The 69,101-nt window shown below is 46.0% G+C and overlaps 6 protein-coding genes across 29 annotated transcripts in view; 2 read left to right on the top strand and 4 right to left on the bottom strand.

Moving 5' to 3' along the window:
* The first annotated feature begins 3,598 nt into the window (after positions 1 to 3,598).
* On the top strand, positions 3,599 to 6,041 carry LOC121177927 (putative claudin-24). Its single transcript, XM_041032368.1, has one exon. It carries the CDS (start codon positions 3,762 to 3,764, stop codon positions 4,632 to 4,634), a length of 873 nt encoding a protein of 290 aa, XP_040888302.1. The 5' UTR covers positions 3,599 to 3,761; the 3' UTR covers positions 4,635 to 6,041.
* A 5,099-nt stretch (positions 6,042 to 11,140) lies between these two features.
* LOC121177888 (frizzled-7-like) lies at positions 11,141 to 16,765 on the bottom strand. Its single transcript, XM_041032309.1, has 4 exons — positions 15,905 to 16,765; positions 15,398 to 15,476; positions 14,754 to 14,858; positions 11,141 to 13,805 (listed from the first exon to the last, which is right to left on the bottom strand). Exons 3-4 carry the CDS (start codon positions 14,791 to 14,793, stop codon positions 12,124 to 12,126), a joined length of 1,722 nt encoding a protein of 573 aa, XP_040888243.1. The 5' UTR covers positions 14,794 to 14,858; positions 15,398 to 15,476; positions 15,905 to 16,765; the 3' UTR covers positions 11,141 to 12,123.
* Positions 16,766 to 17,321: 556 nt separating this feature from the next.
* Positions 17,322 to 23,693, bottom strand: cdk15 (cyclin-dependent kinase 15). The gene is made up of 13 exons (XM_041032335.1): positions 23,508 to 23,693; positions 22,936 to 23,082; positions 22,653 to 22,747; positions 22,235 to 22,314; positions 22,060 to 22,154; positions 21,603 to 21,665; positions 21,100 to 21,223; positions 20,789 to 20,909; positions 20,621 to 20,714; positions 20,481 to 20,544; positions 20,110 to 20,158; positions 19,797 to 19,939; positions 17,322 to 19,396 (listed from the first exon to the last, which is right to left on the bottom strand). Exons 1-13 carry the CDS (start codon positions 23,691 to 23,693, stop codon positions 19,284 to 19,286), a joined length of 1,374 nt encoding a protein of 457 aa, XP_040888269.1. The 3' UTR covers positions 17,322 to 19,283.
* Positions 23,694 to 24,529: 836 nt separating this feature from the next.
* Positions 24,530 to 30,904, bottom strand: ftcd (formimidoyltransferase cyclodeaminase). Of its 2 annotated transcripts, none has more exons than XM_041032316.1 (14): positions 30,776 to 30,904; positions 29,445 to 29,628; positions 29,239 to 29,367; positions 29,012 to 29,100; positions 28,720 to 28,899; positions 27,884 to 28,021; positions 27,256 to 27,387; positions 27,114 to 27,175; positions 26,284 to 26,410; positions 26,030 to 26,191; positions 25,899 to 25,942; positions 25,668 to 25,806; positions 25,460 to 25,555; positions 24,530 to 25,364 (listed from the first exon to the last, which is right to left on the bottom strand). In XM_041032316.1, exons 2-14 carry the CDS (start codon positions 29,458 to 29,460, stop codon positions 25,281 to 25,283), a joined length of 1,398 nt encoding a protein of 465 aa, XP_040888250.1. In that variant the 5' UTR covers positions 29,461 to 29,628; positions 30,776 to 30,904; the 3' UTR covers positions 24,530 to 25,280. The 2 variants fall into 2 exon arrangements, with proteins under 2 accessions (XP_040888250.1, XP_040888249.1); XM_041032315.1 differs by lacking the exon at positions 30,776 to 30,904 and adding an exon at positions 30,302 to 30,391.
* Positions 30,905 to 31,393: 489 nt separating this feature from the next.
* On the top strand, positions 31,394 to 38,787 carry adgrg7.1 (adhesion G protein-coupled receptor G7, tandem duplicate 1). Its single transcript, XM_041032783.1, has 16 exons — positions 31,394 to 31,475; positions 31,903 to 32,883; positions 33,062 to 33,166; positions 33,301 to 33,413; positions 33,613 to 33,786; positions 33,991 to 34,079; positions 34,928 to 35,076; positions 35,324 to 35,437; positions 35,670 to 35,857; positions 35,949 to 36,101; positions 36,368 to 36,480; positions 36,985 to 37,340; positions 37,638 to 37,719; positions 37,952 to 38,083; positions 38,202 to 38,358; positions 38,524 to 38,787. Exons 1-16 carry the CDS (start codon positions 31,394 to 31,396, stop codon positions 38,716 to 38,718), a joined length of 3,183 nt encoding a protein of 1,060 aa, XP_040888717.1. The 3' UTR covers positions 38,719 to 38,787.
* Positions 38,788 to 51,704: 12,917 nt separating this feature from the next.
* Positions 51,705 to 69,101, bottom strand: part of LOC121177865 (target of Nesh-SH3-like) — a 20,950-nt gene continuing 3,553 nt past the window's right edge. The window contains exons 2-24 of one of the 23 annotated variants that reach the window (XM_041032249.1): positions 67,739 to 67,918; positions 64,499 to 64,567; positions 64,286 to 64,418; positions 63,988 to 64,169; positions 63,567 to 63,616; positions 62,854 to 62,893; positions 62,470 to 62,547; positions 62,099 to 62,173; positions 60,693 to 60,896; positions 59,888 to 59,965; positions 59,224 to 59,412; positions 58,643 to 58,708; positions 57,700 to 57,786; positions 56,086 to 56,148; positions 55,835 to 55,960; positions 55,627 to 55,716; positions 55,256 to 55,465; positions 55,011 to 55,116; positions 53,954 to 54,033; positions 53,695 to 53,724; positions 53,456 to 53,614; positions 53,252 to 53,374; positions 51,705 to 53,021 (exon numbers count right to left, since the gene is read on the bottom strand). In XM_041032249.1, coding sequence (XP_040888183.1) covers positions 52,906 to 53,021; positions 53,252 to 53,374; positions 53,456 to 53,614; positions 53,695 to 53,724; positions 53,954 to 54,033; positions 55,011 to 55,116; positions 55,256 to 55,465; positions 55,627 to 55,716; positions 55,835 to 55,960; positions 56,086 to 56,148; positions 57,700 to 57,786; positions 58,643 to 58,708; positions 59,224 to 59,412; positions 59,888 to 59,965; positions 60,693 to 60,896; positions 62,099 to 62,173; positions 62,470 to 62,547; positions 62,854 to 62,893; positions 63,567 to 63,616; positions 63,988 to 64,169; positions 64,286 to 64,418; positions 64,499 to 64,567; positions 67,739 to 67,918 — 2,534 coding nt within the window. In that variant the 3' untranslated portion in view covers positions 51,705 to 52,905. The remainder of the gene's footprint in view (positions 53,022 to 53,251; positions 53,375 to 53,455; positions 53,615 to 53,694; positions 53,725 to 53,953; positions 54,034 to 55,010; positions 55,117 to 55,255; positions 55,466 to 55,626; positions 55,717 to 55,834; positions 55,961 to 56,085; positions 56,149 to 57,699; positions 57,787 to 58,642; positions 58,709 to 59,223; positions 59,413 to 59,887; positions 59,966 to 60,692; positions 60,897 to 62,098; positions 62,174 to 62,469; positions 62,548 to 62,853; positions 62,894 to 63,566; positions 63,617 to 63,987; positions 64,170 to 64,285; positions 64,419 to 64,498; positions 64,568 to 67,738; positions 67,919 to 69,101) is intronic. The other 22 variants (XM_041032251.1, XM_041032250.1, XM_041032255.1 and 19 more) reach the window with 22 other exon arrangements.

A 69,101-nucleotide genomic window follows, 5' to 3' on the forward strand; every position in this document is an offset into this window, starting at 1 on the left:
TCCTCCATCCTGCACAACACACAAAGAAACACACTCAACATTAGCCATAGGTGCTAGGCAAGTCAAACACTGGAAGTTAAAACATCTTCCAACACTTCCACATGCAGCAGGGGGCGTACCTGAGCTCCACACTGGCCATGGCCTCATCCAAGCTGGAGTCCCACTCAGCCAGATGCAGCTACCTGCTAAACACACACAGACAAACACATTTTTAAATGTAGAAACACTGAGCAATGTTGAATTACATGCTTTCTCTTACCCTCTGATGTTTCTCTGGAGCAGCTCATCCTTCCTGCAGAGAAGACACACACACACACACACACACACACACACACACACACACACACACACAGGCTTTGGATATTAAACCTGGAATTTTAGACATTCAGCAACACTTCAAGGTGCAGCTGAGGGCCCTCACTGGCCATGGCCTCATCCACACTGCTGAACACACACCCTAAACCGACCCCGGGGCCATCCACACCGACAACTACCCACAATCAAGCCTGACAACACGACACACGCAACTCAACCCATGCTGCCAACACCATCTGCCCACAGGCTTCCACATACATGCACAGCTGTGTCCGGATCACAACTGCATATATGCTTCCACAGACCGACAACACCGACGCAACGGCCCAGCAATAGCAAACGCGCGCTCCAAATCTAAGCAGGCCCGAGTGCCTTCTACTCACTGAATCCATCCACAACGAAGCCTTGCCAACACTTGGCCAGTCCCAAACTCCAAAGCGGCTACACTGGTTACAAAGTCCATCTCAACCGAGCTAAAGACACAAGCCTGCACCTCCAACACTCAGATCTCACACACACACACGTAGAGCCGATGAGCGAAGCCAAACGCGGTGCTTTCTCTCGGCTGCTCCGCTGGATCCTTCGTCCGTCCTGCAGAAACCCGACACATAATCAAACATGTTAGCCTGTGGTCACAGATCAACTCAAGCTCTGCATTTTAAACGTTCCGCGTGGGCCTTACCTGGCCTCCACGTCGGCCATTTTCCTCTGGATTACTCCGGACACACCTGTCTCGGCCTCACGCCGAAGTTCCAGCTCCACTCGGCCTGAATCGTCTCTCTGCTCTCAGCCACAGCTCTCACTGTAAACCAGAAAGTACAATCACAAATAACCCGTTAAACATGAACACACAGGCTTCCTCTGTCCACAGGTAACGAGTTCAGTTCGATCCACTTACCAGACAAAGCACAGCGTTACAGAGGCAGCCTCTATTCCACGGTAGTTTATAGCCAGCGTCTCCCCGCACCTGCGAAAAATCAAATTCTGCCCTGCTATTGGCTGAGCCCTCTCCTCCCCGGTCACATGGGTTTGATTAGCGCATGGGCAACAGGTGCGACTGATTTTTGGCGCGGCTCAAACTGGACTCTGATTGGACGGGACTATTGGGTTAAATGGTAGGAGGGACCTGCGGTGACTGCCCTCATAAAGCAGCAGTAACGTCCAACACAGAACAGGTGTTTGAAATGATCACAAATTGCCAGAGGTTCACTTTCAGTCTGACTCCATGGTTTTATGCATTAAAGACTTCAATCAGAATCAGTTTTACTGACCAGATTTATGCAGACACACAAGGAGTCTGACTTCAGTTTCCCTTTGCTCTCAGGCACTACAGAACAACAACACAACCAACAGAACAACTATTGTTTCCATAAATACCAATAGTGCAATGGGTCATTCTGAATCTGGATCATGCAAACTATATATGTCATATAAGGTGTGTTCAAAAGCAAAGAAAGTCAACCAGTGAATCTGCTGTCAATTGTCTTCCAACATGGTCATTATAACCATGTTACAATATGAAGTTTACCAAAAGTTCCCTGCTTCAAACGGGCCACAGTGAATTTCTTTCAAAGGTGTGTGTCACCTGTGGCCTTCCCAGTAAAGAAATATCAAAAGAGGCAACACAACAGAGTTTATTTGGACTTTTACACACAGAATAAAGAGTTCAAAACAAATAAAAGCTCATTAAAAGACATCAAACATAGGTGACAAGAAGGGCCAACAAGCCACGGACACAGAAAGTGAACCTTCCCAACAGAATGTAACTGACATAAGATAAGATAAGATAAGATAAGATAAGATAAGATAAGATAAGATAAGATAAGATAGCACTTTATTGATCCCACAGCAGGGAAATTCACTTGTTAGGCAGCAAGGAATCTGACTTCAGTTTCCCTTTGCTCTCAGGCACTACAGAACAACACAAGCGCAGCGTGATGACGTCAGGGTCTAGCGGTTTCTGCATGTAGTAAACTCTTTGGAAACTGAATCGAAGGCAACTGGACTTATGTTTGTCTGGGAGAACGTTTCGCCTCTTATCCAAGGGGCTTCATCAGTTCGTATGCATCGGTCTATCTAGTCCGCACTAGTCAGACTCGTTTCAATTTCCAAAGAGAGAACTATGACCTGGATGAATGAGAACATTCACAGACATATTGCATGTAGTAAACATTGATGTCCGCCAGACGGCGACATTTGAAAGTATCCGTTAGATTCATGTATTAGGAGAGAGAGGGAAGTAAAGACACCAGGAATGAGAGGACAAAGCAGTGAATAACCGGAAACTCAAACATTACCAAAATAAAACAGGAAACACAAGTTATAAATCTGATGCCATGTCGCTCTGCATCTAAATCAACTCTTCAGTGTTCACTTTTTCTCCCTCTCTCTGTCTGTTCATGTTCTGTTGGGCATATTATATAATGTTCGTTTTATAATTTTAATTCTTTTTCTTAAAGCTTAGTTTATACCCTAACCTGTCCATCCTGTAAAGCAGTGCCAGAGTCGGTATATCCGTAAAAATAAACCCAAACTGTCAGGAGGTGGTAGTGTAGTGGACACAGGAGCAGAGTCAGAGTTAGAGGTGGCAAAAATACAGTTTAATCAGTCCAAGTTCGGTACGGCTAGCTAGAAGAGAAAAATCCGTATATTTGACTGCGTTTCGGTAAATTTATTCATGAAAACATACAAAGTAGAAAAAACCCCTCCCACACAATAAAACAAAATGGGCAAGAAAGATGAAAATGATTTACAATGGCACAAAATCAGTGAAAGTAACGTTTTGTACACCTATGAAAGAAATAGGTAACGTGCATTGCTGTCTGCAGCTCTTCTTGTTGTCTCCGCTGGTTTGGATCAGCTCCAGGCCGAATCCTCGATCTACATTTCTTCTCTTTAAAGAAATACTAAAATGTAGTAGCGTATGTAGTATAACCACTGTATCTCTGGGAAAATTCAGTGCCTTTGCTATCCCTCTCTCTCTTTATCCTTTTCATTGTTTGTGCATACAATGATCTCTTCTCTGAACGTTCTGGACAATTCTCTAACATGCAATGAAACGTAATCTTAGTTTTATTTAAATATTTAAACTGTTCTTGTGTAATTTGTTTACTGAAAACACCTGAAAGTGTGAAATGCAGTGTGTGTGTATGTGTTATCTGAGGGATAGTAAAGGAATAAACTTCGCGTTAACCTGACAAACCAAACCTTGTTCGCACACAAAACTTTAAGTTTTTTTTTCTTTGGTCGCAAAGTTGAAAAATAAATAATGCAAAACAGGGAAGCAGCGCAGGCGATGCCATTAACTTCAAACACCTTTCAGACAGAGCTGCGGGCATCGTTAACATCCTGTCTGCGTTTGAACGACATCCGGCCTGCAGGCGACCTCCCGGGTATCAGTGATGCCGTTGTTTCCTGCCGGCCAATCACTTTCTCCCCTCTGACTGATGCGGGGAGGGGGGGCAGGCACACCGCTCCCCCTCAGTCTGTTGAATGTAGCAGGAGTTTTTTCCGAGACGCCGCGGAGCTGGCAGCCTCCACAGGATATTCTCTGGAAGCAGTCATGGCCGGACGAGGAGCCCCCCCTCCTGACAGGGAGGGAGGTAAAGAGTGGGAGACCCGGGGATCCTGAGACTCTGAGCATCGCCGTCATGGACTCAAGTATTTGCGCTCTGGAGCTGCTGGGGGTCCTCGTCTCAGCGGGAGCCTGGCTCTGCTCGCTGGCCACCACTCTGATGTCCACCTGGCTCACGCTGTCCACAGACCTCCTGCCCACCGAGATCTACGAGCTGGGGCTGTGGGAGACCTGCGTGGTGCAGGACCTCGGCGGTCTGGAGTGCCGGCCCTACGACAGCCTGCTGGGTCTGCCCCCAGACATCAAACTGGCCCGGATCCTGATGTGCGTGACGCTGGGCGCCGGGCTGCTCGCGCTGCTGCTGGCCATCCCCGGCATCCACCTGGTCAACAGCTGCACCGGTCAGCTGGACGACCTCAGGTGCAAGAGGGGCCTGAAGATGGCAGGGGGGGCGCTGTGCCTGGTGTCCGGGATCCTGGGGCTCATCCCTGTCTCGTACATCGCGCACCTGACGGTGGAGCGGTTCTTCGATGAGTCGCTGCCGGACGTGGTCCCGCGCTGGGAGTTCGGGGACGCTCTGTTCTGTGGCTGGACGGCCGGATTTCTGCACCTGGTGGCGGGAACGCTGCTGCTGACGTCCTGTCTGCGTCTGCAGAGGGAAACCTGTAACGTGTCCGTCCCCATCCCTCTGATGGGGGAGCAGCCGGGACACCCCTTTATCAGGACCAGATCCGAGTACGTCTAGATCGTCCAAATCGGCTCCGGTCCAAACTCACTAAGCCCCTTCAGATTCGTCCGCCTGGTCTGATCCATCAAGACCAGAACCAGGTTTTTGGTCCAACAGTAACTGGAATACAACAAAACCGCAGCCAGTGAAGTTCGTCATGGGCCGAGTCTGAGCCTTTAAAAGGTTTAAACCCCCAAACTCCATCACACTGAATCTGTTTCATCACCGACATGAAAATGCTCGTTTTCTCTTCATCACAGATTCAGTTCAGATCTTTTCAACTCGCTCAGTTTGCACCGCTTTACTGTTTCACATTTCAGATCAGAAATCTGACTTCAAACCCACAGAACTTTAGATTCTACTTCAGATCCGAAATTTTCGACAGACTTTAAACTGAATTCTTCATCAGAAACGAATCAGGTTTCTGGTGTTTTTTTCTGCTCCACAGTCCAGAGGTGACATGTGCTTATTTTCTCAGTGTGGTTCTTCACCTCTCACAGATTTTAAGATGTGTGGAAATGCAGAGGTCTCACGCAAAAGAAGAAAAAAGAGCTTCAGGTTGAAAAGTTTGGCACAGACCAAAAACAACATTCAGAAAATGTTTAAATGAGGTAAAAACGTGTGGTAATTAAGAACTGAATTCAGAAAATAAGCATTTTTATTGCAGTTTTTCTCCCAATGTCACCTTTGGATGCTGGAAGAAAACAAAAACACCCACACCCTGTGTTTGTTCGTCTGGCTGCACAGCTCCTCAGCTCAGCGTTTCACCCCAAACTGTGGAAACATCCCACACGGCGAACATCTCAGCCATCCATGATTCATATGTTCAGATCCCGCCAGTCGTTTCCTCGTCACAGTTTCAATTGTCCAGATGTTCTGTTGTTTTCTTCACACAGAAATGTTTCATGGAGCCAAAGAGACAAAACCTGCTGCTGTTTTCTGTTTGTGCAACAGCACATGAGCTTTTCTCATTCTCTGGAAACAGATGATCATTTCTGACCCTCAGCCAAAACTGTGAGGCTGAAAAATCTAAAAATCTAAAATATGAAAAATGCTCTGTCACTATTGTTTCCACCTGTGGGTGAAAGATGAGTTTAATTTAAAAAATGTACTTTAACGTGAGGAAAGCTGCATTTATCCATGCACGTGTATGTTTATTTGTCACGGTTTCATGTTTGGAGAAACGACATGAAACAGAAAGAAGCTGCTGACGTGTTGAAATCACTTTGTGTTCAATCAGATCCAGATGAATGATTTGTATGAATTCTTCTGATTATTATGAATCCAGTTCTGAATGTGATTAGCAGACGACTGTTGAGATGAGCAGCTTGTAAATAAAGATGCCACAGAATTAAAACAGATGAAAGGTTTGTGTTTTCATTCTGTGTCTGTGTCCATTCAGTCAAACTGTCCCACTGACAGCAGCTGAGTCAGGAGACACCTTACAGACATACTGATAATGGGAGTAATTGTTGGGGGGGGGCGGCTCATCATGAATATTTCCTGTCATGTCACTTCCCTCTGAGCGTGTGATTGGTCGGCCCGCGGTCACTGCTGCTGTTGTTCTGCTGCAACAATACGCTCATTCTAATCTGCATGCAGCAGCTGGATCCACATCAGGCAGATGCAGGGAGGCCCCGCCCTCTCAGAGGATCGTTCTGATGGTTCCTGTTCCTCAGGTGCAGCAGCTGAGCTCTTAACGTTTCGCAGGAGCAGAAGAGTCTGAAACGGTGAAACAGGTTCAGGTTAATGACATGAAGGTTGATTTAGTGGCCTGGTGCTTCCTCCGGTTGTATTCTGTGGAGTAAACCAACAAACAGAAACCTGGTTCCTGGCAGACACAGTCCGCTGCTGCAGGTCCGGGTCCTCACAGTGATCTATAAACACAGAGAAACACACACTCCCACATCGCCGAACATGAAAGGGCCGGAGCGGCAGGAGCCCGCAGCCCAACGCCTTCACTTTAATTGCCCTTTTCCTTTTGGGGACAATAGAACCGTGATTTGGAAAAACCTGGATTGGAGATTGAGTCGACAGAGATGCGTCATGTGGTCCCGGAGGGAAGTGGCCCCCTCACCCTCATATTGTTTCACAGTGGCTCTCATCATGAAGCCAAACAGAGAAACGCTGCCACACTTGGCTCGCTCTGCCAACGCTGATAAAGCCTGAGCCCTGCACGGATGGAGTCAGGACGTAAGCACAGGAACCCCCCAGGGCCGAGTACTGAGCCTGCCGCTGTGCTCCCTCTGCACCCGTGACGGCGTGGCCTCGCAGAGCAACGCTAGCATCATAAAGTTCGCAGATGACACCACAGTCACTGGACTGATCACCAGTGGGGAGGAGACATCCTACAGAAGGCCAGTGGCTGAGCTGGTGACCTGGTGCCAGGAAGATAATCTCTCCTTGAAGACAAACAAGACCAAGGACATGATTATTGATCCACGGAGGAGGAGGACAGAGCAGCACGCACCACTTCACATCAGTGGGACAGAGGCAGAGAGGGTGAGGCTGGACTCACTGTCCCCACCATGTAAAGAAAGCACAGCAGAGACTGTTCTTTGGCACGTCACCCAGAATCCTCAGCGATTTCTACAGATGCACAGTGGAAAGCGTGATAACCAGCTGCGTCACGGCGTGGCAGGGAGCCAGCTGTGCTCAGGACAGGAAGGCTCTGCAGAGACTGCACAGCACATCACTCAGGGACATTTACACCAGCAGAAAGGACAACACACACCCACAGCACAGTCTTTTCACACTCCGGCCTTCAGGGAGGCGTTACAGGAGCGTGAGAACAGGGACAGCTGGGCTCCTCAGCAGCTTCTACCTGCACGCCATCACACTGAATACACCCCCCCACACCGTCCACCTCCCCCACTAGGATAATGTGTGAAGGGAGAGTGGCAAAAAAACAATATCACTGTGCAGATGACAATAAACCTTTTGAATTTGAATCAGGGTCAGGATGCAGAGCCGGTCCCTCCTGGTTCCGAACAACAGCAGGTGTCTGTCCGACGGTGGGAACCTCATGTCTCTGTCTCGTCTTCACGGTTCTTGGAAATCAGTGAATCCACTGTGGGCGGAGGATTTCCAGGAAAGACAGAAGAGTCTGTTTTAACTGTGCGACTCTTTCCAGGAATCTCGTCGGGATGTTATTTAATTCACTGATCGGTAAAATGAAAACGCTCCCTGACGGATTAACAATGAAACATCGCTCCTCGTGTTGATGCTGCGAGTCACTGACTGAACAACTGTATTAAAGCAGTGATGACTCCTGTAGGTCCCATCAATATTCACTTCATCGGTTGTGAGTCATTCTGTGTCGTTCACGTGTGACATGAACATGTGATCATTCTCTTCTCTCCTGATGTGAACATGATCTTTTCATATCAAACCTCATCAACAACATCAGAGTTCAGTCTGCTTTCTGCTGCTGTGTTTCACCATCCAGCAGCTGCACTGAGGGACACACTGGGAACCAAAGGGCCGAGCACAGTTTAACACTAAGCTCACTTTATTGTACCGCAGCAGAAAAGCAGGAAGGAAAGAATTGGGGCTGGAAATCCAGCGTTATCTGCAGGAGACCCCGCAGCATCTAAGACAAACAGCCACTGAAAACAACCGTCAGTCATAAATCCTCAGCCCAACAAACGTAACCCTGATCCGCACACAAAGACCTGCTGCTGTGCTGAGAACAGGTTATCTCAGGCCAGAGGTCAGCGCACAGTCACACACTGAGACCAAGATCACACCACATCACCGAGAACCACACGGACGCGGTGCACTGATCAATAACCAGCCGCTGTTAATGCTTGCATTTATCAAAACAACTGAAACCATCTGACCTTGTCACTTATCAAACACGTGCATCGCCTCAGTATTTTTATATATGAACTTTACTGCAAGACAGCATCACTGTCAACATGGACAGTCTGTGTGAACCTGACCCCTGACCTCTGAATCGGAGCAGCTCCTCACAGGCTGTCTGAAACTCACTGCACCAAATATGAGACTCCACCTCTTCTGGTTAAAGCGAAAACAGGACGTGGAGACGTGACACTGGACTCTGCATTTCCACTCAGGGTCAGGGACACTCAGCTTCCAAACACCAGCGTCACACTCACATGACTGCAGCTCTTTGGGTTGTATGTTGTCATAAGACAAATATTCAAGAATAAAAAAGATCCAAAACAACAGAGACACCACAAAGTTCAACACATTTCCAGCTGTTTACTGAGCAGTCGACAAGAAACGTTCAGGTTCAGCATCAAACTTCTTTCCTTTCATCAACAGCTGTCTCCAGCTGTTGCTAACCTACAGTAGCTAGCATGCTAAGCAGCTAGCCCCAGGCTGCCCTGCCTGGTAATACACGAGAGGGTGAAGCAGCAGCTGCTCAGAGGACGGATTCTAAGCTAATGTCCTGTAAAGTCGTCAGTGGCTGAAGCTGAGCGAACAGAACGCTCACAGTTCTTACAGCTGTTTAAACCTGTGACACATTCTGTTTTATCCTTTTATAAACTCCAATGTTTTCCTTTATCTCCTGTTGCTCGTGCTTTTAATGTGAAAGATTTGTAACTTTTGTTTTGAAAAGTTCAATACAAAACAGCCTTATTTACTAACTGTGCCTCTGTGCCTCGCATTGGCTTCATGTTTGTGTGTGTGTGTGACATTGGAGACATTGTTCACTGGGAAGCAGAGTGTGGACCAGAGCTCCCAGTATTGTAACAGTTGGGAACAAAAGATCCAGTTTTCATCTGAGTCCAACAGCAGCAGAGGACAGGAAGTCATTCAGCAGATCAGATGGGACTGAGTGTGTGTGATTTAACACACACACACACACACACACGAATGAACTTTCCTGTGTCACTGTCAGTCACATGTTCTCACATCACTCTGAAACGTACTGAAGTAACAGTACATGAAGTTCTGCTGTGATCTCTGATCTCTGATCAGATAATTGATCCTGAGTCACTGATGCTTCAGCAGCATTTTGTTATTGGAGCTGCTCTGAAACACACACACAGGTACAGGTGAGTCCAACTACACTGTCTGAAGTCACCTCAGAGATCAGGTCTACACTGACCTGTTTACTGCTGACACAGAGCCAACGTTTCCCATGTACTGCAGCTCATAACCAGCCACTGACCACACACACTCGTTCCCCAAACTGATCCAGGTTCAGCTGGTTGGTTTCAGATGAAGGTCAGTTTCACATTAACAGATCAGAGCCACAGACGGCGACTACAGATGTCTTCAGATGATCCTGATCGTCTCTGTCGCACATTTTATTTCCAACCAAACCATGTGAGTAAATGTTGGATTTAACAGATGAAGGAGAAGAGTGAACGTAATCAACACTGTACACACTCAGAGGAATAATCCAGAACTGACTGATCTAAGATCAGCTGAGAAAATATAAAGTAAAATTCAACTCACATCACTTCTGTTTCTGCTTCACATCATCACCTGTGTGACTGCCAAACCCATGAGTGTATACTGCCACCCAGTGGCCACACGGGGGGACTGCAACTACAACACACGACAACATCACAACCAGGTGGGCAGCCAGGTGCAGCACTGTAAGAAATGACAGCACAGGATGGACTGTAAAAAATAAAACTAAGGGCTGTAGAGTCAGAAACATCAAGTAGTCCAGTCAGGAACACAAGCAGGGCTGCACTGTGAAACACCAGCAGCATGTGACAGGTTAGTGAACACAGGTGACAGTGTTTCCATTGTTCAGTCCGTCCACATGGATGTGAAGACATCGCTGTTGGTGTCGGTGTGGTTCACATCAGTCATTCGTACAATTCTAACTCTCCTGTGTTCATTAAACTGACACCATGCACTTTATCCTTTAACCACCAGAGGGCGCCACACCACCATCAGTGAGGAGTCACAGTCCTTCACAGTTCTTTACCTGTAACTGCAGCTGTATCTGCGTCCATTCAGTCCAACTGTCCCACGAGCAGCTGCTGCCTGCGGTGAACCTGGAGGGACAGACACCTCTCGCTGCATCACTGTGACACTGAAGGACACTTCAGAGGAACTCTGGTCATTTCTGAATGATGCTGCTGAACGACAGCTTTTTGCACACACGACAGAAACCTTTTAGTTGGACTTTTGTTTCTGTAAGACATCAATTTTGTTTGCTGTACTTCCCCATCAGCCCCAGTAAGGAGGTCAGACTGCTCTGGTTTCACTCTCGGAGGCACAGGGAGGGTTTCAATGTTTTCCACAGCCAGGACCAAAGGAAGAAGAAAAGAGGATCAGATTTCAGCAGGAATTATCCATCTGGAACAAACTCACTTTTCTCACTCATCTATTTGCAATGATAAACACAATAATTTGCCACAGTAAAATGTGTATCAGTGATTTCTCCTTTCATAGGTTTAGTGCAGCCAAAGACACAAACACCTCCTGAAACTGTCTTCAGCAGCAGCATTCAGCACTTTATAAAAACAAAAGCATTTTATTCTGAAAACTGTACAAGTACAAGCTGAGTAACATAAAAGAAAAAAGACAAGACAAATACACTGCTTAAAAAGTGATTTTTAAAAGTGATTTAAAAATTCTCAAAAATTCACAAGATAGTATTTACAGATTAGTGATAAATGAGGCAGTGTGACTGAATAAACTGATCAAATAAATCAGTGTCATGGAAACATTTTAACTATAGTGTGCTTATGCAATATAAATGAAGTTTATAATTATTTTCAATATCAATATCTGAGTTAAAAAGAAAATCTCAGAACAAGCTGATAGGTCTGTGTGTGTGTGTGTGTGTGTGTGTGTGTGAGAAATACTGTACACTGATGTCATACTATATCCCACAATGCTCTGTCCATTCAGTCAAACTGATTCTCAGTCAAGTTCTGCTTTTTTCTCTGACTTCTATTTGGATTCCTGGAAGTTTATTCTGGAGGGACATCGGAGATAATGAAGTCACACTGAATCATATCAACATGTGTTTCATGTCTGTGAGTTCAGACCTGACTCAGGACTCTGAGGAGGAGGAGGAGGAGGAGGAGGAACAGGAGGAGGAGGGTTTGAGGTGCAAATCGCATAAATCCAACTCTCAGTGTTAAAGTATTTTAATTTTGTCCATGAGCTGTGTTAAAGGACAGTAAAGCACAGGAACTAACTTCCTGTTGTTTGTGACACCTGTACGCACCTGTCCCTCTCACCTCACTGTATCTCCACCTGCCAGAGCGTTTACATCACCTGAATCTGTGTGCTGCTCTATCAGTGTATCAAACATTAAAGAACTACAGGTGGAAGCTTCATTTGCAGCAACGTCACTGTGACTGCAGGTGGAAAAATCCTGAAGAATTCACAGCCTCCTTCTCTGTGAGGGTTTGAAACGAGGACTCAGAGCAGAAATCTGTGAATGAAGGGCTCAGTCAAACGCTCACTGAGCACAAAACTGTTTCTCCTTCCAAGAATCAAACGCCCTCCATCAGTTTAAGTGCATCCATGGGGCAAAATCCAGCCCCTTCCTCCACCGGCTCTACACTGTGGTCTCTCCCTGGTTGTTGTTGCTCAGTCTCTTATAGAAGTGGCTCCACGACTGCAGCGTCTTCCCTGACCAGATCCAGAAGCCTGACGTGATCCCCACGATCATGGTCATCAGGTACTTGATCATGAACACGGTGAAGTCCGGCGTTGCCGGCGTGAAGTTTCCACTCGGGCACGGCACAGCAAAACGCTTACACGTCTGCATGTGCCACGTCCTCTCCCACTGTGGCCGGAAAGCCTGCTCGTAGAAGTAGCAGGCAATGACGATGGTGGCAGGCACCGTGTACAGCACGCTGAACACACCAATCCGCACCATTAACTTCTCCAGCTTCTCCGTCTTGGTGCCATCGTGCTTCATGATGGTGCGGATACGGAAGAGCGATACAAAGCCTGCCAGCAGGAAGGAAGTGCCAATGAAGAGGTAGACAAACAGCGGTGCGAGGACGAAGCCCCGCAGGGCGTCCACATTGTAAATTCCCACATAGCATACGCCGGTGAGCAGGTCTCCGTCCACCTGCCCCATGGCCAGAATGGTGATAGTTTTCACAGCAGGAACCGCCCAGGCTGCCAGGTGAAAGTACTGAGCATTGGCCTCAATGGCCTCATGACCCCATTTCATCCCAGCGGACAGGAACCAGGTAAGGGACAGGATCACCCACCAGATGGAGCTGGCCATGCCGAAGAAGTAGAGGACCATGAAGAGGATGGTGCAGCCTTCTTTTTTGGTGCCCTGGACCACCATCTTGTAGCCTGCGTCCTTCAACTTATCGATACACACTACCTTGTCCTCCAACAGGAAGCCTGTGGTGTAGGCCACTGCCACCATGAAGTAGCAGCCAGACAGGAAGATGATCGGTCTCTCGGGGTATCGAAACCGTTTCATGTCCACCAGATAGGTGAGCACTGTGAAGAGGGTGCTCACAGAGCACAGGATGGACCAGACACCGACCCAAAGCCGGCCAAACTTTAACTCCTCCTCATGGAAATACATCAGTCCATTAGGCTGGGAGACCTCGCACGGAGCACCGCAGTCCTTCACCCCCAGGAAGCGGTAGCTGAGATAGGTGGGCACCTGAAGCTGCAGAGGGCAGGAGAAGGGCCGGTTGGTCCGGATGTGTGGCAGCAGGGTCACAAGATCAGGCAGGTTGGGGGTTGGGTCGGACGTGGGGCTGTCGGTGTCGGTTGTGTTCTGACCCACGCAGATCTCTCCTGCACCGTGCACTGGGAAGTTCTCGCAGCGCAGCCTCTCCGGCCACTGGAAGCCAAACTTATTCATGAGCGCCTCGCAGCCCTGCCGTGCCCGTTCACACAGTGACCTGCAGGGCGGAATGGCCTGCTCCAGAACCGTGCAGACCGGCGCGTACATCGAGCACAGGAAGAACTTCAGGTCCGTAGAGCACTGGACTTTAACCAGTGGGTAGAACTGGTGGACCTCCAGCCCAGCATCTTCTTGGTTGGTGTGACCCAGCAAGTTGGGCATGATGGTCTGGTTGTAAGCGATGTCTGTGCAGAGGGGGATGGAGATGGGCTGGCAGAAGCCATGCTCAGGGATGGAAATCCCCCTCTCATACTGACTGCTGCAGGGCTGGAAGAGGAGGCCAATGACCAGAGAGCAGCCCGTTACCCAAACCCATCGCCAGCCTCCACCCAACACCATGACAGATGATAACACCCCTGAGAAAGAGGGAAAAGTTAGCAGAGGTTTTGCAGGGGTTCCCAATACTGTTCACCAGCAGCGGAGAATAAAAAAACAACTGAAGTCCTGTTTTCCGAAGCACTGCTGGTGAATTTCAGTATAAAAATCCGTGCAAGGAGCTCTTTAACGCTGCACTCCTTTATTATTCTACAGCAGTTTCAACAACTCTGCAAGAAAATGGAAGGAAACCCTATTTCTTCATAGTGCATAGTCCTTTAAATCCAGAGCCGGTGAATGAAATATTCTTTTACGGACGAACAGTAAAAAGTCGCAGAGTGCTCTGAGCGTATTTCGCCGCTCGTAAAAAAAGACTGCAGCGATCTGCCGCCGGGCTGCACCTCGGGTGGAGGAGCCGGGTTTTCTAAAGCTCCCGAGAAGTTGTGATAGTTAACTTCACGTTAGTTACCAAAGTCTGTCTCTGGCCAGCGGGCTTCTTCTCCCTCAGTGCGGGCTGCAGGAGCACACTCATCACTCTGCCCCTGACGGTTTCCAGGCTCCCCCCGATATTCTCCGCCTTCTCCTCCGTCACAGGAGGGGGCGCCTTGAAACGGGGCTCCCTGATCCTCCAACCAAACGCTTTGTTTTCTCGGCCGTCTCCCAGTTGATTGGTCACTGCTCGATATGTCCCCACATTACACTTCATCCAGACTGTAAAGCCTTCACCCGGGGTTACAGCGTGTCCCCATCTCACCTGAGGTCAAAGTGTCAACTGTGACTCCACCAGCTGATCTCAGGGATGGATTACTGGATTGGACAAAGACCAAGGAGCCTAAGACCAAAAATCAACCACAGCCACTACAGAGGCAAAACAACATGTGTGCATTTGTCTGTGACTGTGTGTATCTCGATGTTAGTGCAACTACACGTAGGATAAGTGTGTGGAAACTTGGTGTGGAGCTGTGAGCAGGATGAACCTTCACACTCACAGCAGCAGTGTTGGAGTTCACTCTGCTGTGGAGACCACATCTGCTCTCCTCTGTCACCAAAGGCTCAGGGGTGAGGACGGGGGAGGATCTGTCTCTGTGTCCACACTTTAAGGGAAAAGGAAACTTTTCTTAGTTCCATCATTTCTGTAGTGAAGAGGAGGGAAAATGATGATGACGATCAACACAGGATCATTTACTGATCAGTTACTGCTGAGGCAGATCAGGAGCCTTCTGATTGGCTGAATGCAGATTTAACGAACCTTCAGATTCGTCAGTCTGTCGGCTCACCTCACAAAGTTGTATTTTTGTTTATAATTTAAAAGTCTGATGCAAAACCAGCGTTGAGGAGAGACACAGCGCTGTTGTTTGCAGTAATTTAGTGTTTTGGTTTGGGGGGCCTTACTCCTGGCCAACTACACGTCTCCAAAATGCCAACCCCTCCCACTTTTTATAACATAAAAATATAATAATAATAATAATAATAATATTTATACTAGCCCCAGCAGCCACAGGAAAAGTAAAAATGCTATTGGAAAGAATGTGAAGATGGAGAAAAGGTCAAAATATAAATGTAAAAAAGTGGAAACAAAATAAAAATATAGATTAAAAACTGAAATAAAAACCGTACAGTGTTCTGGACTCACATCAAAGATGTTCTGTGCAACATTACTGTGAGTCCCACGAGTCTCCATTATTTATCTGACAGATGAGTTTCCATCGTTCCTGAGAGAAGAGAATAAACATCACAGCGTTAAACCAAACACCATCGACGACACAGCGCCTTTTAAAGCCCCAACTCCTCAGAACAAAAGCCCTCGACTGGAAGGCCGACCCATCGCTCACTGCTGCCTCGTCTACTCTTCCTCTACCGTTTACTTCTCAGGGTTTATTCTCTCTATATGGAAAGGAAAGAGAGAAAGGAAAGGAAAGGAAGGAAAATTGACTTTCCTCCCAACGGTCTGACTCATGACGTGTCCCTGTATAAACCATGTCCACTCTGTCTCAGCAGCTCTGTGCTGATTTAAAACTTCATGTAAATGTGAGTTTGTCTGAGGGTTTGCATCATGGATTAAATCACAGGCCACATGCTTCTGTGTTTGGGCCACAGAGCACGCTCAGTACAAATAATCAATAAATCAAAATGTAATCACAGACGTGTCGACGTTCCAGATGTTGCTGCTGCTGTTTCTCCTCAGTCAGTCAGCACAGTGGAAGCTGTGTTGAAGAGCAGATGAATGGACGGACGGACAGACCAGACCCAGTCCAGCTCTTTCTCTCTCCACTGAGCGTCTGTGTCTCTCGCCCTCTCAGCGGTCTCTGTCGGTCTGACTGGTTTCATGCTCAGGGCTGTAACACACACACACACACACACACACACACACAGTTTAATGAACTGGAGCCTGCAGACGTCCACTGTGGTAAAAGCAGCTGTGTGTGATCTGCATGTAAAACCTCAAAAACACAAATTGACTGTTGTTAAACCTCAGCTTTCTGTTACCACGACGACACACAGCTGACGGTGTTGTTGTGAATGAGACTGAAAATCTAATACTTGCTGATTGGATGGAGTCTGATGAGGTCCTCGTGATGCAGACCAGCAGCAGCAGGTCAGGAATGAGGATCTTTAAATAAGATCCTGTTGCACAGAGACCACCACCACATACAGCTGCTCCCACACTGTACACAGAAACAAACCATGTACTTTACAAACAGATGAACACTGTTATAAATATGAAGCTTGGTTGATTACTATTTTTTGTTTTGTTTTCAGCAGCCTGTTATTTTGGACGTTTTTCTCCTGCTGAGTTTCAAACATGGACTCTGTTGTCTAAATGTTGATTTACGGCTGTTTGTCTTCAGCTTCATTTCCCAGAGTTCCTGCAGAGAGATCTGTGACAGGTCAGCTGTGTGTGTGTCTCCCGCTGATTACTGAGGGCAGATGTGTGTTATATTTACCTGCAGCAGCAGAGACCCTGAAAACCTGCAGAAACCTCCTTCGGCCTGCAGCAGCTCAAACACCAGACTCCATTCAAAAAAATGTAAATTAACACACAGGGTGGATCCTGCAAAACTGCACCAGGACACTGTTTAGACATATTTAGCACAGCAGTCATGTTTCAGTAAAATGCTCCAAGGCTGAGCGCCGTGATGTAAAGTGTTAAAGAGAGTTGGTTATTGTTTGGGACCGTTTGAATACTAAATAACAACAACAATAATAATAATGATAATAATAATTAGCATAAATAAGTGTAATGTTGTAAAACATGAAAAACAACAGCGATAAAACAAAAAAGCAAAAAAAAAAAAAAATTAATTCAGTTTGCGAAAACAACTGACTTCATTAAAGTACGACAATAAAACTTAACACAAAAAAATGGAAAATGATCCAATCAGAAATTCTGTTTACTGAAAAAATGAAACTGATTTTTGTGTCTACTCATTTACATGTCTCATCTAGAGATCCAACTAATGACTGGTTTTATTTTTGAATAACAATGTTCAATTTATTCAGCAAATAAAGACACACACAGGCTCACAAGCAGGAACATGATATGAAAATTCAAACCCAAACAAAAGAAAATCTACATATCTATCTGTTGATGTCCATAAATAAGCATAAAGTTATTCTTCTCCTCCTGCTCCATTTTTTAGAAATACATTCAAAAGAACAGTGAAGTTTCATTTAAAGCTTCATCCTTAATTAAGTTGTTTTTCTGTGATATTTAAGTCGGTAAACTAAGCTCTGGCTTTGAGCTAATCAGTTTCAGAAATCAAACTATTTTTGAATATTTAGTTTTTAGAGCACAATTTAAACACAGCTTTGTTTTAATATTTGTCCTGAAATCAATAGGATGAATTTATTTACATTATATATGAGTAAAATTTGCCTGTAACTCAAAATATATTAGCTCACTGTTCATAGGTATAGATGTTACTGGTTATGTTTGATGCCTGGAAATGTTATTGGATAATTGTACTACAGCATTAGACTGTTATTATTTCATATATTTGTATTCTGATATAACTTTTAAAAGTTTCTTATCTGTTTCAGTTAATCCGTTTAAGAAAACAACATTTATTCTGGTTATTTACAGTTTAAAGTTCAGATTTAAAACATATATGTTCCCATTAAATATAATTATATTTAATTTCTTTTATTTGGTTAGAAATCAGCATTAATACATAGAATTTCAAACTTAGCTCGTGATGTTGGCTTCAGAAGGCGTTCAGCTCACATTTAGCTGTGGCTAGCTCGCTAGCTAGCTTTCACTTGACAGGTGAGCTTTTGGTTTTCAGCTCCGTCTTGTATTGACTGTAAATTTAACATGTTACCATGGAGATGATACATTTCTGCGACACCTAAAGACTGTGCTTAACTACGTTTTAAAGAACTGTACGGAGCGACTGCGTTTTAATTTTTTGGCAGAATAATCCAGCGATGAACGTCTGGAGAAAGTTGAGGAAAACAAACAAACCAAACAAAGTCTGTTTCCAGAGTAAAAATAACATCAAACTTCTTCAGAGGCCAGATATCAAAGGCTGCTGAGCATTTTGATTTATTAATGATGACATCTGTTCGAGTGGCGTGAATGAATTTTCTCTCATCAAACCAACGGCATCACACTAAATCACAAACACTTTGTTAAATATGCAGAAAGACCGAAATCGTTCTTTTATCTCACAAATCAATCAAACGTCCGCATTAAAACTACATTTGACTTTCCTGTCAATCAACTCAATCTTACTGTTTGTCACAAATAATTTATATTCATACATGAACATGATCAAAACAACTGGACGGGTGGAGATTTGTTTGTCTTCTCCCGTAGAAGCACAAACAAACACTGCGATGAACAAACAGACAAATTCCCCAAAATCTGAGAGGAGCAAAAACTTTAGAAGCAAAGTAGCGATTCTGTTTATCTGAGATACGTTAGCAAAACACATCAGTTTATCAGCACCGTAAAACTTTGCATTGTTTGTGTGTTTGTGTTTTACAATTGAAAAACAAATAAAGAGCTAAAGTGTAAGGAATGAATGAAACCCTGTGTCTACAATGTTAAAATGTCAGGCTAACCAGCTCAAACTAAACTCCACAGACGTTTACTGTCACTGCAGACAAATAAAGCTGCGTCCATTTCAAAATGCTCCATTCTAAAACCAAAAACAACAGCGTTTCAGCAGTTACCTGAAAAGCAACATGCAGGGAGGAGCGAAGAAGAAACAGTAAACTATATAAAACAAGAACAACGACAGCCTTTCTACAGCCTTTCACAGCCACACTAAAACTGAGCGTCCAAACAAATTCACCCAGCTCAGAGAGGACATGGTCAACTCATCATCTGAAGCTATAAGACATGGAATGAGAACAACTCATGTATGAGTTCTGAAGTAATAAAACTTGTATATTTACGCTTTGTTAATGATAAAACATCCGCGTACTCCACAGAGTATGATAAAATAAACCTGTGATGGTTTGTTCAGCCCTGTGCTCGACTTCTCAGGCGGATGGTAGTTTGAAGGGTTTAATCACCAGCACTTGGTGGCAGGCAGCAGGGAGGGTTTGATCCTCCGCCCAGGGTTGAACATGTCTCTGACCTCCATCTCCAGACGAACACCTGACACCTTGAAGATCGACACAGCTAAAAAACACAGAAGAGGAAAACTGCTGCGAGGCTGTATGCTACATGCAAACTGTGTTAACAGAACAAGGCAGGACAGAAACAAAGCTGTTGCTGTTGAAGGTAATCACACCTGTAAGCAGGTGACTTGTTACAGTAGCTAAATGGTAGCATGTGTCAGAGAAAATGCCTAGGTTAGCAGGTATCTGGCTATACTAGCATGTTAGTATTGAATATCTTCATGTTCAACTCTATTACCATGTTAGCATGTGTTAGCATCTTTAGCATGTTCTCACGGGCTCTGAGGTGAATGATGGGAGGACGCAGCATGTCATGTTACCATGTGAGCACGGAGGTTTGTTAGCGTGTTATCACCAAACTTTGGTAGCACCTTAGCATGTAGCTGTAAGCATGTTCTTACTGTCTCTGAGGTGCATGATGGGAGGTGGGAGCGTACTGAAGTACGGGTGCTGCAGAGAGTCCTGAGCTGAGATCCGGTCTGTAGGGACCCCCTTCAACATCCTCTGCACCAGGTCCTCAGTCTTATAGGGCAGTTGGTTCAACCTGGTCCAGATCAACACAGACAGACCAATGGCTCCAAGCTAACATGGTAACAAGTCAGTATATGCTACACTGAATAATACTGAGCTCCTTACTGTCAGCAGCAGCAGCAGGCTAACACCTGAGCTCACCCTGACCAGTAACCTCTCCTCCCACAGGCACAGCTACTTTACCTTTTCCAAACGGTCCTGAACTGTTTCTGCTCGGAGCGATGAAACCACTCTGAAGAGAGACAACAAATGGAGCATTAACATGGAACTATCATTACAGTAAACTGGCAGTGCAACATGCTCATTGCTGCTGAATCAGCTGTGATCAGCTCCTGATTTTCTCTGGATTTGGACGTCAGAGGTAATGAAATCCTCAGGAAGTGAAGTCACACTGATTCATCACTATGTGTTTACAAAGTCAATTAAACAACTAACACAAAGTAAATAAAATAATTTAAAACATACAGTCTGTTTGTCAGTGTAGCACTTCCTGTTTCCTCCTCATTGTCTTATGATTGGCTACTAGTGACAGGCAGTGGAGGGAGTAAACTCACCTGGTTTATAATTGGGCAGAAGACTGACTCCAGGCCAGCTGTCCTCAGACGGGACGTCCAGGACCTGCAAATGTTATTACTGCGAATCATTGTTTATCTGTTTATTATTGCAACAATAGCAGCATCAGTAGTAACTGTACCGTCCAGATCTTCTGGAGCTGTTCAAACACGTCAGTGACTCCGGGGAACGCCGGCGCCCCCTGCAGCATCTCGATGAAGATACACCCGGCCCCCCTGATGCAAACACAGAAACTTTATTCAGACACATGAACGGAACAACCTTTAGCTCCAGCATCCCCAGCACTCACCATATGTCCAGGGCAGTGGAGTAATCTGTGGATCCCAGCAGCACCTCAGGAGGGCGGTACCAGAGAGTCACCACCTCAGAGGAGAAGGTCTGGCTGGGGATGGACTTGGACCGTGCCAGACCTGGACTCAGCCCGATCCAGAGAGCCAGTGAGGACAAACAACATAAAACCACCATTAATGTCTGTAATGAAGTTTGGAGGTGGTTCTCTCAGGAGGGGAAAAATGAACTCTATCTTAAAATGATTAACATTATCTTCATCTAATTAAAATTAATTAAGATGGAGAACATGCCCCAATGTTAGTTCCTCACCAAAGTCAGCCAGTTTCAGCTCTCCCAGGTAGCTGATGAGCAGGTTCTGAGGCTTCAGGTCTCTGTGGAGGATCCTCCGACCGTGGATGTAGCAGAGACCTCGCAGCAGCTGGAACATGAAGATCTACAACAAGACAGCAGGGTCACAATGAGCAGGCTGTCAGAATAAAACACTGACGTTACCAGGTCACTCATCATGTTTGTAAGGTGGAAAGAGAAGAAGGCTGACGGAGTGGTCGTGGCTGAGTCTGATTTACAGAGCACATGTGTACAGTGTACATATGTGCTTGTATTTTCTGCCTGGCGTGACACTAACCGTTCCCTGGGTGTGGGACTCCACACTGCTGAGTTCTGGATGGTTCTTCTACTCTATTTACAAGGTTCTCTGGGTTCACTACAGAGACCATACGACCTCCAAACCACAGACAAGCCACACTTTCACAGGCTTATGGGAAAAATAGGAGAAATAAAATAACGTGATGACAGAAGGAGTCCTGACATACCCGCACATTATGTGAGTGCAGACCTCCGGGATGTTGGATCATGTACTGGGCCAAGTCTGTCTGCTGCAACAACAGAGGAAGACAGTCCACACATCATCACCTGCAGCCGCAACACCCACCTATGACTTCATTCAGCTGTGAAACCCAGACTGAACTCAGACCAGTGATTTTTACTCACTGCTTTATTTCAGGAGACAGATGTTTTGTTTCCTATGTAGTCGGGAACACTTCATGTTATTTAGAAATATTTCTGATTTGCCTATAAACTGTATTTCTGACAAACACAGGATCCATTTCAAAGTAAACGTCTTTTTTTTTTTAAATTAAAACCTCCCGTGAAAGCGTGTCTTTGATGTTTCTAAAGCATAAATGTGTCTCCACAAGCTTCTGTTTGAACTTTAGAAACATTAAAGACTGGATGGAGACGATTTGATTTGAGTTTTAACATGTTTCTCACCACATATTCAAAGACGAAGGTGAGCGACTCTCTGGTGTGGATGATGTCGTGGAGGAGGACGATGTTGGCGTGTTTCAGACCTTTGAGCAGAGATGCTGCGGCACACATGCACATTAATCAGATACTTTTCAGATGCTGAAGATAAATCAGATGAAATAATAATCTGATTGGTCACCTTCTCTGATGGCGGTGAATGGGACGCCCTCCTCCGTCTTCATGCGAATCACCTTCAGAGCCACCAGCTGCCCGTTTATCCTCCACAGAAGAGGAAACATTCACAGTAAAAAGTATAAATATAAATATCTGATCAGAAACAAGTGAACACAGCAGAGACGGAGCATCCAGCTGCAGCTGTCAGATAAATGTTCCGTACAGCAGGAAAGTGGAAATACTCCAAAACAACACAGGTACATAACAAACTGTACTTCAGTGCCTGAGTGACTCTGTGAGCACCTGACTGTCCCTCTGCTGTCTGTGTCAGGTGTGTTTTAAAATCTTCTACAGGGAGAATGTGCAGCAGCAGCTCAGTGAGCACATCATCGCCCAGGTTTAACCAGAAGAGAAGATTTAAAGCTTCACACGTGACGACTCACCTGCTGATGCCTTTATAGACGGAGGCGTACGCTCCTTCGCCCAGTTTCTCCAGACTCAGGTAAGACTGAGCTGCTCCAAACTGAAGACCGGGTTTCTGAACAGAACACATGTACGTTACATATCATGTCATATGTCATTTCATAGTCCATGTAACATCATGTCATGTCCTATGCACTGTATGTCAAAGTGTTATGTTGTTCAAAGAAGGGATGAATTATTTTAATCTGAGTCCAGGTCTGGAGTTTGTCTCTGAAATGAAACAGGTGTGAAAGATCAGCTGACCCAGGTGAAGTGGTCCTCACAGCTCTTCCCTCCCAGCGGGTCGCTGTTGCTGCGTCCTCGCTGAACTCGCAGCCGTCGAACCTGCAGAGTGTGGAACCAGTGGGGCCGGGACCCAGAGGGGGACGAGCCGCACCGGTCAGGATCCAACTGTGACGAGGAGACAAGGAGACACAGGAAGGGACCTGAAAATCTGAAACCTTTAAAACAGGTTTCATTCTGGGACGGTGGGAGGAAGCCGGAGAAACCCACGCAGGCACAGGGAAAACACGCACACTCAGCACAGAAGAGCGCAGACCGGGGATCGAACACACACAAGGATAAACTATAATATATGAAGTGATAAATGACATTTCAACTATGGATGCAGAGTAAACACTGTAAAAAAATTAGGCCAGTGAACACACTACAAAATAACTGAACAACCAAAAATTGTGCTGTAAAAAATAAAAAATTCTCCCAGGCCATTCGGGGTAATACAGGGCTGAGAGGAAGATTTAGTTTCATTTCATGAACAGCTGTTTTCCTGTGAACATTCCTGAGCCCAGCAGCATCGTTCACGTCTGATCACTTACCTCAGCAGGAGGGAGCGAAGTCGAACTTCTGCTTTTCCTGAAGCTGAGCTCCTCCAGCCTCACCTCCTCTTCCTCCTGCTCCTCCTCGTCCTCCGTCCTCTCTTTCTCCTCCTCATCTTCCTCCACACAGCAGCATCTCCTCACACACCACCTGGCCTCCCTCACCCACCGGGACAAGTCCTCCATCTTTTCTTGTTCTATGATCCACTCCACCCCCCCTCATATGACTCACATGGTTCAGGACGAGCAAACAGGGTCCCATGACTGTCTCTACCCCCCTCCCCTCCCCTCCCCTCCCTACTCCTACTCTCAGTTTTGAACAATACTTTCCATTCAGCAGATAGTGTCCACTGCCCCCCAGTGGACACTATCTGCAACTACAACTCTGCACATACACATTACCTCTACACCCAGACTGGTCAAATCTGAGTTACCCCAGAGACGCTGAGGAGTTTTTATGTGCAAAATAAGGAATATGATATTTCTCCTATCCAAAATCTATGAAGTCTCTCTTTAGATGTACTCACTGAATGTGCATTCCACCTTTCTATAACAAATGAAGGAATAACATGATGAGTTTCCTGCCAAATGGGAAACTAACTTCAGCATCGTGTCACCCCTCGTTCCTCTTCCTCTCAGATTAGCTCACCTCCACCTGTGCTCAACATTTACATTATAACAACAACACATTACAGCTAAACTGTAAATGAGGTTAATTCAGAAACTAACTGTAATGTTATTAATGCTGTGGCAAACACAACAAGAACAAACAAAACTTTCTAACTAGCTAACCTCACTGTTGGACAACAGCACAGTCCAGCGGAGTGATTTTTGTTCTCCATTGACATAAGAATTTGGCAAGCAGAAGTAAAATAATCCAGGTAAAACTCCAGTGTACCGCCGTTTACTCATTGGCCAGCTTCCTGGAATCACAATCAGATTAACCAATCATGCTAAAAGACACGGTGAGACAGCCAATAGCAATTCTTTTGGTGTAACATAGAAAAACAGAAATGGGTGTATTTTGGTTTATTGGTTTTATTTTTAGGCTGTGGTCACATGGTCTTCTTATTGCAGTGAATAAAAATTGAGTAATGTATGGTAAAGGTAAATTGATACCTATAGGCTTACAAAGTGTGTGTGTGTGTATTTCAAGTACCAACAACAGGGAGGGTTCAAAACATCCACTCCAGAACCAGCACAGCCCGACAGTGTACCTGTACCTGTACCTGTACCTGTACCTGGACCTGAACCTGAACCTGTACCTGTACCTGGACCTGAGGATCAAACCCAAGACCTCAAAACTTCAGAGCAGGCGTGATGTTCCCTAATCAGTTTGATCAGAGGTGTTTGTTGAGGTACTGTTTCTTCTCCTTTGGACATTGGATTTAAAACCTGGTGTGTATCACAGGATTTGAATGGTTCTCTTACTCACTGAACAGAAACTCTGTGTTACAGGAAAATTTAGTAAAGTAGGAGAAATGTCCAGCACCCAGAGGAGAGACAGACGTCTGAGATTTTGAGGTCTTGGGTTTGATATCTGGGAGGCAAACTGGTGAAGGACACCTGCAGACGTTTCTCTTTCAACATTTAGTGACTCAGTCAGGACTGAACCATCGGCCGTTAGCAATGTTTATGAGCTTCAGATTCTCAAGTTAAATGTCCGGATAAATTCAGAATTGTAACCAATAATATTTTTGGACTTTTTTTCCAGTGAAGATTGATATGGGTCCAGCTGCTCCGTCCTCACTGCTTCACATTCACTCTTTCTGTTCACCTTCTTTCCTCTGCAGCACTGAGGACAGCGGCGGCGCCATCCTTCGCCTCCTGCAGTAAAGCAGACGCTCTCTTCTGAGTCTGCGGCACAGAACAGAACCAAGATCAAATTATCCATGGTTATTAGACTCGGTCTATATACAAGTGTCAGTGAAAGAACACATGAACACACTTACAGCCACCGTGAAGGCGTCGTCTGTGATGTCTTTCAGGTTGATCATGATGTTGTAGTATGCTCCGAACACGGCTGTTTCCAAAGCTTTAGCTGCTACCTGGAACCACACAGATGAAACATGACATGAACCTGAACCAGCGACTGAACTGAAGGAGTTTGATGCTGGAAAATCTGCCCTGAGCAGGTAGAAATTCCTGTGAGCATCTCACCTGAGCGTCAGACTTGCAGGCCATGTTTCCGTAAATGACTATTTCTTTAAGAGACGGCCAGAGGACACTGATCCTTTCTGCCAGAGCCAGTGGGACGCCTACAGCTCGCTGCAGACCCTCCTGCAGTGCAGCTTCCCTTCTAGCCACACACACACACACACACACACCTGTAAGCAGCACACACACACTGCACCTGCAGCATTAAACCCTGTGGAGCTTTTAAATTCTTACCTTTGAATTTCTTCCGCTGTCATCTTTGGCATTTTCAGCGCTGCCTGTAACACAAAGAGACAACTGTTAGAGAAAACGTTTTCAGATGAGTCTTCGTTCCCGATCACACAGAAACCTGAGCATCCCCTCACCATGTAGCTGTTGAAGGCCGAGGAGTCTGAGTCCACCATGAGCAGCAGGTCGTTCATGGCCTGATGAAAGGGAGGAATCAGCCTCCTCATCACACCGTCCAGGTGCTCAAACTGCCTCTTCCCGTACGTCATCTGACCCACCATGGCCCCCAGTGCCGCCCCCTACAGGATTCACACCCACACAGCGATATCAGAGATGTTCAGGTGTGGAGACGTCTCACCTCGTCGTGTGATCACAGTGTAATAACTGGTACCAGAGCAGCAACGGCAGCAGAAACCGATCCTCCCCCGGGAGCCGGTGTCCGGGCTCCGACGCTCTGAACAAACTGCTGCAGGGACAGAGACGCCAGCCGTCTGTCCTCCTGTGACCTCACCATGTACCTGCACAGGTGCAACAAACACCAGCAGCATTCAGCATATCAGCTTATCATGTCAGAAGTTAAATGATTTACCATGAGATACTTTCATTTCTATCACTGACAACTTTTAATCATGGAAACTCAGATTTTTAAAACATCAGCCTTTGTCTTTCAGAAACTGTAACACATGATGTAATGAAGTAAACTGCTTAATACTAACTTCACTTGTATTTACTTTCATTTCTCCTCTATATTCTGTCCCTTTTATTTTGCTCTTCCAGTTAAGTAAACATTATTTCCACAGACACTGTTACAGTTCAGGCTAAAGCCCAGAGTAGGACTCAGGCAACTGAACCATCCCTTAGTTATGCTGCTACAGGCCGAGGCTGCTGGGAGACTTCCCATGATCCTCTGCACACCTCTCCTCTCCTTTCTCTCCTCAGACTCACTCTCACATTTATCAGCCTGTATTCCATGTCATTAACTCTGTGTCCTCTCTGTCCCGTGGTCCTGTGCCTGTCTCTCTGTCTCTGGCTCCGGAGCTGCATGTTGTCTGTCTGTGGTGAGATGTTGGACTTGGAGTCTTTTCCTCTCATTCTGTCATTTGTAACTTTTAATGTCTAATATGTGAGCTTTCCTTTTATATTCAGCACACAAACTAATAATGTGAGGTATCAATAACAATAATAACAACACAGTTAATAATAATAATACTAATAACTCACTCTATGATCCTCTCCTTAGGGCTGAAGGGACCGAGAGAGTCCAGGCCCAGTTTGCTGATCACCTGAAGACACAGACACAAACACACCTTCAGGTCCTGGAATTTAAAAATGGCAGAAACATGTTCTTGCAAAGACTGGTTACCAGCCGGACTTTGTGCTCCTCCTCCATGATGAAGAGCCGGTCTCTGTCGATGTAGAAGTCCGCAGAGTCCAGCAGAGCCTTCAGGGGGATCAGACCCACGATCTGAGAGCCCACCACCGGCAGGTTCAGATCCTGGACACAGCAGTACACTTAAACACACACTGTAATACTGCAGTACTACACTCAGACACACACACACTGTAATACTGCAGTACCACAGTAAAACAGTACAAACTGTCAGCAGGGGGCGCTGCAGTCTGAGGGGCGTCGCTTCATTTATTAAAGATGTTTGAGCTGTGTGGGTCAGTGATGCTTTATGTTACAGCTAACGTGAGAACAACGTGACCCACACAGCAACAATAACCAATACAAAGCAGCTGTAACACAACAGGAGTGAACTGATGTAACGCCTCCATATTTGTGTATCAAAGGGTCCAGGATTACACTGTGACACGTCGGATCCTCTGGATGAAGCCATGCAGCCTGGACTAAGTTTCTTCTCCTACATCAAAGACGCACGTCATCACGTGACCTCGTCTCCTGGGACGATGGTCGGTGAAGATTTTAAGGTGTAAGACCACATATTTCTACCTCTTCAGTTTAAATGGAACCTGCGTTAACCTCTGACCTCAGCGTCCCTGCAGATCTCCTGGTACACGGTGTGGAGGGGGGTCAGCTCGTAGTCCAGGATGTTGGTGGACACCTGAGCGAGGTTGGCCTCCTCCAGGTACCAGCCCATTCCCTGCACCTTCCTCAGCAGCCCGGGCTGGTGGAGAGAGACACTCCCAGTGAAGCATTTCTCCAAAAACATGTGATTTTATTCTTTAGATCAGTGAATCCACATTCATCTACACATTATTTATGATTTGATTCATGGATCAGATGTTTGATTTCACTGTTAATGTGAAACACCCATGAATGTACCTGTGAACTGACCCCTGACCTGGTCTTCAGTGGACGACTGAACATACATCCTACACACTGTGAGCCTTTAATAACAGGGTTTTGATAATTAGTGTGCTCAGTAAGACAGTGAGGTTAGTCTGAAAATGTTAAACAAAAGTCTGTAGGGGGCGCTGCGGATTCACTAAGTAAAAATCTATTTGTAATTAATAAAGATCATAATTGTGTTTGTCTGCTTTATCGAATACAAGTCAAATATCTATGAAACCTAACGTAACCATATAACTAAATATCACTCAGTCTTAGTATCGTTTATGATTTGATTCCTATTTTCTCCTCTGCTTTGGTTCTTCATCTTACATACTGACTGTATCTGCTGACTGTACAGTGCTGAACTCATCTATCATCTCATGTACGACACATTTTACAAAATGAAAAGTCACAGAGTAATAAAGTATTCAGTGAGTCTGCAGTGACACAGCACACTGACAGCAAACACAAAGACGAACACAACTCCGACACACGAATATCTGATAACTGACTCAGACTCCCAGCATGCACCTGGTCTTTCCCTCGGCCCTGCTCCCTGATGTCCAGAGCGATGCGATGAGCCTGTTCTTTGGTGGCGATCAGGTTCACGTTGTACGCGATGAGGAACTTACGAGCGCCGGTTACCGTGGCCCCCCACGACGGTACGAAGGTTGCGGGGCCGAAGTCAGGGGCCCACTCAGCGCGTTTCAACTGGAGGAGAGAAAAATAAAAATTCTGTAGAAAAGTCATGTTTTCATCTGAACAAACCCAGATACTCAGAACCAATGAGAAGCAGCCGTGCGTCCGTTTGAGGACGTCTCACCTTTTCAGGTAAAGCTTCGTACTCTCCCGCCCTCACAGAGGGAAGACTCCTCCTCGTGTCTGTCCGAGCTGCTTCTCCATAAAGATAAACTGAAGAGGAGTTCACACAAACACAGCTGACAGTTCATACTCTTTCTATGCTTTTGTCTAATCTCTTGTCATGTGAGTTGTGTGACAGATTCTGGTTTTGTCTAAAACCACCTGACTCAGGTGTGTGTGACCTCTCACCTGGGACCTGCAGCAGTTCTGCCACTTTCTGTCCGAAGATGTTGGCGCAGCGGACGCAGTCGTCCATGGTGACGTTCTGGACGGGGATGAAGGGACACACGTCCAGCGCTCCGGTGCGAGGGTGCTCACCTGAACAGGTGACACACACGTTAAACACTTCCTCTTGTGTAATACCTCCTGTTGTGCAGCTGAAGGGCCCCGCACACCTGAGTGTTTGCTCATGTCGATGAGGCTGAAGGCCTGGCGGGCAGCGTTCAGCGCTCCCTCCACCACCGCCTCAGGAGAACCCACGAAGGTGTAGACGGTCCGGTTGGTGGAGGCTCCCGGGTCGACGTCCAGCAGGCTGCAGCCCGAGGTGCCAGAGATGGCTGCTGCGATGGCATCGATCACCTGGAGCACCGGAAACACTGAGTCCACATCTCTAAGATCAAACCAGAATCATCTGTCTCCAAAATGTCCATGTTCCTGAATCATTCTGCAAACCCGCGGGTCTCAGACTGTGTGACAGTCAGGTCCACCTCCTGTCCACCCTCCACCTCTGAGCGCCGGGACATGAAGCAGGAGCTGAACAGTTTCAGGGTTAAAGTTTAATTGACCGAGTTCATCTGTAACAGACGTGTATGTTTGACCAGTTTCTTCTCCTCCAGCAGCAGAACAAACAGGTCAAAGGACAAACTGGTTCAGAGACAGTTTATATTAAATGGACAGCAAAGACACTTTCTGCTCTACAGCTGTTTTCAGTCACTGAGCTTTAAAATTCACTCATGTCCCCAAAAACCCAAATTAGTCTCCATCAGCAGGTGAGAACCAGCAGTTTTCTGATCATGGAGACTGAACAGATGTTGAGCACAGCTGTAAGAATATTAAATTAAAGAAAATATTAAATATCTTCCTGAACATTAACAAACGCGTCCGTATTACTTCTGCGTGCCTGTGATACAACAGATCATTTATATCCAGGTTAGAAATGAAAAAAAAGCTGGTTCTCAACACTTTTACTGCACAAACCGTTTAAATGAACCTCAACAAAGAAGAAACATCAGTTTCAGGTGAAGTTACCGACCTCTTTGTCTCGACCCTCTGAGAAGTTGGGGACACACTCCACCAGCTGAGCCATGGTGTCTGCAGACTGAACGAAAACCACTGCAGTCCAGCGCCCCCAGCCTCACTCTTTAACAGGAGCCCAGAGGGGTCAATCATTAACAGCTCTGTTTGTACGTCACCTGACAACGATTACCACACACTCCTCTCTACAAACACTGCATCTACTTTCTACAAGGCTGCACACCACAACACAACCCACCAGGCCGGCGTCCTGATACTGCCCCCTACAGGCTGCAGAGCTCATCGCCAGGGAAATGTCTGTGCTGTGATTATTTCATGTGTGTAAAAAGGCACCATATCAGAGTAATGGTTCATAACGGGGTGTTAGTTAGTTAGTCAGTAATGAACAGTGACGTTTCTCATATACTCTCACATAAAGTTTTACAGTTTCATTTTTAGAAAATAAACCAGAGTGTGGTCTGAAGCTGTTTACCTGTGATATTAATCTACTGACCCACAGGAACAGAAAAGCTGTTTTTTCAGGGAGGCCAGAGGTCAAAGGTCAGGGTCTGACAGATCAACTCCTCTGAGTGTTTAACCTGAGCTGCAGCTTATCAGAGTCCTGCAGAGAAAAAGAGAAAGACAATCATCAGCTGATTCTGGCTCAAGTTTCCTCATATTTATGTCACAATTAAATATTGAGTTTGTTCAGTTTGGTGCAGCGACAGATTCACAAATCACAAGTTTCTGTATGGAGTGAAAACCTCAGACCACCAGTCTGTGATTGGTGCTTGTTTTGTTCTAGTTTTGCCTCCAATCAACTAATTAATCAATGTTTCTTGATATATCACCTTTTATATCAGTGAGTGTAGTTCAAAGTACACACACACACACACACACACACACACACACTCTCCAACATTCACACTTGAGAAGGCGCAATAAAATAAAACCACATGCTGACGTTTCATTTCTTGCAGTGTGGAACAAGCCAGTTAATGAAGAACTCTGTTTTATGATTTCATTGTGCAGCTCTTTATGAACATGACTGAACATTTTCAAGGTGACACTTCATCCACTGCAGCTCAGCTCAGACAGGAACCGTAACAACATGAAGAAAACACAAACCAACACCTCTGACCTGCTGCTGTTCATCAACATGGACCTCTGGTTTTTCCTCGTTTTCACTATGGGTAAGAAAACTTTCTAACTGTGAGAGTTCAGCACCTTTCACTTTCCACTTTACTTTACAATACTCTGTGCCCTCCTCACGTCGGCTCAGCTCTGATTTGGTTGTTTGAACTATTCTGAGTTTAATTACAAGATTCTGAAGATTTGAAATTTTGATAGGATATGAAATGAAAACTTACTGAAGTTTGATGTGTGTAAATTATGGTCTGTAGGAGAATAGTAATGGTGGTAAATGTGGTTTATTATTCAGGATACCAACAGTAAACCAAACCAGTTAACTATTTTAAACTGTTTCTCTTGTGTGCATCACCTTGCTGCTCTAAATGAATCTGCATCAGATAAACAACCAGTTTTTATTATTTTAACAAGTTAAAATAATAACTAAATAATAAATAACGTGTCGTATGATAATAATGTGTCTCCTCACAGCTGTTCCATTGGCCTCTCGAACCGAAGGGCTGTCCACAACAACATCAAATAGCACCAGCATAACCAGCATAACCAGCAGCCCCCCTGAGTTGCCGATCCCTGTTACCACTGCTACTGTTCTTGTTACTACTTCTGCTCCTATAACTGTAACTGATCTGACCAGTGCCAGCCCTTATATCAGTCCTGATAATACTGTTTCTGAGTCCGTACCAGAAACCACAGTCCTCACCACTGAATCAGAAAGTACTTCAAACACCATCACACCAGAAAGTTCAAGAACTACCAACAATCCCAACACTTCTCCTTACGCTGAGCCCACACTCGAGGAGTCCACCGTGCCCCCTGATACTCCTCCTTCTCCTGGTACCACACCTCTTCTTCCTACTTCTCCTTACGCTGAGACCACTGAACCAATCGAGGAGTCCACTGTGCCCCCTGATACTCCTCCTCCTCCTGGTACCACACCTCTTCTTCCTACTTCTCCTTACGCTGAGACCACTGAACTAATCGAGGAGTCCACTGTGCCCCCTGATACTCCTCCTCCTCCTCCTCCTGGTACCACACCTCTTCTTACTACTTCTCCTTACGCTGAGACCACTGAACCAATCGAGGAGTCCACCTTGCCCCCTGATACTCCTCCTCCTCCTCCTGGTACCACACCTCTTCTTACTACTTCTCCTTACGCTGAGACCACTGAACCAATCGAGGAGTCCACTGTGCCCCCTGATACTCCTCCTCCTCCTACACCTCTTCTTACTACTTCTCCTCCAACTACTACTACTTCTACTCCTCCTTTTAGTACCACTCCTTATGCTACTACTACTGCTACTACTCGTTCTCCTACTACTACACTTTTTACTACTATTACTTCTACTACTACTCCCCCCACTACCACTCCTCTGGTTTGTGTTAATGGTGGGATATTACTGAACGGTGTCTGCATCTGTCCTGATGAATGGACCGGAGAGACGTGCTCAGTAGGTAAGCTGGGTTTAGTATCAGCACTGTAGCTGAAAAGAAAATAGTTTTTTGAAATATCTAACATATTAAAAGTTGTTCCTGATTTGTTCTCAAGTTCTAGAAATCACAAAATCATTTCCTGTCATCACCGGGCCAACATGTCCACTTGGACCTAATTCTCTTAACCTTGTCCTCTTAGAAAATTTTTGCAAAGCCGAAGTGCTAAATGAATTCAGATTCCCACCTACACCGGTTGGCTGGTTTGCATATTCTGAGGAAGTCTGTCCGCAAGGAACGAGTAATGGTAAGTTTCTACCCTGCATCCACCTGCAGATCAATCCATCAGGACATCAGTCCAGTTTCTGCCACCTCCATCCACCCGTCTCACATCGATCCATCAGGTATACCAGAACATACTGGTGTTTTTCTTCCATGCAGCTGGTAAACCACAGGCCGTGACCAGATGCTCCAACACGACTGGATCTCTGGGTTTCAACCGTCCACCACAGGTCGTCAAGTGTGACCAGACGTTCAGCGACATTCAACAAAATGTAGGAAATATTTTTTTTAAAGTCAACACTGAAGGAAAGGCTAAATGTTCTAGAAAACAACTGCAGATGCTGGACCACCCCTTTCCATAGATTTCCACTAGTTCCAGTTTGATAGTTTTAGTAATTCTGTATAAAAGTTGTTGTGCACGAATACATGTTGTTGTCCGATATGTATGGTAAAGTATATGAGATTCAGTAAATACGTGTATGGATAACGTCCTTCCTCTGTCAGCTTACCAGTGTAGCTGATTTAGATACGCTGGCGACCAGCACTCAAATTCTGACATCCAGACCTGAAGAGCTGACGGCCGAAAACGTCACAGCAGCAGCTCAGATCGTCAACACACTGCTGCTGTCTCCTAATGCCACAGAGGTACGAGAAACTCCCGCACACTTTCATTTGGGTTTCCTGGAGTTTTGGGTCCAAAAGATGCCAAAGACCAAGCTTCCACAACCAAACCGGTTTGGTAACAAACTCCAGTAACCAGAACACACTGAAAGGTTCTGTGTACATAAAGATATATCTCGCAGTAACAGCATGGGCCGGTGGTGTGCCGCGTTGATGTTTGTATTGCAGAGCGTCAGAGTGGCAGCAGTCGCCACAGTCAGCCAACTGCTCAATGCCAGCGCTCCAGACAACACTGAGGAAAACAGCGCAACTCTGGGGTAAGCAAACGCATCACACTTCAGTCCAAACTCTTGGTTCGGATAAAATGTGCTGAATTTTAGCTGTTTAGGATGAAATCTGCACAATCGGCTGAAATGAGTTGTGCTGTTTTGTAATTCAGCTGAGCTTAGTCTTAGAAAAATAAGCAGGGGTTAACAATACGATATGGAGCACTGCATCTCTGAATTCTGGATTCAATTATTTCAAATGCTAAAGTCTGGCTGATGTGATGAATCCATATTTGTCTGGTTTTCAGATATTTTTTTGTGTTCTTAAGAACAAAGTCAGATATATCATTTCCCAGTTTTCCATTTGTAATTATGACTTGGATGTTGACATAAACATTATTCACATATTAGAAAATGGTAAAACACAGCTTACCTCATCTGTAATTCATAAAAAGTCCAGAAACTCACAGGAAGCAGTTTTGTCTAAAAGAGACAAGAAACCAACAAAATATAAATGAGATATTTCTGGAAACACCAGTCTCTGAACTGTTAGTAAAGATGAGAATTATCTGATGAACAAGAAGTAAACAAGGCTAAGAATTCATCTTAAGAATTTGTAATTAAAACCAATTTAAGAATCTCAATACTTTTAAATACTTGACCTGACAAACTTTTTACAGCTGGGATTCAAACAGTGTTGTGGTTCAATCCAGATCTAATCCCCTGAACGCACTTTGGACACACACACTGAGCTCAGCTGGGGAATGAGTCGAGTCCAGGATCTGATTTCAGCTGCGAGCTGCTGCTGAGCAGACAGGACGCCACAAACCCATCTGATAATGATGATTTTACTGTTTTCCTGTGTCTCTGTGTATTTTACGTCCACTCCTTGTGTCCAGCCTGACCGTGACTCTGGACCAGCTCTCTGTGAACCTCAGCACCAGCCTCAACACGTCTCAGTCTCAGGTGGTTCAGCCAAACCTGGTGGTTCAGTCGGTCCTCATCCCTGCTGCTGACACTCAGGGAGTCCAGTTCACCTCTCTCACAGGTCTGTGACAAACTGTGTCTCCATCAGGAGGACTCATGTACGTTATCATGAAGGACAAAAATATGACAGATTTCTTCTTAAGCTCTTTTATGGATTATTAAAGTCCAGCTCCTAATTATTTTAAATCCTGCTACAAGTTTGAAAACAGTTTAAATTACGCCGGGGACAGGCTGATGGAGTGAGGACGTCAGATGGAGTGAGGACGACAGCGTGGTCCCTAACAGATCTGTCATGTCCATGCTTTCAGGAACGTCGGGCAGTTTTGTGGCCGACCGGATTCAGCTGAACACCAACACCTCAAACGCTGTGGTGGAAGGCGGGATCGTCGTCGACACCCTGATATACGTCCAGTTCCCACCAGGCCAGTTTTCTGCACCAACAGAAACACTGCTTCAGTCCAGCTCAAGTTCAACTACACTCTCAAAAGTACACAGCAGTGTACGCTGTTCACACTGTGGTATTTGGCTGTAAAGGTTTTCTCTGAGCTGTGATTGGTTCATTTCTCGTAAAACATCTAATTTCATCTGACTGCGAAAAAGTCAAGACAAAGATTTTCTATGAACATCAGTGTGAATTTCTGCCTGTATCTGCAGAAGCTGCTGGCAGACGTCAGAAGCCATCAAATGTCTCTCTGGGTTTCGTCCTCTACCAGAACGACCGCTTTTTCAGGTCCAGACTCTACAGGGGGCGTCACGCCACCATCAGGGTCCTGTCAGCCAGTGTCAAAGGTCAGGATCGCAGCGTGGTGCCACAACACGTGGAGATGCTGTTCAGACCAACGGTACCAAACCCAGCTTCTGTTCGCAGTGTTTAAAGAGTTCAGATTAAACGTAGCTGCAGCCTTGCAGACGTTCTTTGTGCTGCTGTTTCAGCTGATGGACCGAACGTCTCTGCACGACTTCGCCTGTGTTTTCTGGAACTACAGTGTGGAGGACTGGAGCACCGCCGGCTGCTCCAAGGGAAACGCTTCAGACGGAGTCATGAGATGTTTCTGTAACCACACCACCAACTTCGCTGCTCTCTGGGTGAATATCACAACTCTGCATCCACACGTTCGCCACGTTCACACGAGGCCAACGACTGTTTCATTAAACAAGACACAGATGCAACAAAGTGCAGTTTAAACTACGGCAGCAGTCAGGAACAGTTACCCCTGAGTGCTTCGTGGTTAACTGCTGGATCTGCATCACTGCACTCGTCAGGACGAGATGAAGCAAAACTGCTTGCTCAAAAAATGAAGTGAATTCAGAGTCAAATGAAATAAAAAGAGAAAATGCTGATTGTGTTTCAGTCATACAGAGCAACATACGAGTACGCACACGCCCTGGACCTGATTTCCATCGTCGGACTTTCGCTTTCGATTGTGGGTTTCGCTGTAACGATCATTCATCACATTATAGACCGGTAAGATCATTTTAACAACCGATTCCTTTTATTACTGAGTTATCTGCTTATTATTTCCTTGATTAATAAATTTGGCCTTCAAAGTCAGACAGCACTGAAACCACTTAATAAGAATAATCATAATAATAAGAATAATAATAATCATAATAATATTTTGAACGTGAGTCATAATGTTTTTAGAAAAAAGTTGTAATATTTCAAGAACATTATTTTGTGTGTAAAACACTGGCTGTTGCCTTGAGAAAAGAAAGGATTATTAAAAGCTGTTTTATTTTGAATATCTTTAACATTTTCTTGTGAATGTTTAACTTTATAAAATATCACAGCTGCTGTTTAAATGCAGTGTGAATGCTGAGTCTGAGGGAAACTCAGGAAAACTGAAAAAACTGTCGCACACATCTGTGCAGTTTTGTGTTCCTGGTGTTAAAATGAGATGAGTAGAGCGAGTTGTTTCTGTTGTTAAAATATCACAACTTTCTGAAAAGATTCTTTCCTTTTTTAAAGAGAGTCTCTTCAGAACAACAGGAACATGAAGATGGCTCTGCTGTGTATCTGCGTCAGCCTGCTGGCCTTCGTCATCACCTTCCTCTCTGGAGTTGAAAACTCCAGCAGAGAGGACGACGCCGGGCCGAAGATCACAACTCAAACCAACAACATCCCCGACTCTGACCAACACGTGGAACAGGACGGCGGCTCCTGTACGGCGGTGGCGGCCCTGCTTCACTTCTTCCTGTTGGCCACCTTCATGTGGAACAGTGTGTACAGCACTCAGCTGGTGCTGCTGGAGTCCCCCTCTGGAGACGGACAGCACAAGAGTCTCCCTAAGCACTGGACCCTGTTCAGTATCGCTGCGGGATGGGGTACGACATTTCAAGCAGCAGTTCCACCTTTTTGGAAATGAACCTATTAGTTTTCTTGCAGAGTTAAGTTGTGGGCACATCACTGACACACAGGTGGGGTTCACACCTCAGATCAGCTGTAAGAGCAGCTCGCTGAACATCTGACACTCAGAGAGAAAGATGAGGATTTATTCCTTTTATATAAAACACAGCACAAACACAAGTTATCCCAAAAACATCAGCTCATTCCGATTTACCACGACGACCCATCAGTCCTCATCACAGACGCTTCTGTTTTCACTTACTGTTCTGTCTCAGGTGTCCCTGCCATTGTCATGGCGATCACACTGGGAGCAACCTACAGGGTGGACAATCCTCTGGGATACAGGCAGGAGGAATTGTGGGTACACCATTAAAATTATTTTCACTAATTTACTGTCTCCTCAAAAATGTAACACCACCTGTCTTAAGATTCTTCATTTTCTGTCTTTAAATAAACAAAAGTCTGAGGTCTGTGGAACTGATGATAAAGTTGTGTGGGTTTGAATAAATCTTAAACAAACCTGAGGCCTATGTTTGAATTTAGTTTCTCTCCAACACAGTTTTTGTTCTGTGGTTGTTTGAACCTCTAGTTGCTGGCTTGCAGCTCTGGATAAGGACAAAGACTTTAAGTTTGACAAACCGATGTTCTGGGGTTTCCTCCTTCCAGTCGGTCTGACTCTGATCTACAATATGGTACTGTTGGTTCTCACCATGCGAGCCAGGTAACACACAAAAACACCACATTAACTATCAGAAACATGTTAAACAGAAGAATGTTTCTACTCATGAAGAAGATTTGTCTCTGTAGACCTTCACTCACCCACCTGTCCTGTTGTGCAGGTCCAAAAGCTCGTCTCTAAGGAAGAAGTTCCTCAAAAGCTTTTCTCTGGCTGTGTTACTGGGCCTGTCCTGGTCTCTGGGATACCTGGTCCTCATCACTTCTGGACACGCACACCAGATCTTCAGCATCTTCTTCTGCCTGTGTACAACCACACAGGTACGTCTGTTTGATCGTCTGTCTGTTGCAGTTGTTTGCACCTGATCTTACAATAATTCCTCATTACTCTTCTGGATTAAGTATGAAAAGTGCAAAGTGTCCAACCCCGAACAGAAAGACTAAATACAGGGACTGACCTTCATCATCCTGCTCTCATATTCTCAGGGATTTCAGATCTTCATCCTCTTCACAGCCAGAACACCGGCCTTCAAAGCCACTGTCTCCCGCTCTGTGCAGTACGTCTCCTCAGTCAACATCCCGCTCCAGACCATGAAGTACAGGGTGCAGAAAAACTGGGGCCGGAAAACCAGTCCCCAGCACTATAAAGACCTGATGGACGAGCACGCGTCTTTAGATTAGTGAAAGGTAGTTCAGTGTCTGACAGAGTGAGACCTGATCAAAACAACAGCTGTTCAAACTGCTCTGATCAATGAGCGTTTTTCTTCTTAGAGCCTCGAGTCACTCAAATCTAAACACACTGACATGAAACATATTTAGATTCAGTGCGACTCACACTGTCTGTGATTCATCCTGGATCAACCTGTCGCTTCAGCCTGAGAACACAAGACAAGGAGGAGGATTAGTGAGGTAATAACCAGTAAAACCCTGTTGATCAAACACCACTGTACAGTGAATATCAATAAATCAATAAGTGACTGATTAACTCATTGGAATCCAGCTGGACTTTACAGCTGTCAGGGTTAAAAAGGCAGTAAGGCCACACGGACACCAGGTGGCAGCATTTAGTGTGAAAGCTGAGTCACATCAGGACTTTTATTATTTTATTCATTGCTGAAATAATGTAAAGCTTTTTTTTAGATTCTTTTTCATGTTTCTCAGCAGTTTTCTTATTAAGTCTGAATAATTCTGTCTCCACATTTAAAGTACATTTACTCAAATGTTGCACTTCTGCTCTTTTATTTTGACATGTCTGTACATTCCAGATTACAGATTGCATTATGGGTTTGAAAACATTAGAAACTGTACTCTGGGTATGAAAACAGTAAAGGTGGCAGCGCTCACTGAGCCAGTGGAGGGCGCCCAGACTCCACAGTCCTGTTCCTGTACCCTAACACACGCAGCAGTGAAGGGTAAACAGGCTGAGCTTCACTGTGTGAGCGGACTCCGTGTTTATGAACAGTTAAAGGGAGGGTTGTTACTCTCTCCATCTTTCTGATGTGGTCTCTTCTCTCGTCTTTCTGACAGTGAAGCTGTCATTCCACGTTTCTGTTCCAACTTCCTGCCACTTCTGATCAGGAAAAGGGGGAAAAGCAAAAATCGTGCGTAGCATCCATGTCTTACTTTCTGTCCACTCTGTTGGTGTAAACATGGAAACAGGAATGAGAGCTGGTGTGTTTGAGAGCAGCCGACGAGGCTCTTTAAAGCCTTTAACGACCACATGTTCCTTTTTTATTATCAGTCATTAGTGTTTTCCTGCCTACACTCACAGCATGGACTCGGAGCTCAAGCTTCATCTGATATCACGTCATTTAAACGTGATTGCATCCTGATGCAAAAAGAGTATAAAACATAAATTATCAGCACAAAAAATGGTGGAATTCTACTTTAATTACAGACTGCAGCTGCTGTCGAGCCTGAAATATCAATAATACTCCATAAATTTTCTCTGTTTCCCCTGAACTGACTCCATTTATAAAAACTATTGATGAGACAAGATCCAACATGTGGAGGCACAGAAACAGATTTCCATGGAAAAGGAGGCAGCTGTTCCCCCATCCAGCAGTTTGATCCGAGCCACTGCAGCGATGCAGGGTCACTGCTCTGACTCGTTCAGAACTCCCCAGTGAAAAGCACCGATTTAAGAAGGATGGAGGACAGAAAACGATGGAGACCCTCTGCTGGTTACAACAGGACCACTGTCACATTCAGTCCACAAACCAGACTCAGGACAGAAACTGTCACTCAGACCGAACCACGTTTCAGTGGACGCTGGACGGTGATGTGATGAGTTTGGCTCTTCTCAGCTGTGCAACACCACACTGTCAGCTTTAAGCATGAAGGCAGCGACAGCACTGTTGTATATCTTTCTCTTTGGCTACATGTGTTTTCTCTTTCCTAACCAGGTGGACGGACTGACTCATCCTCAGCTCCGCACGCTCCAACACAGACTCCCGTCCAACAAGCTGAAAGAAAACACCTGAACTCTCCCCTCTCCTCAGGGTCGAGATGCACATCGACATAAAAACCAAAACAAACAACACTAAGCCAACAAAACAAACATGGTCCTTTAAAAAGCAGAGCGGTGCCGAGCTGAGCCGAAGCCTCACTAACCAGGCAACACTCCACGTTACACTGTTCAACTCAACTCAGGACACACAGGACAGACACTCCATCAAAAAACATCAGGGGGTTACCACGGCAACAGATAGGCAGCTAGACAGCAAGAACAGAGGAGGAGGACAAAAAGAGAAGAAAGTATAGATTAAATGATTTTTCAAAATCCACATTTTCCACAGTGAAATCATGTTGTTAGAGGACATTTAACCTTTGAAATGTTCTGATATCTGAGAGGTGGAATTTGGTTTTTCCAGATCATTTTCACCAAAGACTGAAGGTCAGCAGCTATAAAAAGCAAGTCACAGCTTTCTGAGTGGGGACAGTCTGAGTCTGACCTGAGTCCAGATGTTTTCTGTCCGTCGGCTCTGGTTCTGTGTTGGAGGAGATTCCCTGATCGAGGACCAGCTGACTCCCATCATGACTCATCATTAGTGTGGGAGAGTCTGAGCTCCCACTGCAGACTCTGAGGGTTTCCCACTGACTCACTCTCTGGCTCTGAGCTTCTGTTTGTTGTGGATTCTTAAAAGTGGAAACACCAAGCAGCTGCAGCTGATCCAGCATCAGTACACACTGAGACTCAGCTGATAACACCCACGGACCAGCAGCTGTCCCACCGAGCCGCACAGCAGACCCGTCTTCTAACTGTCACGCTGGTGGAAGAGAAGGCGGGGGACGTCGGCACTGAAACTCAACGTGACCATGCAGCAGTTTTGTTTCGTGTCTCTTTCAGTCTGGGGGTCTTGCTCCTGTGTATGAGGGGTGGGAGTCTCTTACATGTCCAAGGGCCCGCTGTCTCACAATCCATCCATGCTCTTACTTAAACAACCAGTCAGTTTTCAGTCCCAGACCAGTGTTCACGGTTCCTTTGACAGTTTTCACTAAAAATGCAGATGAATTTGACCAAATGTGACTAAAACTCACCTGGTTTGGTTGAATCTAGTTTAAATCAGCCTCTGTGGTCCTGGTTTCTGGATCAGGTGAATCCAGGTGGGGAGCAAACACCGAGGACCTCCTACATCCTGCAGTCACAAACATGCACACGATGTTTAACTGGATTTACATCAGGCCTGAAACAGGATCAGAGTGATCTTTAACTCTCAGAGCAGAGGAGAAGAAGAGGATGTACCCAGTGCTTTCTCCCCTGGGTTTTGCCTCCCAGGCAACACGGCGGCCGCCCTATCTGTCCTGGGATGTGTGCAGACACGACTCAGGGCTGATTAAAGGACCACACCCAGTGTTTTCCTAAAAAGATTCAGATGGACCGAAAATCAAACATCAGAGTAAAGCACAGACACGAAAGACCATCCTGAGGGTTTGAACTGTCGTTACTATGGACCAGTCACCATCTGTGTTTGTTCACTGTGAGACTAACATGTTGAGAAGGGACAGAGCCCCCTCCATACACAATCCATACTGATGTGACCACTCTGCTACAGGGTGGTTTGTTTCCTCTGCGGGGGTGTGGAGGCAGGGCGGGTGGGGCACATTGTGGAGTCTGGAGCAGATTAAAACTCCTCGTGAAGGATCTGATCAGAGCTCCTCTGACTGGAAGCAGATGCAGAGTTAGAGCGTGCGGTTTGGTGACTTCATGAGTCCTGTACGGGGTTTTCCTCCTCGGCTGGATCCCTGTGCTGGTGTGTGTGTGTGTAGTCCAGTCACACGTGGACCTGAGGCAGTTTTCACCACACAGAGACCAGACCCAGGTGAGTGCAGCGGCGGTTAGGATGGAGGCCGTGGATGCTGAAGGCCTCCCCAGCTCTGAGCTGTAATCTAATTTTCTCTGTAAGGACGGTGATGAAAGCAGCAGAGTGGAAACATATGGACGAACTGTCCACGAGAATAAAGAAACAACAAAAACACACTTCTCTCTGACCTGAGGTTTGGATGCTGACTTCCTTTACATTCACGTTAGAGGCAGAACCTTTCTACGATTTCATCTGAGAGCAAAACGTTTGACTGTTGGGGAATATCTGCTCAGTCTGTAGCAACTTATCGCCACAGGGCGCGTATTCACGAAGAGAAGCGATGAGCATGAGTGTGAGGTTCACAGTTTCAGCTCATCGCACGGCATTACGTAACCTCCGCGCCGTCAGCCGAGGCAGCCGCTCCGATCCAGACTCAGCAGGAGGGTTTCAGGGGGAGCGCACTCTGACTTTTCCACAGAAGGGAGGTGAAAACGATCCGGTTTGATTTAGGTTTATGTTTCCTCTGCAGCTTCATCCAGGAGATTGGGACAGTTGGAAAATCTGAAGCTGTGAGTGTTCTGGGTTTCGTCTCACAGGCTGCCCTGTGACTGCTGGACCGGACCGGCTCTGCTCAGGACCAAAAGCGTCCCGCATCTCCGGGACATTTTTCCTCGGGAGATGGAGAAATCCAACCAGGCGAGGACAAGAGAACGTAACGTTACGTGACAGGTCATGTGATGCACAAGTGGACTGTAATCAGCTAATTATTAACTAATCACATGACGACGTGTGTTTCACAGTAAATAGAGTGATACACTCATAACTCCTCAGTTTTTTATATATATGTGGTTTTATTCTACTTGGACTATTCTGTGTGTGTGTGTGTGTGTGTGTTTTGTTTTTAAACAACACAGAAAAATGAGCTTTTAAAGAAGCAGCAGGTTCTGAGGGCGGACTGAAGGGATCAGCTCTGCACGTGTGACGACACATGGTGGAAGAAACGTGCTCACATCACTTCAGCTGGAATATGACCAGGTTCACTGACCAAAATAAAAATGAAAAACACTTCAGTGGTGTCCAAAACGTTTCCAGAGGCGATGCTGGTGTAAAGTGAAGCGAGCAGTGCTGGAAGAGAGGATGATTTTCCTGGGTGAAAGCCTCTGGTTTCTGCTTTCTGTCACTCAGCAGCACAGTCTGTGCTTCATTAGCCTGTTCAGCTGATTCTCTCTGCCAGTCAGAAAACATCGCGCTCATCCGTCAGAGCGATGAAGCTGTCGGCTCTGACATCGGCGCGTTCAGAGGAACATCCATCTTGTGCTGAATCCAGCTTTCACTGAAAGAGAAACTGAGCCGTGAATCAGACTCGTGGAGCCGCAGATGTGGTCAAACGACCTGTGAACAACATTAATCTTCATTTGAACGGTTTTCCTAAAGGAACAGTTCCCCTCAAAATGAAACGTCACTCATCGGGAGATAAACCTCAGCTGCTTGGCTGCAGATTAACTCTGACTGTTCAGGCCTGTTCCAGCTCTCAGTCAGGGTGGTAGAGGGGGGCTCTGAAGCACGATGAGCGATCTGTGGACATGTCGTCCACCAGCCGCCATCGTCTCCTCCTCGGGCTGCTGACTGTTACATAACCGCTCTGCTCGGTGGGATTTTCCTCTGATAAATGAGAACCATGCAGAGCAGAGCTGGACTTGCTGCAGCTCTTTAACCGTCTATTAAAATGCTGGTACAGCGAGCTCACGTGAGGCCTCGGGGCCCTCGGGGCCCTGGGGACGGCCAGTTACATTTTAAAAGAGCTTTTTGAACTAATTCTTCGACCTATAAAGAGCTCCATGTGCCGCGCAGCCCGGCGCTGGCTGCGGGTCCAAGTATCGGCTTGCAATCTGAGCTCAGAGACCGTGTCCTGGAGCTGAGATGTTTACTGCGCTCATGTCGTCAGATCTGCCGGTTTACAAGCCAGAGCTGTGCGGAGGCGTCCTGTCAGAGCAACACAAACACACACATAAGTCCTCTAAAAGCCTAATTACAACCACACACACCAGCCGCACGCAGATGTTTTGGAAACACACACACACATCCAAAAGCTTCAATTAAGATGATCGTTCAGGGAATGTCGAGCCGCTGACAGCCACACTGAGAACCAGTCTCTGCTCAGACTATCGCAGCTTTTTGGCTCTGGGTCGTATCTGTTTGAGTAATCAGGTTCCTGGCCCCGGAGGGCCGGTGTGGACGGCCCCTGGTGGGAGATCTGAGGGCCAGCGTTGATTAAGTGGTGTCTTTTGGAGGAGCCGGTCTGGTTCAGGTTCAGGCTTTTGTTTGAGAGTCAGAGGAAAATCTCCATGAGAGCAGATGGAGAAACACACAGACGATCAACAACACATCTGTCAGGACTGAAACAAACCGTCCAACACGCCACCGCCTTAATGAACATGGGATTTTCTGCTGTGTCACCACAGAAGAAGGTTTCTGTCCATCGCACACTTTATAATACGCCCAGGTCAGTCAGTAACCATGTCAATATTACACTGTCAATCAGGTCTGATAGTAATTATTCTTACTTTACTCATTAAACATTGGTTAATTATTCTTACATCAGTCAGTCAATGAATAACTGGTCATCAGGTTAATGTTTTAAAGTTTTGTTAAGAAGTAACTTATAACACACACACACACACACCTTCATCACCCTGACAAACACCATATCAGTCCAGCCAATCAGACTGTGTTGAACCTTTAATGAGGATCAGCCTGTTATCTGGACCCTGGACCACAGCTGAGGGGTTTTAAATGCACGAGGTCGTCTTTAATGATCAGGGTCACGCTCGCCGCTCGCCAACGCTGAGCGAGACATTTCTTCAAGAACGTCAGAGGAATCCTTACATGAAAAAAAACACCACAGAGGAAGAAACCGGTCCAGGTGTGACGAGAACGAGTGACGCAGCCTCTGGATTCAAGGACGACTCGGACAAGTCTTTCCTGGATCGTAACTTGGTTTGATGGATACCAGCTCTGCAGCTCAAGGACAGGCGGCGTCTCCTCAGCTTCTTTCTACACATGGACTTCCTCCTGATCCACGTGTTGCAGTGAGCTCTCATCGATTCAATGACGTGCAGCGACTCAAAAATATTCAGTGATATTAGTTCAAAATCTGACCAACTGATGCTGAACAGAAACTGTAAATTACAGATTAATATTCATGTGGAGGTGAAACTGTTTGTCTGTAGCAGGACGAAACATCACAGGACAAAACCAGACCATGTGACCGACTGACAGCCTCTGGTCCTCATGATCACCCCCAGCAGCCAATCAGATTCTCCGTTTGTGCTCAGTTATTATTATTTGAATCTTTCCGAACTTTTCTTGCTGGTGAAAACTTGCTTCCATACTGCAAATACAGTCATTATCCAGCTTCTTGAATGAGCTCATCTCAGTTCCTGAATGCCCCACGTTCATTTCAGTTCCTGAACACCCCACGCTCACAGTTTGGCATGAACCTGGCTCCTCTGACTAATCCACTTTCCTATGAAGATAAATGTAATATCCATGTGAGCCTGTGTGAGAATATCTCCCATATAAAAGTTTTATTCTGCGTCTTAGTGAACCTGTTGAAGTTTGACTTTTCTTGCTGAAGTCTGGAGAATAAAACAAACGCAGCCAAAGCACATAAATCTTCTCATTTCTTCTGGATTCTTTAAATCTCCGCCAGCTGTTCCTGCAGGAATCTGGCTTCACCTTCAGCCATGTGTGACATAACAGCCTCCTATTTTTCCTCTGAATTCACCCCATCATTACAAATCCGCTCCATGTGTTTGCCGACGAGCTGATAAGTCGACTGGTTTACATTTTCAGCCTCTTAGCGTCGGTAAGGTCTGTCGGCTCGAGCAGCTGATCGGTTTAAACCTGATTCACATCTGGATAAATACACACATCTACACCGCTGTCAGGATAAAGCCTGAAGACTAAGAAGGACAAATGAAACGTGTGTTTGTTTTAATGTAGTCTGAGTCATAAAGATCCCTCAGAACATACATGAACGTGACGTTTAAAGTCAAAGTGAACAGCAAAGCTGAAATGACATGTTTCAGAGGAGAGCGGGTCCCTTCTGTTCAGTTCAAGCTGGGAACGTTGGAAATCTGAGACTCGAGTTCCATCAGCTGAGATATTGATTGAACTTTGATTCAGAGCCTCTGAGGAAAACACGAGCAAAGAGGTGATCTGAGGAGAGAAGGATCCTCGTGTTCCAGGCCACTGAGCCAGGGTGGGGGTTCATGTGGACCAGACAAGGTGCACAAACTGAACACTGTGGCCCCTCCCTGTGCTGCGGCCCCTCATCCCCTCCACAAAAACTCCTGTGAAACAGATTAAGAGGAGGAACTCATCACCAGCAGCGGAGGTTATCAATCTCCCAGCTTCTCACCTCGACACCATCCGGGGTTTCCCCAATAAACAGCCCTCGTCTTTCATCGTGTCCTCCCCTCGTCCTCCCCAGTCCTCCCCTGTTCTCTCCACTCAGTCCAGCCAAGTCTGCTTTTCCTAAAACAAGGGAATCCCAGGCCAGAGGAGCTGAAACGAGGGGGCCGGGGTTCTGAAGCATCGTAACTCATCTGTCAGAGAATCTCAAGGGAAGAAGATGACAAAGGGAAAAGCAGGGGAACAAAGAGGGGAACGTTTGGAGTCCAGATCAGAAACTGGAGGAGACCAACGAGCACGAAGACGGTCCTTTATGCTGCTTTCAACATGAACACAGAATACAGGAAGTGAAATTATCAGCTGATTTACACTCTACGCTTCATCTGAGTTCAAATTACCAGTCATGACCAACAAGTCACAAATCAAGACCAGCAAGTCCCAAGTTAAGCTCATAACGTTCCATATCCCAGGTCAGCTCAGATAGGAGCCACGTCAAACAGGTTCACGGTCCAGACCACGAGTCAGCGTGTTTCATCTCACCAATAAGCTGAGCATCAAACTGTCCAACACATGTCCAAGCACAGCTGGACCCACGTCTCAGAGTCACACTCTCAGAGATCAGGACTGAAGCACATTAACCCAAGACATTACATAACCAGTCCATCGGGTTTGGGAAACAGTGAAATGTTCTGCAGTGGAAGGTTCGGTCCAACAAAGGAAAGAAAGAAAGTTCAACTGCTGCCACAGAATATACAGGAAAAAGAGGGAGGAAGACACTGATCTGAAGTCAGTGTGTAAAGACGTGGACTGATAACATAAACCTGAAAACTCAGATCTTTGTTCTGGGTCCTGTAACAAGGACAAACATTCATCACAACATCCAAACCTTTGAGGCCAAGCTGCTGCTGCAGCTCCAACACTGAGTCCCTGTGAAAACAATTAACCACTGAACCTCCACGGACCCATAACTTCCTGTGTGGAAGCTGGGAGACAAACAGGACATTTACAAGGCGGATGGTTTGTTGGAAAAACAATGTGGACCAGATGGACGAGGCACAGAGGACGGACTCAGAGCCAAGTCTGGGGGTCAGGACGGCACGCTGGTCTGTGGACAGGTGCAGGACTGAAGCATCAGTTTACTTTTCAGACGTAACGGGACTCAAACCTGATCCTGCTGGAGACACGTTCTCCAGACACAAACGTGCTAAATGTTCTCTACAACACCAGACATCAGTGCCAATGCTGCACAGCGGGGCCCAAACGAGGGGGCGAGACCAACACAAGGGGTCACAGGCTAAATGTGAGGGGTCACCAGAAGAAAAGCAAACTTCTGCTGCTGTATGTTTTTCAGACGAGAATCTCATCCTGACTTTTTCCTTCTCTAAATGTAAATCATAAGAAGAATAAAAAGTTAGAGGAAGAACAACGTTCATGTTCTGATGTCACACACACTTCTCTCAGCTTCTCCCTCCATCTCCGTCACATGGAAACAGGTCATTAGCTCACCCACCAGTCCCATTTCTCATTAAAGGAACGTTCATGTGTTCATGTGTTACATAAGCATGTTCCTGCAGCGGGGTGAAATTACAGCAGAGCTGGCATGGCCCGAGACGCTCCACGCTCTTCTTCTGACGAGATTTCCTGCTCTTATTTTCTTTTTTCTCCTCTGTGGTGAATAAACCTTCACTTTACTCGTCGCAGAGTCAAGAACTTGTCAGACTTTTCCCTCTTTACTGAAATAATTCACTGGTTGCCACAGCAACGGGACATAAAGCCTCTATCTTTATCCTGTGGTTTCAGAGAAACGTCTGGAAAAGTGATGTAACTCGTCACATCACCGCTGGTGTCTCTCACCAGACTGCGGTCGGACTCGTGACACCAAGGGGGGCGGTGGGACAGAGCGGGGGTATGTGGTGACAGGACGCTGGGTGTCCTCGTGGGGAGGGAGGGGGGGGGGCGGTGTCACACAATATACCTTAAGGTGCATTCAGTGATGTTTCTGTTCTAAGAGAAGATCAACCCCCCCCCCGAGGCATCAGACCCCCACCAGGGGCTAACAGCTCCACTCAGAGGGAAAGTGCTCTCTAAAGTCTGGATCACAGAAAACACCACAGTATTTACAACCAGAGCTGAAACAATCAATCGTTTCCATCACTGATCAAATGCTGAATGAAACGATGAACCATCAGAGTCCAAGTAGTTTCTATTTTTATTTTTGTTCTTATTTTATTTCATAAATTTCCATCTTAATTATTTGGGTTTAACTCTGTTTTTTTCTGGCATCACAAAGACGACTCATTTCAAACCAGGATAAATCACCATGATAAGAAAAACATTCATTTCTGTCTTCAGGTGTTTGTAATCCAGTTTTTCTTTTTTCTCTGGCTGTCACATTATCAGGATGAGGATCAGGTCTGAGTTCCGACTGTGTTTTCTCAGATCTGAACCTGAGACCACGTCCACCATGGAAACTGCAGTTATCCACTCACATCTTAATCTGATTAATACTGAAGTGTTTCTGTCTCTGTAACCACCGTCATTCAAGTTACTAACCACAAGCTACTAACTTTGATTATAGTTCACATTCCACTTTCTCACCTGATCATCTGGATGTCCAGGCCACGTCCCCGTCTCTGACCACTGCTCTCAGGACGTCTCTCCCTCTTCCTGTGTCTCTCTGCTCCTGCACTGTGAGCAGACACCATTATTTCACCACAGGAACAACGACCGACCTTCATGATCATCCATGGACTTTTTCTCTGAACCATCACTGTGTGTCGGAGCGGTTAGCGACTCATAGACATCTGAAATGGGTCAAACAGCTTGGAAACCACTGGTTTAACCTTTAACAATGTGCTGTAGTTTAAAATCTATGGTGTAAAATCTTCATTTCCAAAGTACCTGATGAATAATGCGGGAAACTAAACGCAGAGATAAACAGCTTTAGCTTCTCACATCTCAGAGGGAAATGTGGAGTAACTAAGAGTGGAAGTATGAAGAAGAATAAAACGGAGAAACTCTAAAGTTAAGAACATGATCTGAAAACTGTGCGTAAGCGCAGGACTTTAGTAAATAAACTAACTTTCCACCAGCAACAGTTAGCTGAGACGTTAGCTACTGTCTGAGATGCTAAGCTAATGTTTCTTATTCCTTCGTGTAGTTACTCACTGTCTGTCGGTCCTTCTGTCTCCGATCTTCAGTCGTTACTTCCCTCGTTTGTTCACCTCCGCTGACAGAATTTAGACCACAGATTAACTCATTAACCAGTTTACACCACAGCACAACACAGATCAACCAGAAAACCGAGGAGCGGCGAGCGAACCGCGCTAGCTAACCACGGACGCAACCAAGTGTACCTTTGGGAGGGGGGGGGGGTCACACACTCCTGGTTTCCTTAACAAACGGAAATGAACTGAAAATAAACAGGAAGTGAAAAGGAACGGATCCATTGACTGGGTTCATGTTCCACAAACCAATCAATCGATCCAGAAAATAACTGACAGATTAACTGATAATAAAAACAATCGTTAGTTGAAGCCCTTCAGCTGATGTTCTGCAGGTTTTCTAATTAATAAAGAAGAAAGACTTTCAAACTGATCTGAGCACAAACACATCTACAGAAAATAGTGCGGTACTCCAGGAGGAGGTGGGTCACAGAACTACATGAGCCCAGTCACTGAGTTTACATGTGGGACACAGCTGCAGACCTGAACCAGAGGGAAGCTCCGTCTGCACCACTGTGTGAATCCTCCCTGAATCTGTCTGTGTATTTCAACAGTTTCATTGGAAAAACAGTGTCAGTTGTGAAACTGGTTAAAATGCTGCTTTACTGGCCAAAAAATATGGAATATTCTTAATGAACAGCTTCAGAACAGTGATGTTAAATTTCAAAGTGAATTATTAGATGTATATATCCACACAAAGCACAAACTCACGCTCATTCAAAGAAAACTAATAACCAACTTTTCCTGGGTGAAGTTTATCTGCATCCTTTAAATCAGAGTTTTTCATGATTAACTCCCTTTAGATTAGTGGGTCATAACTGTTTCATCAAAACGTGGTTTCAGGCCACATAATGAACAATGCTGTGAACCAGGAGGAAAAACAACAGACGAGCTTTTATAAAAAAAGAATCGAGACGTCTTTATTGTTGAAAATCAATACAGAAACAAACGTATGTAGAAAAACATCAACAGCAAAGCCTCATGTTAACATACATTCTGCTTTTCCTTACAAAGCACTCGCCTAAATTTTAAATGATCCCTGTTTCATAATAATGGGGTCTATGCATGAATACAGTCAGGGCTCCAGCTCAGAGTTAAAGGCACAGTACACTGTTTAATGTTCAGGAGGCAGAGTCTGACCAGGTCTGTGCTACATGTCAATGAATCAGAAAATGCCCTGCATCACTTCAGACACCGTCCCCTGCCTCCAGAACCCTCCGTGAGAAAGCACTGACTGTGTAGGTGTGGTGAGTGTCAGTGGCATGATGGGAAATAACTGGCAGACACAAGCAAAATCTTTCTTCATGGAAAACAACCTGCCAGCTGGTGCACCTGTATTTTCAGGTTGGTGTGTTGTTAACTGGTCCAAATAATTTCTTTTGGGATCAATGCTGGAAATACAAAGCAAATTGACACCAGATGGCAGGAAACTCATCCTTTCTCAGAATTACTCTGTTTTTTTTTCCTGATCAAGGAAACGTGACAAATTTTATGAACTTATGCAAGACTGAAATGTCCCAGATCCATGAAATGATCCAGGACACGTCAGGGCAACGAAAACAACTGAGCATCAACGTATCTTTGCAAACCTTTGGAAATACCCATCAAGGCAGCAGCTAAAGGTTAGAGGTTCTTCATGATTCTATCGATCAGCTTTGATTGGTAAAATAAAGAAAGGGCTCCTTTTAATTCTATTTTTGGATTTGTTTGCCATTTTGCTGTAGAGTTTATTTCCCGCCCTGTTTCAGACGAGAAGAAGAAGAAGAGCACATTATAGTACAGTAAGAAAGGCCGTGGTGAGGGAAATGCATCTGTAAAATACATTCTCTCCATATACATAGAAATACATTTCTATTGTGCCAAGTGCAAGTGGAGAAGCTTCAGCTAGTTTCCCGTGTGGGCCTGAAGGCAGCGGAGGCAACGTGTCTGAGCTCAGCTGGTATCGATCAGACCATCAGTTTAAAATGAGATAAGGAGATTTACTTGATAGTAAACTGGATCTTTCTGGTACTGGACAAAAAGAGACAGAGGACAACGTGTTGGGCTCTGGGACATTTTTCACTATTTTCTGATGTTTGATTGATGATTAATCAACTAAATATTCAGCAGATGAATCAATAATGAAAGACACAGCAGAGATTCATCCACATCATTGTACATTTCTGGCCCTCTGACTGGTAAATCCATTTTGGATTGGTTTAACTGTAACGTAGCTGGAGCAGGTTCATGAGGCAGAAAACAAATCCAGCAACTTCCTCACTCATTCTGCTGTCTACCCTGAGCCGTTGCTCCAGCTGTGGTTGTTTCAGGCTGTTCTGAGCCACCAGTTAAAGACGGTTACAGGCGAGTGTGAAGGAGGACGGCCTCTGTTCCCACGTCTTTTCAAACCTTCTGCATTTTAATGCACATCATCAGGAAAAAGCTGAAGTGAAAAGTCGACACCAGAGGAACAGCAGAAGCATCGCACACCAAAGAACCCTGCGACCTCTTGCCCGTGGCCCTCCTCAAGAAATGTAACCAAAGACCTTTTGATAAATAACATCTCACAAGTTATGAAAATAATATTCAGGGAGCCAGCTTCCCACTATTTTAACACAAAATAAAATATATCTAGCGTGAGTCTGCGACCCCCCAACACTGCAGAGAGAAGCTCCACGTATCTTCCTGCACTGTGTCACTTTAGCCTGGTTGCTTGATAAATAGTAAACACGAGGCCTGTTTGCTGTTACATATTTTTTAAAAATGCTCTCTCGTTACAAATTCCCTGACGAGTATGTCCTGTACATGTTTTTACAGCTCTGGGTAAGTTGAGGGAGTCTGGAGGTCCGGCAGATTTTAAGGACCCCTCTTGTTGCCGCCATCCCAGCCTCAGCGACGACTCCTCTTTCAGGCTTCTCTGAGGACGACTCAGGGGTTGAGTCCATCTACCATTTGCCAGGGATGGGCGTTCCACACTCGTACCATGAGACGTAGTTGACGTGGGAGTGTCCTCCAATCTGGCCAAAGTGGACGGGCTCCTGACGCACGGCTCTGTAGAAACCTGGACCACAAAGAACAAGACTTGAAGTGAAAAATACTTTTTATATGGCTAGTTTTCGAGAGCGAGGTCTGCACAGAGGTCGCACGCTGCCACCTCCCAGCTGCAGAGGGTTAGCCGGTCTAAACATACATGCATCATGTGTGACGCAGCTGAACGTCAGCTCCACACACGGTTGAAGGCCTTAATACGCTACCAGAGTGACGCAGGAGCTCACGAGGCCACGTTCTTACCGGGTCTGGACAGTAGCTGGTCGGCTCTCAGCTGCCGGCCTGTCCTTCCATCCAGGAAGGAATCGACGAACTGACAGTGATCCTCGCCGAAGCCGGTCTGATCTCCGATGTTGTAGAATTTACCTGAACAGGAAAACGCTCCATCAAAGCTCAGCCGGGCTGAAATTCAGTCTGAAATGAGGCGATAAATCCAGCGTCACTCACCGTTGAGCGAGTCGCTCAGGTAGATCTTGTACCTGAGTGAGTTACACAGCTGGACGCCCACAAACTTGCGGTACCAGGTCCTCTTCACGTACTGTTTACCGTGGCAGTCAGAGTACGAGTCCGTCTTAAAGGGGAACTGAGTCCAGATGGCGTCTTTACCTGCAGAGACAGGAGGGTTTGCACCGATTAATATTCCACTGTGTGTTGAGTCCTAGGATCGTGTGTTTGACTCAACTCACCTGAAACGTTCTCGCTGACCCGAGGATCCGCTGCTCAAAGGAAACACGGGAGAACAGAGGTTAACAGACCGCTGTGCTCAGCTGGTCCAACATCCTGTCCCATCAAAGTCACTGAAATCAACTCACTGATTCTCCAAAAGGTTAAAGGTTCAATTTCTAAACCTCATTCATTCATTCATTCCTCTGGTCTCACTAAGAGGACACTGAGGACACACGCAGTGAAATGAAGTGAAAGCAGCAGAGCAGAGTGGTACTGTACCGGACTCTGTGTTGAAGGACACCGGTTCACTGGGAGGACCTGCACCCAGCTCGTTCTTTGGCTTCACCTTGAACTCGTAACTATAAAGAAACAGAGAACGACACAGAAACTGTGGATGAACTTTCTTTAAACACAGCATCAACCAGCAGGAAGCTCAGCGCTGTGATTTCCTCTCAGCTGGTTTTCAGTTTCACAGCAGCTGCTTCAGATCCTCAGCTCAAAACGACGTCATGTTTCAGACCTCAGTATAAAGTACTGTGTGTACAGGTTGTGAATGGTACTGAACGTCAGGTAATGTTTCAGCTGGATGAAGGAAAGCAGCTCGTCCTGCAGCAACGTGTTTTTGGGCGCTTGTGTTGGTGCTGGGAGTCGGTTCCATCCACCTTCCTTCATACCAAATAGTTTTCCCATCTCCAGGCTCATTAAAGCCTCAGTGAGCGTGACGGACGGACCCAGAGCGTCTGGCTTCGACGCTCGGCTCCACTCTGTAATTGCTCGAGTGCCTCGGCGTGTTTGGACAGCTGAGCTCGGTGCGGCTGCAGCGCCGTCTCACTGGGAACCGGCAGACGTTCTGTCAGACCCCAGCCATCGCAGGACGAGTCCTGAGTGTGGAGACGACCGAGCCTCTGGCGTCAGAGCCTCCGGCGTCAGACCTGCTGTGATCAACTCATCTGTGGCTTCACTTGTTTAAAATCTTCTCTTTCTTTTGCCTGTATTTCAAAATAAAACCGGCACCGTGTGGATCTAAATGAAGACGACACCAAAGCTCTTCATGTAAATCTCCAGTCAGACCAGGACCTGGTTAATGAGCAGGCTCTCCTGGATCAGAGGAGCCTGGATGACTCAGTGACTGCACTGGTTTGGTTGGAGTCAGTAATAATGCAGGACACAGCTGATGCTGCAGCTAAATGGACAAATTACCAAAACCAACTGACCTGAAGTGGACCTGAGCATTCTGAGGCTCCAAAGGGTCTGAGGCCCTGGGGCCAGCAGACCAACCCTCTGCCCCATCACATGTCTGAGTCACTGGTTACCTAAAGCCTGCTGTCAAACACACCTGCTCTCAGGTTTGAGGTTCTCCACGGTAGTGTGAGTCTGGTTGGTGGTCAGGATGGACACCTGCTCGCCATCAGGTCCTTTAGCGGTGGAGATGACTTCATACTCTGAGGAGAGGACGACAGAAAAACGCCGATCAACACAATCATGGGATGCTGCTCTTTAATCTGACAGCCTGAGTGTTTTCCTTATGTTACCCAGCAAACCTTAAATAATAGCAGGTGTGATGAGTTTGTGGACGCGTACCTGTGGTGACATTGTCAGTTTTCTCCCAGTCCAGGATGATGAAGGACGGGCATCCCTCCACCGTTACTACAGTGAGGTTGGAGGGCGGGCTCTTGGGTGGAGCTGTCACGTTTGTTTCGCCTGGTTCGTCTTCAGGAAAGTAGTTGAGGGAGGAGGTGATGGAGCAAGGCTCGTCCGGTTTCTTTCCTGTTTGGTAGATGACGTGAGGCGCTGTGGGCGGAGCAGAGGGAGAATGATTGGTTAGCATCCTCTTCGACAGAGCCAGGCTCTGCAGACAGTGTAGTGGGACACTGCACGGTGACAGTACATCCTGGTCTTTCAGAGTCCGGCCTGAAGCTGTTCCAACACGTCACACAATCCACTTCACTTACCCACGTAGCGTTTCTTGCCCATGGCGTCGACATCAGAGGTTGGCTGTGATTTGAACAGGTCTGAGTCCTCCCAGGTTTCCTGTCGGGTCGCTTCAAGAGGAAACAAAGAAAGAAAATCTCAGATGTCATGAACAAACTCTCAGGACTCGATGTGGTCAAACAGGCGTCTGATTACCACTGAGTTAAAGAGCAGGGGAAGTTTCCGTACCAGCTGTTGTGGGTGGAACAGTTGTGGTCTGTCTCCGCTCCTGTTTGGTTGGCTTGGCGGTTGCTGGTGGGACATTGTGTTTGTGGACTGGCAGCTTGTCTGTCTGCTTAAAGCTGCTCACCTTCACTGATGGAAAACATGTAAACACGTGTTAAAGCTGTGTGAAACCTGATGATCAGCTGTCACAGCTGGGATCTTTCAACAGGCTTCGATCACCAGTTTCCAGCCAAGAGAACAAACAGAGTTCTTACCTGTTTCTCCGGGTTTTCCCACCATGTTGGGCCTCTTGTTGATCGTTGGGTGAGCCGGGGATCCTGGTCAAAAAACAAAAAAACAACATCCATCATACATTGTATTTACATTTCTAATATTCTACAAACATGTTTTCTAAATCTGTAAACTTCATGTAACAGCTGAGAGCAACAACCTGAGACTTCGAGCCCCCAAAAGGTTTTTTACATCACAGGGTTTGATGGAAAACTGTGGAACTCTCTTCACCAACATTAATACAAAGTGCTTTCATAAGTTTTTGAAGTGGAACATCACATGACAGTCGGACTCTCTGCTGTGGATCAGATTCAGCCATGTTTGGCCTGTGGACACTTTCTGTCTAAATAAGGCAAAGGGCTGAGGACATCAGGGCTAGCTGCTCTGTAATCTCCTGGAAAATCTATTCTTTTCTCCCAAGGTAGAACTCGACCCGCTTTTCCAAATGAACCTGAAAACATGAACAGCCCTGTGTAATTCTGCGAGGTCCTACAGTTTGTGTTTTTCAGGCTGAAGTCCAGAACCTGCTGCCAATTACAACCCCTGCCCCGCCCCACCCCCCACCCCCACCCCCACCCAGAGCTGAAGCCAAAATTCTTCACAATCAAGGAACTGACCTGGTTCCAAGACTAAATGGAATAAATGCAAAGCCAGGAACATGAAAGATGGTGGAGCCCTGAGACGTTTCAGCTCTCAACATGAAACAACACAGATGCATTCCTTTCAATCAGTCACATGTAAATCTGTGTGATGGCAGAGGAGACGGCAGCGGCCCGGGGGGCTGTGCTATGAGACCGTGACTTCACTCAGCTCCTTTGCTTTCTTGTGTAAAGCTTCTATTATTCTCCACCATAAATAAAGAGCTCTGTCAATAAAATATGGAGCCACTGTGTGAACAATCATCAGAGAATGATTCAAAGGAGCTTTATTCTGCTAATTCACTGCGGAAACTGCTGTAATTATACTCATCAATGCCTGGTGATTACAGTACGAGACTAAATGAAATAAATATTGGGATGATTTTCTCTTTTCAAACACAAACAATCCTGAAATGAAAAGCAAACAGCGGTTTCCTCGCTCTGATGAGAGCTGCTCGATGCACGCCATGCTGTCCCGGTTGCGTGAGGGCTTTTCTAAACAGCATTTCTGCAGCAACACATCTGAAGCTCATGGTGCTTACAATCAAGCAAAAAGCAAAGGCTGAAGCATGAGCACCCTGAACAGGAGCATCGAACTAAAATAAGACCCAGTGGTCCGGTCCAGACGGCAGCTTCGTCACACACTCGTTACAAACATGTTCTTTAACTTTCTGTGGCGGCAAAAAGCGCAAAGCTCGGCAAACTGAGGTTCTTAAAAAGGAAGCTAATGATCAGAAGAGCACATACTTTCCGACAGAGGAAAGTATTTTCCACAGGCTCTGCTGAAGCCTCTGGCCAAAGCTTTCAAGCTGACGGCTGGTATTTTCTTTCCTGGTCCTTTAAAAGATTTGTCTGTGGACATCGAACCCGGCCAAACCATGCAGCCTCTGTGGTGCAGAGCAACTGAAGCGCCAGTCAGCGCAAGTTCTGGGTGCAGGCAAGACTCATGCCGTTACCCACCATAGAACCGCTCTTCCACGGTGGGACCCGCACGACCAAACACATCGGGGAACTCAGACTTCTTGTCCTCCAGCAGTGAGTTGTTGACTGCAGCAGGAAAGGCACTGAGATTAAAACTCAATGATCACATGACCTCCAGAGTGAGAATCTTGAATCTGAGTATTTCTGAGTCTGGATCTCCACCTGGTATTAACATGTGATCTGTATCTGGACACACTGGTGTAAACTGTGATCAGAACACGGATCATATAGACCTCATCTGAGGGTGGACTGACTCGCGACTCTGCGACTGTTCGACTGCTCTGAATGAAAAAAACATTCTGTCCACTACACAAACAAATCAGCTGTCGGCCATCTTTGGATTCAGGACCCAGGGGAAGGAAAAGACTGAGCCACAGGGTTTACAGCTGCTGTTTGATTCTTTTCCCTGTTTTTATCTTTGCCAAACAATCTTTACGTTTATGAGATGAAGACTGAGAAATAGAAAACTGTCTGAAGCTGGTTCAGGCAGAACCTCAGAACCCCCGACTACACCCACAGACCCAGATGTTTAAACCACCACCACCACCACATGAACAGAGAGCGACATAATCTGCTGCAGTGACTGGACTCATGAAACCAACTCAAATAATCAAGCTCCAGCTCCAACAGCCACCTGATTATTTGAAGAGGTTGCTGCCAGAAGCTCGACTGGAAACAACAAACATGTCGGATAAAAAGGGAACAAGGACGGACACACTGATGGACGGACACACTGATGGACGGACACACTGATGGACAGATAGACCGACGGACGGACAGACAGACCAATGGAAGGATGGATGGACATAACATATTAATAAACAAAACGGATGGAGACAAAAACACCAACATGAGCTGCAGCAAAGGCGACTACAGGGTTAATGATGAACCACAAAAAGACAAACAAGGTCTTTTTTTTTACCCAGTCGAGGTCTGGACCATAAGGCTGGTTTAGGCGGGGACATGCCCCGGCGTGGCTGTCCATTTACTGTTGGGAGAAAACTGAGTGTTAAGAGGGAAAAAAGTGAACCCAGCTGGAGAACAACCATCCAAGTCCTCTGCACTTTAAACCCAACAGAAGTCACATTTCTCTGTGAGTCAACTCTCCTCAGAAACATTCACTGTTCATTCACTGTCAATAACTGATCAATCAGAGTTTAGGTAAAGAAGCTGAAGGCAGAAGTGTGTGGTTGCTCAGCTGTGAGGTTCATTTAGCAGCAGTTACAGATGTCAGTCAGCAAACTGAAGACAAAAACAACAGAGTAAAACTGTTCCAGTGCTGAGACCAGTTCAACCTGATGGGATCCACTGAATAATGCAGCCAATCCGCTGAGACAAAACCAATATTTTAAAGGCACAAATGACTAAATCAAGACACATTAACTAAACTTTCCCCTCAGACACTTGACAGTGTTTTAGGAAAACAGCAAGTCTCAGAGGGAGCAAACTGAAAATGAGAAAGTCAGCTGAGAGGAGTCAAGAAACAGGTACAAGGAGGATTACCCCCGAGTATCCCGGAGGTCGGGGATGAGTTACTGGGTCTAGAGGAAGAGTGGGGCTGTCTGAAGCCGTTAGAGAAGGGAAAGGGGGGGATTCTTGATGCAGGCCTCATGGATCTGATAACCGTGGTAGCTGCCGGGTTGTAGGGCTGCAAAGGCAGCGACGGGCTGGGATTTCTTTTGCTCCCTTGACCTAAAAGATCAAAAACAGTAGCAAGGCCTGCGTTACCATCTGAATCTTTATCTAAGGTACCGGTGAAGCAAGCTGCAGCAGCCCTGAGCGGTGATGTTAGTGATGGAAGTCTCAGTGTGAACACAGTCGATGGAGAACACGGACAGATGAATCTGATGGGGTCATGATGAGCCTTTAAGCGCTCACAATCTTGGGAAATTACAGTCATTTAAGCTGCCAATGAGTGGTGATGATGCAACCATGACTGTAAGATTGTGCAACACATGCAGACGTCAGACGCCATGTTGGATGAAATGTGTTCAAAGCTGCGCCTCCTGGAGCGAGCAGCCATTCCTGTGGACAAAATCTCAGCTGCAAGTTCAACTGGAAGCTCAAGGGAACAAGATGGCTGCAGATTAACAGCAGACAGAGACACAAAGAGCGAGACTGCCTTCAACCGCAAGACGCAGGAAGCATTTCATGAGGTCATTATTACCCCAGCTGTTAGTTTTAGCCCTCTCATTGGCCAGAGCTGTTCTCAGCAGCGATGATCCATCCTGTGATTTGCCAAAAGCTGTGTGAGAGAAAGAAGGTTTAACACGACAATGACGCAGACATTTGTCACATTAAGAGACGTCCACAACCTGTCAAATTCAAACCAGAGACATTAGAAATCAGAGAGAAAAGCTCTTTGCTGGACTAAAGCCTGGACCTTCATCTTACAAAGACTAAGCCCTGAAAAAGCTGAGAGGACATTTAACTGGGATCCAAACTTTTTTACAACCATCAAACCATCACTCACTCTGCAAAACAAGAAACACAACATATACTGTAAGGAGCTGTGGAAGCTGGAGGGTGGGAATAACCACCAACCGTCCACCATTCAAGGGAAGGTCCAGCATGTTGAGAGGGAAAAACCACAGCTCCACACACTGTACCCGTCTGCAGAATGAGCCTGTTATCTCTGAGCAGGTCAGACCAGGAAGGTTTCACTGATTAAACCAATCTTTACAATGTCAGTGCCATTATTTCACACTGGAGGCAGGAAGGACGCTCTGGCTCTCTGAGGGAACACAGCAGGTCATCGACAGCAGCTCGGCCTATCACGTGTTTTCAGATGCTGATTATGGAGGTGCTGATAAAGAGTCTGCTGGAGATATAGTAGCACTCCTTTAAATATCAAGGGGCTCATTTACGAACCAGCAGGTATTTTACAGCACACACTGACTCTCATCCACTTTACTAAAACATGGCCAATGTTTCACAAAAACGGAAATATGAAAGGGAAGTCTGGGAATTACCAGCAGGGTTATGAGGCTTCTCAGGTGCATTAGAGGGTGCCTTAGCAGTCTGCCCCTGAAGCGAGTCACCATGTGAGGGTAATTTAGTAACAGGGGAGGCTGTGGTGTTGGCGGAAGGGGCTTTGGTGGGCAGGAGTCGGGGGAGGGCAGAAGGAGGAGGATCCACCGGACGGTTGGTGTCGTTTTTAACAGAGTTTCCTTTGTCTGGAGCGAGAGAGGAGAGAGGTACTGTAATCATGGGAGTCTGATGCTCTCAGCTTTAATTCACTGTATTCCAAATAAACAGACGTGCATTTGGATTCATCTCATCATCTCCAGCTGCTACGGAGAAGTGAAAGTCACCAGATGCAGGTCTGAGAACAGCTGGAAATCTCTTCCTTTTCCTCTAAGCAGGGCTGGTTTTCACCCTCAGAACGTTTGGTAGCAACCGAAGCTGCTGCTGAACGTCCAGGCTGATTTTATCTTCAGTCCCTCATTCACAGAAGATCAATCCTTCAGTATTTCATTTAGGACAACCTGTCTCTGCACTATCACTGAACAGTTTCAGATGTTACCCAGCCCTGCTTTAAAACAAGCTGCTCAGAGGATTAGGTTCTGGTCCCATAATCTTGTACCTCAAAGAAATACAGAAAAGTCCAGAACACACTGTATTTGTGAAGAGACGGACAGACAAAGGGGACAGGAGTCTGAGGACTCTGCAGAACGACTTGTGTTGTCTTTCCCTGGAGGGAAAATCCAACCACGTCTGCGTCTGAACTGGCTTACATGCAGTCCTGTCATGCAGGCTGATCGGACATGGCAATGACTTCATGAAGCAACCAGAGTGAGGACTGAAGACAGGGACAGGTGGACAGACTGACAAAGAGAGGACTGAATGGACAGAATCTAAAAGGTGATGGAATCATTGTAAATATAAAACTGTCTGTGAAAATAAAAACACAAAGACAAAAATGAAGACGAGACGTTTGGATTCATTAACTCCAAATGTCCTCGGACGTCTTCCATGATTATCTGTTCATCTCACATCAGCAGATGAAGTCTGAGACAGAAAAGACACAAGTGACTGATAAGACAACAGATGAATTTGAAAGACGAACAGCAGAAGAAGGAAACTTCGAATGCACAGGTGAAGCATTGTGGCAGAGACATGACCTTTAGCAGAGCGTCCGCTGTCAGAGTGGGCGGGGCAAAGTGAACTTACTCATATCACCTGACGTCACTTCCACACCGCGTATCGACTTTCTGACTATGCTCAAAGCATGCTAGCATGCAGCCAATCACAACAGCTGCATGTCCCAAACCCCGCCCCCTCCCAGGTGCATCACTGGGCTCAGCTGAAGCAGGTACAGACCGGCTGCGGATGAAGCTGGACAATCAGAAAAATAAAAGAGTGTCTTTCTTGTTACCGAGTGACACATGAGGCCATTTAGGCTCAGCAGAGCCGGGAAGAGGTAAAGTTTCCTTCTGGCTCTCAGGTGGCGCTGTGGGAAATAACAGGTGTGGTTTTATAAGAGACGAAAGAAAATACGTGTAAAACAAAATGTGTTGGGAAAACAAGTTGAGAGGAAGCAGGTGCAGGGGACAGGACAGGTGAGTCAACATCAAACCGGATGCTCAGGATTATTATGTTCAGAAATGTCAAACTTAGCAGCAGCAGCTTATCGGACACGTGCGATGCTCTGATGAAGACAGTGCACCTGAGCACAGTGCCGGGCTGTGGGGAAAGGACCGAGGTTATTTAAACACACTGAACAAAGACAGAAGAAGAGATAGTCACCAAAGGAAGTGCGTGGAGCTCCGGGGAAACCTGGGCTTTTGAGTGAAGGAAATTCAGGATGTGTCCGGTTGTGCAGAGCTGCAAACAAACAGCGAATCAAAGCTCAGGCAGTTCACACGCTGTCAGTCTGTGCAGCCCGCTCTTCATTACACTGCTAAATTATTCTGTGAAACTGCAGACGGAGTTCCTAACCGGCCTGAACACGCAGCCACGTCTGTCAGAGCCTTTATTCTCCTCTTTATTATCATGAAAACAGATGGAGGCGGATTACAGTCAGTGGACTGAACAGACCTGCACAGCCATTTAACACATTCCTCGAAAAATGTCAGACAGAAATAATGAGCAGCAACAAACGCTGCCTGAACAAGTATCTTCAAATCTTACCTGGATGAACAGGACCCAGAGTGTGAGGTCCATGAGGTTTCTGAAAAACAGAACACACTGACATCAGCTCATGATGAAAACCAATCAATCAATCAATCAATCAATCAAAAACTTTTAAAGAGTTTACAGGCTGTAAAATTTGTTTCATACGTTCAAATACATTTTGGATTTTTGGATCAATTCTGACCCTGAAAGCCCCCGAGCCTCATGGGTAATGTGGCACTAATTCAGTATGATATGGTGTGTGTGTTCACACACAGCTCAGACTGTGTGAGCACAGTGAAATATGTTAGAGCTGATGAACTGGCTCTGAAACTGGAAGTGTGTTTAGTATCTTAGTGTCTCTCAGCTGAGTGTGCGGCGAACATGACCTCGACCTCCGACCTTTAGAGAACACACACAACCCCGTCTGTCTGCTGGGAGATCTGTGTCATCCCACACACACGTGCTGAGAACATGTCAGACGCAGAGGGGCCCACAGGAAGCTGCATGTGACAAACGTATGTGAGGTCCTGCTGAGCGAAGCAGCCGCTGGGAGACTTTCCTCCAACATCACTTTGTGCTCACTGACTGTTTCTTATCCAAAACCATCCAGCAGAAAATAAAGGAGTCACACTGAACTAAAGGGGATGAGCCCTGGTGGTTGTCCGCACATGCTCAGTTTGTAAAGGTGACTGACAGCAGGCTGACCTGCAGCGCAGCAGCTTACGTACCATCGGCTTGATGAGAGAGTTTCTCAGCTTGTACTTCTGTGCATTTTTATCTGTGAAAAGCAGAAACGATGGTTGAAGATGGGTCCAGGGGAACGAGGTGAGCTCAGTGTGTTTACAACAGGATTTTGAATAACTTTAATTGAATCAGGTGGACAAACAACTCAAATACTTTTACTGTTACTGGGAACAGTGGAAATAGCACTGAGATTCAAAATCTGTCCAAAGCACCAAAAGTTAAAAAGCATAAAACGTCAGAGTCGTAACATCCTCAGCTCTCTCTCTGATCAGACAGTTCCTGAGTTAAACTGTGATTAGTTTTAAAAAAAGCTCGAGCTTCTTGTGTTTTCACTTCTCAAAGTGAGGTTACCAAAATAAACTGCCTCAGGCCTGAGTGAGTGCTGAGTGAGGACTGGCTGCTTACTGCCCATGTTGGTGTTGTGGATGACCGGTTTGCTCCACGTGCCACTGCGGTCGTCCTTGTTCGATCGCACACCGAACTCGTACGGCGTATTGGGTTTCAGGTTGTCGATGACCGTGTCGCTGGTCGGGCAGGTCTGGTAAATCCACTTCCTGTTTCTCTCCCTGTAGCGGATGGTGTAAAACCTGTAGGCAGACGGAGGGTGGAGGTCTTAAACAACAGAAAGGTGGGAGGTGGGACGTCTTCCAGTAACTGTGTAACACATGGATGACATTATTAGGCCCCCTCCCCCGTCCCTCACCCGTCCTCCAGACACTCGTTCATGATGTTCCCTTCGTAGGGCGTTTTCAGGTAGTTTCCCCAGGACAGCAGCACTGCCGTCGGGCTGATGGAGCCAATTACCAGGTGGAGCGGCCTCTCCAGGTTCACCTTACCTGTGCACACAGGTGAGTACAGTGAGACCTCATGTCGGCCTGCATAGCAGTTTCAAACTAACAGGAACCTGTCGGCGTACCTGTGCAGTGTTTCTTCACATCGTTGACAGGGATTGGCTGCACAGCCACCAGGTACTTGGGCTCTGCGTCTGAAACAAAATGTGGACTCAGGTAAACGTTTAGATGAAATCAGGTTTGGCTCCAGGGTGTTAAAGGAAATGATTTAAGACAAATGGTCTCAGATGTGGAAAGAAACTCGTTATTTATGTAAAATTTCTTTACATTAAATCGTGGTTTGACTCTCACACCTTTCTGCTCTCTTCTTGGTTTTATTTTGAAAATATCCAACTGTTTACATTTGTTTTTAAACCTTTTCCTGCTCTGGAAATATTTTTACTTTCCTCTAACGGACTCTCATGTTTCACCACACGACGAGCTGCTCTGTGAGGTTCATCCCTCAGAGAACAGAAACGTGTGAGGAACGCTGGGCTTTGTTACAGAAACATGAAGGTGGTGAGGTCACAGTGGATTTGACCCCCCACCAAAAAAAAAAACAGACGGACAGAAAGCAGATGCACATGTGTGACCGGAGAGAGAGAGAGAGAGAGAGAGAAAACACAAAGACGACAGTTTAAACATTCACATGTGGAAACACTCTCTGCTTCTTTCATGATAATCTGGGGACAGAGGGACAGGAAGTCCTCTCGGTCCTTTGCGTTCCTTTTCTTGTGTTTCTCCCTTTGTAAAGCACAGTCACAGTTTTCTGACCTAACACTCCATGATCATTATCACTTTCAAACTCAAATGTTGTTGTTTTCTCGTTTTTTCCTCTTCATGTTCAGTTTTACTCGTCGTTCCCTTGAAGTCAGATCTTCTGTATTTAATCAGAGAGCAGTGACCTGCAGTGTTTCAGACCGATGCCGACACAGCAGGGAGTGGGAGTCAAATCAAGTCAAGGCAAATCCAGTGTGTCTGATCCAGGAGTTTCCATTGTGTGCCGTTTCACTCTTCATCCTGACAGAATGACCTTTAACCTGCACTTCTGTGAATGTTTACAGTCAATAAAGGCTCCACTTTCATTTATTACCCCTCTCTATGCCTGTCTCCCTGCGGCACATGATGAATGACAGTTAAAGTAGTAACAACAGCTTCTTTGTCCCTTCAGCTTGGACAGAGTTCAGCACTTTAACACTTCTTATCTATGATTTGATGAAAAGGAAACCGGACTCCTCACTAACAGCCACAGTTTTCCATTTGGTGCCTCACTGTTCTTCTGTCCCAGTGGAAAATGTATGAGCTGCATTTGTCCCTGTCATTCATCCATCAGCTGATCCTGCTGAGCCCGAGCCCCGCCGACACCGGGCGAGGGGCGGGGCTCACCTGAACAGGTCCAGTCCATCACAGTGTTTAAGCCACTCCACCTTTATCGTTCTGACAGTTCAATTCTTCATCACATGAAAGGTTTCCACCAGCAAACCAACGGGTACGGCACAACACCGATGAGCTGTGACGTTCAGGCAGAATACCTGGTCAGCTGCCGACCCTCTGAGTCAGACAGAGAAAACTGTGAAGAGTCGAGTTTTCCTGCAGGAATATTTCAGTTTGATATGCTGAGAAAACCCAAAAACCACCGGCAGCATCGGATTTAAAGAGTCAACACTGCTGCTGATGGATCGTCTTCCACGGAGGCTTTTAACCAGGAAGGTAAACACCACATGAAGTGTTTAAGAGCAGCTCTGACACCACAACCCCGCCCACAGCTCTGACTGACAGGTGACCTCCGGGCAGAAACAGCAGCGATGAGAGACGAGCGATGAAAATGGAAATGGTGATGAAATTAAAAGTCTCCCAGTGCAGCTAACTGTTTATATCTGTTTGTCATTTATCTTCTGGGTTTAATTTACCCACAGAGAGGAAAGTAAACCCAACATTAAAGACTGGGACGTCTGATTTTCCCAGCAGTACTCGAACACAGCACCTTACATGCTGCCAAAAAAACCTGTAATTGAATTATTAAATGAAAATATTTAGCAGACATTTTAAACACTGGGACAGAATAAATCTAACGTCTCTCATGTTTTATCAGACTTCATGATCAAGTGGGTAAAAGGTGAACTGTCCACCAAACTTCAGCCACATATACAGAGATCTGAGTCCAGAGTTAATGTCTCTCGGCCCTTATTAGAAGAGGGGGGAAAGAAAAGCATCCACCAAACTATAGCTGAAAAGTACAACGTCTCTCCACCCTCATTATTAAAAGAAAAAGAAAACAAACGTAAACACTGAGGTCAAAGTGTGAAACCGTGTTGCAGTAATTTAGCCCAAACTCTCCAAGACCGGTGCTGAAAGACGGCGTTCAGCAGGTTTTCTGTTAACCCTTTCTTCTCATGATACGCTCCCTTAAACACATCACACCGTCACGATGGGATAAAAAATCTTGGCTGAGCTTCAGAAAAAGGATCAGAACCACCTGCTGCTGTAAGAGTCCTCTGCTTCTCTGAGCTTCTCACGTTCTGGTTTTCCCCAAAAGTATTTCTGCAGAAACTCTGTGTTTCCCACGGGTCCCGAGGTTTAGACACGGGGGTTTGGTGGTCACACACACAGAAACAAAAACCCTCAGTCTCACCAGAGAGAAATCTGGACTCTAAAAATGAAGCTGCTGTTTATGTTTCACAATCAGTTTAAAATATTAGGATTTGAGAACAGCAGAGATCAAAATCAGAGAATGATTCCTAAATGATTTTTGATGACCTGCATCCCTCTGAGGACACATCACTGTCCTACCAGCATGTGTCTGACAACAGTAACCCCTGCAGAGAATCAGCGAAGCCTCACTGAGAGACTTCAGCACATCTGCTCCTGCAGGACAGCACCGAGGTCTCTGGCTTGTTCCAGTCTTTTCCACAGTTCTGGTCTCACTGCAGGTTTCTTAGCCATAACTGTGTCACCAGTGATCTTGCAGAGACTCTGGACTGGGTTCAGATCAGGACTCTGGGCTGTGGGACACCAGACGCTCACTGAAGGAGGTTGTGATAAACATCAGTGTTGGTTTGTCTCTGTGTGAGACCCAGCTGCTGCGGCTCCGTCTTTCTCCGTTCTGACACCAAACGACTCCGTGAAGCTAAACTCTGGACCAGTTCCCCCAGCAAAGCTGTGTCTAACCCTGTGGTTCTTCCTGCTGAGCAGCTTTTCACTTCTGTCTGACACTTTTCTACTTTTATTTTATCGGCTCATTCTGATTCCAACAGCTGAACATACATTTGTTCTGTGGTTAAAGTCCCTTCAGCCTTCCGTAGTCACCCGTCCCTGTCCCATCTTACCCATCTCCGTCTCGTAGGGCTGTCCATTCTCTGGCAGCTGGATGAACTGTTTGGAGAACATGCTGCTGCCGTATCCCAGAATATAACCCTCCAGCTTCACGTCAGGACTCGGACGCACAAACTTCATCACGATGGTGTCGCCGGTGGCGTTGATCCGAACCTTCATGTTCTGACGCCGAACTGAGGACGAGAATAAGAAGAGGACAGGACGGAGTTTAGACAGACAACGTAAACAAACAGATCTATGCACTGGACATATCACACACCACACAACAGCTAACAGTGATCTCTTTTCTTACAGGTTACTCCGTTTCATAAATCTAGTGATGAAAAGTTTACCTTCTGATTATAGCAGGTTGTTCTGTTACATTTTGAACTTTAAACAGAAAATTTAAAGCCGAGCTTGTTTTCTGGGTTCGTCTGTGACAATCTGGAAATCATTCCTCCACATGCTGCTGGGATTTCAGAGCTGTTCTTTCCTTTTCCTGTTCCTGTTGTAGTGCCAGTGAGCTCTGTTCACCATAATTAAGTCACTCCAGTCGTATTAGAACAAATTGGAGATAATTACAAGACAAACACTTAAACAAACGAGACCAATCAGCTGCAGAGAAAACAGATTCAAACCTCTCTCCACATGTTGTGACCTTTCTCTTCCTGTTGACCTTACGTCGTGTTAGTTTCAGTGTTTCGTAAATGATCAGTATCTGTAAAATGTTTTCTCTTTGGGTCTGAAGGTACAGTCTGTTCCGTCAGAAGAACCACGGTCTGATTTCATTTCATGCTCTCCTAACGTCTAAGATGGATATCTCATCTAGGAACCAAACTCTCCATGTCTTTGTTTTTATGTGTTTTCATGATTCCCCTCGTTGCCTCTGGTTGAGCAGTTAATGAACATGTTTGGCGTTCAGCAGCAGATCGACCTGACCTCTGCTTCTCTGGGTTCAAACCAAACGTCATGGTCGACTTTTAAAACTTTAACAAGTACAGAATGTTTCAGTCCCACAGGGTTTTCTCAGGAACTATAAACTTTTTTATTTTTCCAGGACTCAGAGGCTCTGGTGCACAGAAACAGAAAACCCCCACAGCAAAGGCAGAGGAGGACACAGCTCCACGACGTTAAGCTTCTTTAACACACTCAGTCACAAGTGAACAGAGAAAATCCACATCTCAACAGTCCATAGTGGATAAGCCTCCAGAAACCCATGTATGAACGCAGAGTCTTCCCACAACAACATGACAGCCTGCACGTCGACGTCGAGCAGTTTGTCCGACTCGTTAAAGACCACGATGAAGCTGTCAGAGTTCATCTGCAGCTCACTCACCATCACCACATCATCATCACACACTTCCTGTTCCTGTAAAC

Source organism: Toxotes jaculatrix, chromosome 24 (assembly GCF_017976425.1).
Source record: "Toxotes jaculatrix isolate fToxJac2 chromosome 24, fToxJac2.pri, whole genome shotgun sequence".
NCBI lineage: Eukaryota > Metazoa > Chordata > Actinopteri > Toxotidae > Toxotes > Toxotes jaculatrix.

Bases quoted from the DNA above. Each gene is read 5' to 3' on its own strand.
- LOC121177927 (XM_041032368.1), top strand. From the start codon at position 3,762: ATGCGGGGAGGGGGGGCAGGCACACCGCTCCCCCTCAGTCTGTTGAAT.
- LOC121177888 (XM_041032309.1), bottom strand. From the start codon at position 14,793: ATGTGGTCTCCACAGCAGAGTGAACTCCAACACTGCTGCT. The intron at 13,806-14,753 runs GTGAGTGTGAAG...CCTCTTTCTCAG, and splicing joins TGAACTCCAACACTGCTGCT to GGGTGTTATCATCTGTCATG.
- cdk15 (XM_041032335.1), bottom strand. From the start codon at position 23,693: ATGGAGGACTTGTCCCGGTGGGTGAGGGAGGCCAGGTGGTGTGTGAGG. The intron at 22,748-22,935 runs GTCAGCTGATCT...TGTTCTGTTCAG, and splicing joins GTGAGGACCACTTCACCTGG to AAACCCGGTCTTCAGTTTGG. The intron at 19,940-20,109 runs GTAAAGTAGCTG...GATCTGGACCAG, and splicing joins TTCAGGACCGTTTGGAAAAG to GTTGAACCAACTGCCCTATA.
- ftcd (XM_041032315.1), bottom strand. From the start codon at position 30,355: ATGGCTCAGCTGGTGGAGTGTGTCCCCAACTTCTCAGAGGGTCGAGAC. The intron at 28,900-29,011 runs GTGAGACGTCCT...TCTCTCCTCCAG, and splicing joins ACGAAGCTTTACCTGAAAAG to TTGAAACGCGCTGAGTGGGC. The intron at 27,388-27,883 runs GTCAGAGGTTAA...TGCTGTGTCCAG, and splicing joins AGATCTGCAGGGACGCTGAG to GATCTGAACCTGCCGGTGGT.
- adgrg7.1 (XM_041032783.1), top strand. From the start codon at position 31,394: ATGAAGAAAACACAAACCAACACCTCTGACCTGCTGCTGTTCATCAAC. The intron at 32,884-33,061 runs GTAAGCTGGGTT...TTGTCCTCTTAG, and splicing joins CGGAGAGACGTGCTCAGTAG to AAAATTTTTGCAAAGCCGAA. The intron at 35,077-35,323 runs GTCTGTGACAAA...CCATGCTTTCAG, and splicing joins CCAGTTCACCTCTCTCACAG to GAACGTCGGGCAGTTTTGTG.